We start from the raw sequence: 72,089 nt of genomic DNA, 5'->3' as shown, positions 1-72,089 counted from the left end.
TGGTTTGTGGCAGGAAATATAGTCTTCCATATTTGATAATGATGTAAAATTTAGCTGTTTTTTGCTGTTGTTGTTGCTTTTTTTTTTTTTTTTTTGGTGAAGAAGATTGGCCCTGAGCGAACATCTATGCCCATCTTCCTCTATTTGTATGTGGAATGCTGCCACTGCATGGCTTGATAAGTGGTGTGTATGTATATGTTCGCACCTGGGATCTGAACCCACGAACCCCAGGCCACTGAAGTGGAATGAGCGAGCTCAACCACTACACCACCGGGCCAGCCCCTAAAATTAAGTTTTTAAAAACATTTAAGGAAATGAAGTGAGTCAATTTAAAGGCGAGTATGAAATAATGTGATTTGACTTTAGACAAACAGTGACTTAAGGGATTCTGAAAAGGTAGTCCTGGCTCTAAATTATCTCCCCCACAAGCCTGCGGCAAATCATGGACTTGAGACAAGGCGTTGCCCATTTTAGGAAACCTCTGATCAAGTCGCATAGTAGGGACCGCCTGGGTCAATGCTCCACATCGGGGATGAGGAAATCGAAGCCAGAGCTGAGGTCATAGACCATAGATGGGAGAGTCAGCACATACCATCTCAGAAGGAGCCTTGTTCTGATTCCCTTTCTCTTTCAGACCCAAGGGGTGCAGGGCTGGGCCAATGGCCCAGAGAAGCACTGGGCAAGGTTTTAAGCACAGTGACTTCAAAAATACCCAAGGAGCTTAAAAAATATATATAGATGCCTGGGCCCTATCCTGAGAGATTCTGATTAGGTGGTTTGATTTGGGGGCAAGATTCAGGAAAACCTTTCTTTAAATGTCTCCCCAGCTGCCCACCCTAGACTGGAGACCAAGGATCTGACATGGGTTACCCCATCCCTCTTTAGCACTTTCTAGGCTCCCCCGGTACCTAATCCAGGGAGAGAGAGAGAGAGAAAGGAGAGAGACAGGGAGAAAGAGAGACAGAAGGAAGAAGGGAGAGGAGGAGAGAGAGCCAGTGTGAGCAACAATGGTGGGCTTCGGACCTGGGCAGGTCCGGCTTAGAGTTCTGGCTGCGCCCCTGAAATTGACAAGATGTATTACCCGGAGCGTCTTCCTAACTGTGAGACTCAGTGAGCTCACAGGTAAGATGATGATAATGTTAATCAGTACCTCAGTAGGTTACAGTGAGGGTTAGACGCAGGTACCCGTGTAAGGGGCTCAGCACAGTGCCTGGCACAAGTTGAGCTCTCAGTGAATGCTAATTCTTAGCCTCATCATCTTTATCATTGTGGCCAGAAGCCAGAATGATCCTGTCGTTAAGAGGAGCCAGAGACGCCAGCGGAACATTCTTCAGGGCAGAGAAGGAGATCATTAAATGGCTCAGAATTAAGACGGGCAGGAGCTCAGGAAGAGCGAGACTTAATTCCCTGGCAGACCCAGGGGAAGGGGTCTCTTTGGAAGAGATTTGCATTGGCTTTAGTTGATTGCAATTACGCTGTCCTTTGCTGTGCTGAAAATAAAATGAAACCCTAACAAAGTTCCAGGTTTAATTGAAATTTCCTGGGATCTGTTATTACATCGCTGTGATTGTTCTGTACCACTAATGAGCCTGTGCTAGCTGATTATCCAAGTGTCTCTCCAGTCACTATTCCATTATTGCATTATTAATGATCAGATATGATTGTCACAGCTGACGGCTCGAACATCAAACAGGCAGAGACAAGTCAGAGAGCCTAAGAGTTGGACAGATGGCCAGGATGGGGTGGAGTGGGGGCAGTGGGCAAGGTATACTGGCTGCCAAGCCAACCTGGTGCCCAGAGTAGGAGGGGAAGGGGTATGGATGTTGGCGTGGTGAGGAACTGAACTGGGGGTGGCCTGTGCAGGAGGAGGGGGTGGCTGGGTGTGGTGACAGCTGAGAGGTCAGGGCTTGAGGAGTGGATGAGGGGAACCGTTCCCTATAAGTTGGTGAGTTCTAAGAGTCAGTGGCTTTCAATTGTCTGCTTACCTGGAGAAGTAACCCCTGACTCATGATACAGATAAACAATCAAAAACAAATGAAGTCGTAAGGGCCTGGGAAATGGGAAAAGCCCAATGTAAAGGGCAGGGACAGGAGAAGACTGAAAGGTCGTTCTTCCTCCACAGGCTTGGGCATCTTTTCTGAGGAGATGCTGAGCACCTCTCTCCCTCTCCAATGAGCCCAGACTCCCAGAGGCAGGGCTGACACTGCAGCGAGAGAGGGTCGGTGGGCCCTGGAGAAGGCAGCCATTTGTCCTAGACCCTGCAGGGAGGCCTGTCTGGAGAGCGGCCCTGGGTAGGATGACCTCGGCAGAGCCCTCCTAGCCCCGTTTTTAACTTGCCACCTCCCGGTACCCTAGAAGGCCCGGAAGGGAACCCACACGCTGGTGCTACAAGAGAAGTGTGAAGAGTTTTCTGGAAACTGCCAGAGTTGGCCCACGCTAATGGTCTTCCTTAGAGAGGGTAATGAGCTGGGCTCCAGGGGTCTGACTGAGGAGAAGAGCCCCACACCCCCTTGCCTGGGCAGGAGGCCTGTTTAAATCTAGAGAGCGGCGTGCAGTCACCCCGTGCACCCCACCCTCTACCTCCCCCGCCTTTCAGGAGACACCCTTTCCCGAAAACACCAGACAGGATGAGGTCATATTAGGCATTCACTTGCTGCCAAATTTCATTCTTCGAAGATCAGCCTTGCGCTAACATGAAATACAAGCCAGCAACAGGAGAGAGGAGGGAGATAGATTGACGAAATGGGGTGGGGGTCACAAGCAGGAGAGAAGGACTGGACATTTGAACGTGGCTTTGTAATCGGAAAATTGATCCCAAAGTCGCCGCCTCCCCCAGTGATAGGCGCGGGGGCCGCTGTGGTTCCCGAAGCCCGTGGTGGGGGCCACCTGTTCTGTTCCCCTTGCTGCCTCCATCTCGCTGTCTCCATGGTGAAGAGGCAAATGGTTGGGGGCTTCTGTAGCCATGGTTTCCCTGGCAACCCTCAGGTGGCAGCCCACCCTGGACTGTACACACTGGTTTGTCCAGAAAGGAGCTATTTTGGAGAAATGGAGGCCTTTGCCCGCAGAGCCACCCACAATCCCACCAACATGCACACAGGTGCCCTTCTGGGCACTCCTGCCTCCTCATGGGGGCTCCTGGCTGCCCATCCACCCACAGCACCCACCCTGAACCTGTCCAGCTCGTGGGGGCTGGGCTGCCTGGCCAATCACAGATCCATGTTTGAGGGCTGCGTGTGGGAGGCGAGACCCCTAGACACCTCCTCCCCATGCCTCAGGGAAGGCTGAAGAAATCTGAGGCAAGAGCTCTAACTAAGAGGATACTTTCCCTCTCCCATGCTCCCCCCACGACCCTGGACCATCAGGAATATGGTTTATGATGAACACGATCATAATAACCCCACCTTGCACATCTTTCGTCCTCCTTAAGCATGCAGAACAGTTATTACCATTATCATCTCAAATTTTAGAAGTGGAAGCTGAGCCCCAGAGAGGTTGATTGACCTACTCAAGGCCACACAGCTGGAAGTAGCAATCTCAAACCTAGAGTGCCACAGAATGTCTCACCTAAGGGTGCCTGGGAAGATCTTTGTCCCCACTGTGTTGGTCTTGTTGTGGGCAGGCAGGATGGGGGTTAGGGTCAGGGAGTAGAAAGAAATTGTGGCTCTGCCCTCAGGAAACTTCCGGAGGATACAGGACGTGTGTAGCTGTGTGCACACCAGTGCTTATGTGCATGACCACACACTGCCTTCCCATGTTCTGTGGCCTCACAGACAGTGGGGGAGGAGAGGCCTCCCTTGCAAGGGGATTGATCGTCTGCTGCGGGGGCCTGGAGTTGTGAAAGCTGCTGTCCCCTGGGATTCAGTTTCACCTGCTCCCCAGAACCCTGCAAGGATGACCAAGACTACCTGTTATGGGCTGAACGTTTTCGCTCCCCCCATTCATATGTTGAGGCCCTAACCCCCGATGTAATGGCATTAGGATTAGGAGGTAATTAGGTTTACATGAGGTCATGAGGATGGAGCCCCTTAATGAGATTAGCACCCTTTTTAGAAGAGGAAGAGACCAGAGCGCTCTCTCTATCTCCACCATGTGAGGACCCAGTGAGAAGGCGGCCGTCCATAAGCCAAGGAGAGAGCCCTCACCAAGAACCAAATCTGCCAGCACCTTGATCTCGGACTGTTCAGCCTCTGGAACTGTGAGAAGTAAATGGGTGTTGTTTCAGCTCCCAGTCTATGGCATTTTGCTATAGCAGCCTGAATGGACTAAGACACTGCCCATATTCTCTACAGTTCCCATCACAAGGCAGCAGCCCTGAACTCCTTCCAGTAGGGGCTCCTCAGAATCAGGAGGGAGCAAGGAATTCCCTGGTCAAGATCCCCAAGAACTGAGCTGAGCTGACCTTGAGATGAGAGATGAAGCCTAAGAAACCAGAGGGGGTACCCTGGGCTACGCTGGACTCCACCACAGAGGCTGGGCTGGAGAGCAGAGATGCTGGGACAAGGAAGGGCAGGAGCTCAAGGCACTGTCTCAGCAGGCGTGGAGCTGAGCACTGGGACAGGGAGGCTGGTTCAACTTCTCCTTCTGCTCTCCCAGGCGGGATTCCTCGGCCGCCTCCCAGGCAAGCAGAGAGGACAGAGGCCTGTGGCTGTCTCCAGCACCTACCGAAGGTTCCTGGAGAGGTGCTGGAAGAGGGTGAAAATCCCAGGGGCAGCCTCTGGCAAGTGAAGATGCCAACCCACGAACACACCAGAGCCCAACACTAGCTCCAGAGCAGTGACCGTGCAGCCCACCCAGCTGGTTCCCTGAGAGGCCGAAACCCCACCCCTGCCTCAGAGAAGGACCACCCAGGCCCCCTCCACCCCCTACACACACACCTTTCCTGGGAGAGCAGCATCTCTCTTGTTCTTAGCATTCTTCCAGGAAGAAAATTTCACTCTGGCAACTGCTTTTCAATTTCTTGACAACTTCTTTGTCAGGAAATTCAGACTGGACCGATTTTCCCCAACCTGTTCTATGCCAGGTAAGGTAATTTCCATATACAGCATCTCAGGCGATCCTCCCCGAGGCCCCACAGGGCTGGGGGGTGGGACAATGCCCACTTCAGTCACTAGGAAACTGGGTGCTTTAGGTGAGTCATTCCCCACAGGGACCATCTCCCAAGGGTCAGAGCTGGGATTCCAATCTTTGATTTCAAGTCCTCCTGGTAACTGACCACAGCCCCAATAAGAGTGCAGTCGCTCTCCTGTATGGATGAGGTAAACAGCTCGACAGCCCCTGGGAAACTCTGCAGCCACATCCCCGGGCCAGGGGCTAGCCAGAAGTCCGATGGGGGAGGCCTCGTGGCCCTCCACTGGTGCCCCTCCAACCCACCCGCAGGCCCACCCCTTAGCCAGCTGCTCAGCTTAGAACAGAAGATCTGGAAGATTCCTCAATCCTTGTCATCCTGCCTGTCCCCACCCGTTCTGGTCCAGTCTGGAAATGTCGAGTTGATTATATTCTGTGCTCAATCACCAGAAATAATCAATCTGTAATTAAGAGCATCCCCCAGCCCTTTCCAAGCCTTCCTCAGGCCTCCCGCTCCTTCGGTGCCTGCCTACACCACCCCCCCCCACCCTCCTGTCTCCCCCTCCCACCTGCCTTTCCAGCATGGAATCGTTTTAATGAGACTTCTCTGGTACAAATGACCAGTTGTTAATAATTATATTTTCTGCGGCACTCGAGGTTTAAAAATGATTTAAAGCAGGGAAGACTCCAATTTATTAGGCATCAAATTTTCTGCAGTGAACTTTTAACTGGAAGCCGCTGCTCAGACACGAAGGGGGCCATCTCTGCCACCCTGGGCTGAGCAATAGTCCTGAAATATTGATGGTTTGTGGGTGGCAATGTAGCTGAGGGGATTTAACTTTTATTAAAATAAATGAGTCTTGTAACAACAGCGTGGCTGTCCTGGGCGTCCCGCCCCCAGCAGGGGAGGGAATGGGGAGGGGCCAGAGGAGTGTGGGAGGGGCCGCCATCCACCTGGGACGGATGGACGAGGTGAGGGAAGAGGAGGCTGGGCTTCGGAACTCCTTGACTGAAGCGTTTCCACGCACGACTTTGCTTTCCGAGGAGAGTCATCATCGCATGCAGCTTTCGGTCCCTTTTCAATTACGTGAAGAGCTTTGATGAGGGCTGGTGCTGGGTCATGTTTGCGACTCTGACTCTGGAACTGACCTTGGTTCAAATCTGGGACTTGCTACTTCCCACCTGTGTGATCTTGGGAAATTAGTCAGCCTTTCCAAGCGTCAGCAGAGAAGTCCGAGAGAACACAAGCAAAGCCCTTTGTCCAGAGCTTGGTATCCAGCAAGCACTCATTAAATGACAGATATTACCATTATTGCTATTACTCTGCGTCTATTAACTTATGAGGTTCTCACAACCCTGTGTGGCACATATGCTTGGTGTCATTGTCCCCATGGAGAAACAAAGGCCTGGAGAGGTGAAGTGCCGCCCCACGGTCATACTCCAGATGGTGGAGCTGAGTGAAAGCCCCAGGGCCGCCTTCCAGCCCCCAGTCCTGGCACCCTTTCCTCAGTATACACCCATAAACGGAAGTTCCCTGGAGGAAGCAGGACTGCCATTGCAATAAAAAATAGCAGTGTACTGTTTCAAAATATGGCTAGAAATGTTCCGGTCTGATATCAGGAAGATCATCTTGATGTATTGGAAGAAATACATTGCATTGGTATTGGAAGAAAAGAAGTGGCTGAGGGAGGCTGCGTGGACCCTTCCCTTTCAGAAGTAGAGGCTTCCATGTGCTGTGGGCACGGCCTCTCCAGGTCCACGCTGGCAGCTGGGCCATATATACCAGCCTGCTATGGGGCTGCATGCTTGCCAGGGCAGGAATTCTATCATACTCATCCCAGGATCCCCCCTACTGCCCAGCTCCAAGAAGTGCACAGAGCAGGTGTGCAATAACGTGAACTGCAAGCTTCCTGAGGGCAGGGCCATGCCTGTTCTGTTCTCTCCCATAGGCTAACCCAGTGCCAGGCACAGAGTCAGTGCTAAGTAATTGTCAAAGGAGTGATGAATGAACGAACAAGTGTTTGTTGCACTAGATGGAACGATCTCTCTCCTTCTGACCCCACTCTCTGGAGGGGGCAGCAGTGCCCATCCTTTCCCTCAGAGGGACAATGACCCAGGGGATGTCTACAAGAAGAAGAGCTCATCCTCCCTGGCCTCCTGGGACTCCCTCGGGGGACTCTGGCTCCTGCACCAGAAACATAAAGAGTTACAAAGCTCCTCCCCCACTGGGCTCTGTCATCTCAGGAATGAATCATGGACCTATATGGCAGTCAGTGTCCACTCGGGGTCTCTTGGGTGGAGTGGAGACGAAGGCAGGAGCAGAAGGTAGAGATGAAGGACCCCCCCGCTTCTGTCTGGTGCTCAGTCCTCCCCAGCTCTGGTTTCGTAGCATCTCATCCTCCCACTCAGCCCCCTCATTCTCTGACTAACTGTGGGTGGGAGGGACCTGGCCCTCCTTTTGCTCGTGGCGCCTGTCTGGGCCTGGGAGGATGGAGAGGGCATGTGCTGGTCCATCCCAGCCATGTGAAAAAGATGCTTGCCACGGGGCTGAGGCACTGAAGCTCTCCTGCTGGATTTCCCTCCACTGTGCCAAACATGGAGGAGGGGCTGGTGGTGCCACGTTTCCCTCACTTGCTGCTGTCCCCTGGGAATGGGTTTCAAACTGTTCTGGGGATCATTATGGAGGAAATCAAGGACTTCCTGAAGGGCAGGGGGACTCCAGGGAGCTGTTAGGAGGCAAAAGTCCTCTACCAGAAGACTTGAGGATGAAATGCAACCTCGCACCATCAAACGGGTTTTGAATTTGAATTCATACGAGCTGCTGTCCCGGCAAGGTAATTGCCTCTGGACAGGAGGCCGATCCTCCACTGCCCACGGCCCTCCCGCTCCCACATCATGACGTCCTCTGTCCTCCCCTCGGCGCTCTGTCACTGGATGTCTGGCCACTTGGTGACCTCCGGGAGGGTCTGGCCAGCACAAATTTGCTCTGTGGGGGCCTCCTCCAGGGACGTGGAACGGTATAGTGAAAGCCTTGCCACATTTATCAACAAAACACCGAGTTGAGTTTTGAGCTGCAGCTGTCCCCAAACTAGCTCTCTGCACTAGTCACAGACTCAGTCTTTCCTTCTATAACTCGGGGGCATACCTATAATTTGCTCCATTGACATTCCTGGCCCAGGAGTGCCTGCAGAGCAGGGGCCCTGGCGTTTCCTCTCCGCTTCTGCTTCCTCAGTCTCTGCCCAGCGCCTGACGCAGGGGAAGTGCTGAATGGATGAAAGATTATCAAGAGAGGCCCAGAAGCTGAACCCTGGGGGAGTCTGTACGCCCTCCAGGACTCCACAGACACGAGGGAGTCCTTCCTGCCCTAGTCTGTGTTTCCCTCAATGCTCCTTCTTCTATTCTGGACATTCCCAAGTCGTCAGCAAATCTGTCTTTCCCACTAGCCTGCTCCCCACCCCACAGCCCACCTTGGCTTGCTCCCCCTTCTCCCCCGGGGAACAGACCTGCAGCCACCTGCTGTCTCTTCTCTATCAGGTTGGTGTTCTGGTGTTCTTCTGTGCCTCCACGACCGTGTGTTAGACCTGTCTTGTTTGACCCCACCGGTCCTACCACACTGTTCCTCTGTGCTGGTTCCTCCCGCTCTACGTGTCCATCTCCTGGGAATGGCAGCACCCCGCCCACCAGGCCCCTGTGCGCTCACCCCCCCACCCATTGGCACTCTCCTGGACTCACGCATGGGCTTCCAGCACAGGTCCCCTTCCAGCCAGCCTCTCTCCCTGCCGCCCAGAAGAGCTCTCTGAACTGACAAATGACCACGTGATGCCCTGGCATACAATCCTTCAGAGGCTTAACATGATCTTTTCTTCAGCGACAGTAAATATTTATCAAGTACCTGCTGGGCACCAGGCACTCTGGGTAAAGTCCTAACTCGTGGGCAGACACAGCAGGTCCTTCAGGACCTGGCCCTGCCCTGTCGCCGCCTTCCTGGGGCTCCAGGCACCAGAGCTGCTTGCCGTCCCCCGGGTGCCAAGCGCTCCCACACTCCTGTGCGCGTGCCCTCCACCGCCTTCCTGTGACACTCCTCCTTCCCGCCTTGCTCCACCAGTCCCTCGTGGCTTCATTTACTCATCTTCTAAGACTCAGTTCTGGTGTCACCTTCCCCAAGAACCCTTCCTCAAGTCACCAGGCATGGCACGACTTGTCAGCCTGTAGTCTAAGCATGTGGCCCACCGGTCCCCCTCCCCTCTGGGAGAACTGGAGGCAGGGCCACATTTTATGTCTCATCATCTTTCCAATGCCCCACTCTCAGTAGGGTCTCGAACATTTTTGAATGAATGACTATACACTTTGGCTCCTGTTTAAAAGCTTTTTCTTTATTTTTAAGTTTCTTTTTAACTTGTATGCTCTGTAGCAGGGTCAGGCCTACCGAATGACAGCTACGATTTATTAAGTGCTTACTATTTGTCAAGCGTTTGCTAAATTCTTAACATTCTTTATCTCATTAAATCCTCATGATATGAGGTAGGTACTATTGAGCATTATTATCTCCATTTTACAGATAGGGAAACTGAGGCTCAGAGAGGTTAACTGCTAACACCTACACTTGAATCCTGGTGTCACTCCAGTGCTTCAACACTTAACCACTGGGCTACACTGCCACCATGGATTAGCCTACCTGGCCCGGACTCCTGGGGAGCCAGCTTCAGGTGGGAGAGGTTCAGGTGCCCCAGCCCCCTAGCTAAACCTTGGCCTCTGTGGTGCTCTTTGGTCACTGTCCCTCCGTGCAGACATCCCCTGCACCAAATAGCAGAAGGAGCCTTCTTCTCCAGTCCCCGCTGGCTTCTTCCTGGAAGCAGCCCAGTCGGCCGGGCTGGAGGGAGGTGCAGGAAGGCGGCTGGAAGGGAGGATGAGCCAAGGACCACCCCCTACTGGTTATCTGTTGAACGACAGTGAGCCAGAGTGTTTGGGTGGGTGGACAGCTTTGAGGGCCCCCAGGAGACTCCATTAATTTTGGCTCCGAGTCCGTGGTGGAGGTAAACGGCTGGCAAGCTCCCGTGAGGGGTGCACACCAGGCCAAAGCTGCAGCTCGACAGCGTGCCGCGCGCCTGTGCCCACCTCAAGTCCCTTACCAGGGTGCCCTGGCGGAGCGTTTCCTGCGCAAGGCCAGCTGCAGCCAGTCACCGCGCGGTGGGGGGCCCCCGGGTAAGTGGGGAGGAAAGCCACTCCAAAGTCGCCTAGGCCCGAGGAACTCCAGCATCCTTCCCGGCTGGGGAAGCAAGTTCCAGAACTAATGAGGCAGGATCTCTTCGCCTCACTTCCAGGAAGGAGAAGCGGCCCCAGGCTCAGGGTGGGGCCGTGTACAGCTGTCCAGGCTGCCCACAGAGCAGATCCTGCGGGGCAGCCTGGTTGGGCCTGTGGCTTCTGACTTCCTGAGCAATTGCTGTGGAAAGTAGGATTTGATCCCAAGAAATCCTTCTGGAGGGTGAGTTTGTCCAGAAGTTATTATTACCATTATTATAGTATTCATAATGCCTTCTATTTGGGCTTGCATTTGAACACTTGGGAAAAAATTGACGTGCCATAGAGCAGGTAGCTTGGGATGTTGTTCAAATGCAGACTGACTCGTGGATCGCCTGTGGGGCCTGAGAGTCTGCCTTTCTTACACGCTCCCATGTGGTGCTGGTGCTGCAGGTCCAGGGCACCATTTAGCTTCACCATTTAGTTGCTGGGAGACCTGGAGCGTATTATTTAACCCCTCCAAGACATGGCCTCCTCCGTAAAATGGAGATGAAACCAGCTACCTGCAGGGCGGCCAAAGGGGGCTGATAAAAGAACGTGTGTAAAGTGCTCCGTCGGTGGGGGACACACCCTGCCCAGAGCAGGGGCTCAGTGTCTTCTACCCTCATTCAAGGTGATTTTGCACTCTCATTTGAGCCCATGAAGCAAGCGTAGCAGGCAGTGCTCATTCCATTTTACAGAGGAGGAGTCCCTCCACGGAGGGTTAGTGGCTGAGGGGGACTAGAACCTGGGATTCCTGCCCCAAGCTCAGTGTCCTTCCCACCGCAGCACATTCCTTCCCAGTCAGATTGGAGATTTACGTGACCGCTAGATGAGGAGCAAGTTGATACTGATGGTGAAAATCCCAACAAAACTGTAGAAGTCTGTGCGAGGCTCTCGCTGGGCAGGCAGCCACGGCTGGCCTTCTGGAGTCCTGGGAGAGAGCTTGCGACTTGGAAGACAATGTTCCCATTACACGGCTCCCCTCCGGGCCTGCCTGCACATTGATCTCAACAGGCATTTCAGGAAAGAACAAATGCTTGGACCGTCCCCTCCCCCCCGACTCCCCACTCACCCCCCCCCCCCCCCTCCCCCCCCCCCCCGCCCCTCCCCCCCACCCCAGGCAAGAAAGCAAGTGGATCCGAGATAAAAGGAAGTGTTTCTACTGTCTTCTTGGTGACTCGGGTCGTCTCCTCTCCCTGACCTCAGCTCACAGAGACATCCCTATAGGCAGGGCTTGGAGAAGAGAATAGGAGGGACCCCTGGCCAGGCCCCACATCTGGCTGCCACAGCTCGGAGGAGGTTGGAACAGCTCAGCACATTCTTCCCATCCTCCCCAGCCCTCCCCAGCACATGTCGGCCACGGCCTCTCAGTTGCCCTGCTCTCCTGCACTGGACAAGGCCCAGAAAAACTGGTCTGGGCTCCTGGCGCCTCTTACACATCATTTCATTCACCTGCCCAGGGCATTCCCATTGCACACTTCTCAATCTTGTTGGCCAAGGGAGCTCAATCAGCAAAGCCAAGGGAGGCCAGAAGTCTCAGAGGGCACATTCGATTCCTAGTCCAGGGAGATGACCTTGTGGACGACATCACATTTTGGAGTTGAGCCCTGTTCCAGTCAAGGCCCCTGATTCCAATTGGGTTACTTGTCATAAGGGAATTCCAGATGGCATTCCTGGATTTAACATTTCCATTTCAGCCGTTTGTGAGTGTCCCCAAAGGCCCTCCACATGGAGCCTTTTGTCCTTTTGCCGAGTCAGGAAAGTGCTGTGAGGCTGGTGAGCAGCCTGAGCCCCTCGGCTCAGCTGAAGCCCTGCCTTCCCTCTCAGTCTGGCATGACTTTTCTTGATGAGTTCTCACAACTTCCCCAAGAGGTTGACGCTGTCCTGTTTCACAGATGAGGAAATGGAAGCACTTCATGGCATTGTGCAATTGGAAAATTGGACATGCATGAGGCTCTAGAGATTGTATTCCTCAAGAACGTCTAGAGTCTTCTGTACCTTATTTATAGGGAATCCCCAAGATTCATGGGAAAGGAAGGAAAGATGAAGACTGGAGTGGTTGTAAAGTCAGTGGGATTGGTGGGATTTCTAGAAGAAATATCCAGTCTTTCTCCTTTCTGGACATGAGGTCCAGGAAAGGGATATCATAGCCCCACTGAACCCCTTCCAGTAGGTAAGGAGATAACTGCCACTAGACTTCTGGAATATTCCACTAGAAGGGCATGACTTTGGCTGGGCAGCAGGCACCCCTACAATCTTAGAGTGCTAGCACCCCAGCTGTCAGCCCATTCCCTAGCTAGTTCCAGTACCACCCTGCGGAAGGGCCGGTTCTCCAGGTCCCATTGTCAACACACCAGTCTGGTCTGGCACGCACTTTACGTGTGTGGTCTCACTGGATCCTCAAAACACGAGGCAGAGTAGGGGACGTGTGGAGAAAACTGAGGAGCAGAGGTTAGGCAGTCTGCCTAAGTCACAAGAAAGTGAGGACTTGCAAATTTGCGTGACTGCCTGCAGCTTCTCTTAACAGTTAACTTGTAGTTCCCCAGGATACCTGACCAAATGCGAAACATGTTCATGGATATGATTTCATCTTAATTTCTTTCTTTTTTTTTTTTTTAAAGATTGGCACTTGAGCTAACAACTGTTGCCAATCTTCTTCTTCGTCTTTTTTTTTTTTTTCCTGCTTTTTCTCCCCAAGTTCCCCCGGTACTTTTATATAAAATATAGTTGTATATTTTAGTTGTGGGTCCCTCTAGTTGTAGCATGTAGAAAGCTGCCTCAGCATGGCTTGACTAGCGGTGCCATGTCCGTGCCCAGGATCCAAACCAGCGAAACCCTGGGCCGCCAAAGCAGAGCTCGTGAACTTAACCACTTGGCCACGGGGCTGGCCCCTCATCTTAATTTCATAACAACCCTGTGAAGCAGACAAAAGTAGGTAATATAATCCTCATTTTATATATGGAGAATCTGACCTGCTCAGCCTGTGCCAGATAGTTCTGTTGGGGGAAGCAGCGAGGGTGGGTTAGATGTCAGGAAACACAGGAGAGGGCAGAGCTGTGCGTCCAGCCAGGCCTAGGTATCCTATTTAGAAACATCCTTACTATAGCAGTCTTACTACATTCATAGAGGGCTGTTAATTAAATTAATTATCCCTGTTAAATAGGCTTTGGGGGGTTCCCTAGGGCAGCACAAACATCTGGACAAGATGCAAGAGGGAGCAGCTAACTTCTGGAAAATTGTAATGCCCCTTCTCCCCTCCACATCAATTAAGGCACCTACTCACATTTTGGGTGTCGTCTCTTGCCTCCCTAGAAACAGCACCCTAGCCAATGAATGCATTTTGCTATCATCCTTGACCTGGTGAGGAGCAAGGTCACATGTGTAGTGTGTGGAGCATGGATTGGTCATGCCTGTGTGCCTTGGGTGTGTATCTGTGCATAAGAGTGAGCATTGCTGTCGTGTTCCCTGTGTGCATAGACATTTCCGTGTGTATGCGCAGTACCTCATGTGTGGTCACATGTGAACCTGTGACCAATGGACACGGGCCACTACCCAGGCCCCTGCTCAGGGAGCGCACAGCTGCCTCCTTCAGCTCCGGTCTGTCTTCTCTCTGCTGCCTGCTGTTCTGGTGAGTTGTCAAACGCAAGCATCAACTCCACAGCATCTCCTTTATGGGGAGGCCAGGACAGGCAGGTGATTTATCAAACATTACTTAAAATAGTCCTCCAGCCTCTTGCTCCCTCTCTCTTGTTGCTGTCTGAGCCTTGATTGTTTCTTCTCCTTTCTGTCTCTTGTTTTTCTGCCTGGAGATTGACAGCCCCCTGCTAATACAGCCTTGGAGACGCCAGGTGCTGGTGGAACTGACACCTCACTCTGCCTCAGCCTCCATCCCAGAACTAACTACTTGGCGGCTGACTCAGGCGTCTCTGTGGTCGCTCCTGTCTGCGTGCTAGCACTTCGGGCTGATGGATGAGGCCGCATCCCCGCACTGCAGAACTCTCAGGAACCAGGGGCTCATACACTGTGATCTGCTGAGTTGTGGACTAGCTAATGAGACTCCTGACGCCAGCAAGCCCTCAACTGCCCTTTTCCCAATTCGCTAGCCTTTTAAGCAGGCCCCTGTCATGTGACCCTATGGACCAGTCTACTGTCCTCTTAAGAGACTTAAAGAGAATGAAACGAATTAGCATTCTCTGTCAGCTCCACTTCCACGGTGAAGCAACAAGGCCAGCCAAGGGAAAGAGAGTTCCATCATCGGGAAATAACACTGTTGAAGTATCTGTTGTTTACCAAGTACTGTGCTGGGTGCTCGAAACTTTATTGTGTCGTTTATTCTGTGCAATAGATATTATCTCCATTTAGAGATAACTGAGAATAAGAGAAACCAGAGACTCAGGGGAGGCAAATAGCCTGCTCTAGGTCAGTGTATCAATCAGAGTTCATGATTGCAAGCAAGAACGCTGACTCTAGCTAACTTACACAGAAAAGGAAATTTGGAGAAAGATATTGATAGCTCACAGAATGTATGGGAAGCTTAGAACACATGTGTGAACCAGGTGGCAGAATGAGGGCCAAGACCACACCAGGAAGAGTCTGTTAGGGGAGCGCAGTGGACACTGGATGTCAGTTTGGCCACTGCTAAAATGCATTTCAAACTTCTCCTGCGCCTTTATATCCCTATGTTAAAATCCAGGTTCCAAGGTGGTGTCATCTGAGGGTTAGTAGGCCATGTGCTCACACCCTCACTGGCCAGCGGGAAGGCCACATTTAGTGGATCCTGGCTCCTATGAGGAATCCCTTGATGGGTTCCCAAATACAGAAAGGGGGTTCCAAACCCGGCAGTCAACACCCAGTGAACTAGCAAACCAGGCCAATGTTCCCAGCCATCGCACAGAGGGTGAGAGGCTGAGCAACGCAGAGCCAGGTCTTCCTGGCTCCAAATCATGGGCTCTTCCTGCCACAACCAGGGCAAGCAGGGGTGAAGTTCAAAATAGTTAACAACTGGTAAGGTTCTGACTCTGGCCAATCTGAACAGATGCCGCCAGAAACAGTGGGTTCAGCCATGACACTGTCCACCAGCTGAGTATCAGTTCTAGACATGAAAAAACAAAAATTAGAACTCAGGGCTCCTGGACTGCCTTGGCCAGAGGCTCTTGCTGTTAGGATCACGACTCCCAAACTTTTCCATAGAAAATGATAACACTTTACTCACTGGGGTAAATGAGAGAATTGAGAGAGAGGGAGAGAGAAAAAGAGAAAGATGGATATGGATATAAATATAGATATGTGAAATGACGTATGGTTTGGGGGGAAAGCCCATTACGTTATATTATTATAATAAAAATAAAACCCTCTTGAACTCCAGCCTTCTATATCCAACTGCCTACTTGACACCTCCACTTAGACATACAATAGATGTCTCAAAAACAGCGTATCTCGATCTGAACACCTGGTCTCCCCACCATCACCGAAAGCTTGCTCTGCCTGCAGTCTCTCCCAGTTCAGCAACGTCTTGTTTATCCTTCAAGTTGCTCAGGTCAAAATCTTTGGAGTCATCCTTGACTCTTTCTTTCATAATCTACATCCTCTACATATGTATTATGTAATATATATGTCCATATTCTACATCAGAAAATCCTCTGGCCTCTAACTTTAGAATATATTCATACAGCCGGCCCCGTGGCCGAGCGGTTAAGTTTGTGCACTCCACTTCGACGGCCCAGGGTTTTGCTGGTTTGGATCCTGGGTGTGGTCATGGCACCGCTCATCAGACCATGCTGAGGCGGCATCCCACATGCCACAACTAGAAGGACCCACAACTAAAATATACAACTATGTACTGGGGGAATTTGGGGAGAAAAAGCAGGAAAAAAAAAAAAAAGATTGGCAACAGTTGTAAGCTCAGGTGCCAAGCTTTAAAAAAAAAAAAATATATTCACAGACTGACCACCCTCACTGCTATCATTTTGTTCTAAACGGCGGACACCTCTGCCGTGGGTTCTTACAATAGCCTTCTAGCAAGTTCCCCTGTTCTGACCTCTACTCCTTCAGGCTTTTCTCACTACAATGGCCAGAGTGGTCCTTTAAAAGCGTCAGATAATGTCACTCTTCTGCTACAAACCCTGCATAGTACTCCAATTCATTCAGAGTCAAGAGCAAAGTTTTTGAAATGTCCTTGAAGCCGGTTGGAAGTCTGGTCTCCAACACCTCCGTGACCTCATCTTCCACTACTCTCTTCCAAGCTCACGCCTCTCCAGCCGCAGAGGCCTCCTTGCTGTTCTTTGAACATGCCAAGCTTGCTCTGCCTCCCAGCCTCTGCACTTGCCCTTCCCCTGCCTGACAGCCCTTGTCCCTGGATGTCTGCATGGCTTACTTCCTCACCTCCTCCAAATCTTTGCCCAAATGTCACCTTCTCAACAAGGCCTACCACGACCACCTTATTTTCTTAATCTGTTTTACTCTGCTCAATTTTTTCCATAGTACTTATCACCTCACATGCTAAATTTATTATATTATCATTTGTTCTCTGCCTCTCTCCACTAGAATGTCAATGCCACAAGGACGGAGGTCTCTGTCAGTCTGATCAGGGATGTATTCCCCGGAGCTAGAATATTGCCAGGCTCTCGGATCCTATTTGTTGAAGGAGTGTATAAAAATGCAAAGCATTAAGGATGACATTAAAATTTTTAATTTGCACAGAATTTAGATTTGGGAAGTTAGAAAACATTTTCTAATTTTTAGATGATGACAATATTGTTTCCATGAACATAACTTTTTGTATCTGGTTTTATGTTTGAAATGGCTCTGTGTAATTCTTATTCCGGGTTTTTAATACTGATCTCTTCAAATTCTTGATACTCTCCATTAAGAAGAAAGTTTATGTGTGAAAGTCAGCCACACATTCAAAATCTGACAGCAACTGAAATTATATTTAAAGATGAAGAGCCCTTCCTTTTCTTTCATTGACAAACGTAATGTTAAAATATCTCGTGATAACACTAATGGACTTGAATGCTATCCCTTTTCCGTATCAGGTATTGCAAAATGATGCTGAGGCTCTAATTTGCAGCAGGTGTGGGCATTGTCACAGCAGTCACTCTGCAATGAGCTTGGATGCCACTAAAGGGCACAGGAGCTGGAAATGTTTAGAAGCGTTTGATATTTGTGAAGATAGCGAGATGGGCCACTGCCTGGAGCTGCATCTTCCAGCAACCCCACCCAGCCTCTCTACCCCAACCCCTTTCCAGCAGCGCCTTGGGTTCTGTTCCATGTGCTAGGCCTCCAGAACCAAAAGTTTTCCAGCAACTAAGGGGCAGTGGCCTGTTCTGAGCCAGCAATTCAGGTAGACATCCAGGCACAGGAGCATCTCCTGGGCCATGTTTAGCACCTCACAGAGCAGCAGAGTATGATGGAGTTGCTCGGGGTCACTGCCGAAGGGGGCCATGCCACACGCTGTCATACCCTGCTCCACTGCCACTCTTCTCCAGGGAAGCTCGGCAAGGGCCTCCAACAGCCCCCTGCCCTGACAGCACGTCTGTAGAACTTCGAGGCCCAGTGGCAGCACATCATTGTCCATGGCACACTTTTTGAGAAGCTTGCTTTGGAATCCTTGTGCTGGTGTCCCACTTGTATACTAGCCAGCTGTGTGTCCTTGGGCAGGTCACCTCACTTCTCTGAACTTGGGTTTCTCCATCCATAAATGAGGAGTTCGAATAAAACTAATGCTTATCAAGTGCTTGTCAAGGATCCCTAGGATTCTGGGGAAGTGCCTCAGGGGATAATTTGGGATGGAGTAGAAATAGAAAGGGTCCAAATGGGAAGGCTTTTCTCACCTCCCTCTTCACCCAGCACCCCTCCACTTTTATCCGTTTTAGATATTGATATCCCATGACAGATTTTGGTAAAAAGAGAGGCTTTTACTGCTAGCATAGAATTTGAAAACCAGTGTGTTTACCAGGGCGATCTCTCATGGCTGGCTGTCTACCTCCCATTGTCCCTTTGTTCAAGGACAAAATCATTCTGAATGAACTTCTACACATTTTATTACTACAAAGAAGTGTCATCTTCCTTTAATAAAAATGAGACCAAGAACCTTTAAGGTGGCTATGGGAAGGGATTTTCTTGTTACAATGGGTAGATGGCCCGTGTGTCTTATCTCTGTGTCTAAGAGTCCTCTTCCCTTTGGTGTCTTTCTGTAGGACTGCTGCTCACACTAGCCTGCTCTCTCCCAACACTCGGTCTCAGGGGAGGGGTGGAATCCTCTGCTCTATTCCCCATGCCATAGGGAAGACAAAGATGGAACTGGGTTTAAATGATACTTTACAAGAAGCTAGGGAATAGCAAAAGGAACATAGTTCTAGAATGTGACGCAGCTGGGCCATCTGGTTTACCAGCTGTGACTGACCCACCAGAGCTTGAAGGCCCTATCCCATCGCCATTGGTCCCAGAGTTTCATATCTCTGGATTTTCCTCCATGGGGCAGATACCATTTTAGCGACCATCACCTAGCAGAGCCCAGGTAAGACATATACGATCCTCCATATCCAGGCCCATCGCGTGCATCTAATTCTCCCTCACAATTGCAGGGTTCTTGTGGGAAGACCCTCTTTCTTTGATAGCAACATTACCCACCCTCTTCTGGTAAGATCCCACCTTCTTTCAGGCATCTCCCATAGCTTAGCTCGATGACAGCAGCACGAATAGTCCCAACAAAAGAAGGATCCAGTTATTAACAAGGGATTGCTTTCTTTTGCAGACGGTAGAGCACAGAGGGATACAGTAATTTTTTTAATTCTCTGCAGCTTGACAGGGGCAAAGAGGGAATTTGAATGTGGGGCACTGGACAGGACACCAGGGCTTTTGGTGTGTCCAGGTGCCTTTCCACGGGCACCTGGGGGGAGGGGAGAGAGAACGATGGGCTCCGGAGCTCTTCCCTGACCCTGAGACAATCAGAGCAGGGAGTTCGGGCAGAGGTGGGGTTCAGCACTCCACCAACGTCCCTGGTCCTTCTGTCCAGAATCCAGACCCCACAGGGATGGCTGTGTGCTGGACAAAGACAATCTGGCCCTTTTGGCACCTGCAGCCCAAGTCCCCTCAATGGGCAATTGCAGCTTCCAAGAGTTTAGGGACAAAAACGCAGAGAATGTCAAAGCCCCAGGCTTTCCCTTCCCTGAGACCCTGAGATTTGCATGAACACTTTTGTTTGCTTATTTATCCTGTTGCCTCAAATTAGAGGTGAAAACCAGAACAAAGAAACAACAGACATTCCTCAGGATGGAATTACCTGCGTAGCCTTGGGGTTTGATCTTGCCAAGACAATTTGGAGTCTGTTACACTGTTGCAACACATCAAATATTCTAAGGTTTCCTTTCATCTGCTAGCTTCTAGGGCCGTGCGAAGTCCAACTCAGAAGGGGGAGCTGGCCCTTCCAGCTTTCTGGGGTTGCTGCAAGGCTTCCCAGCCTTCCACAGGCCTTGGCGCAGGTGGCTGGGAAACAGGAGAAGAAAGACACTGGGGAGAGGCTGCTGACCTGGGGCTGGGGTCATCTCCCATCATCCTTTTATCCCAGCTTGAGGCTGCCTGCTTTAATCCTGTCTGCTCAGATGTGGCCTGGAGGGGTGCAAAGAAAACCCAGGGCATCCTGCTGGAAGACTGACCTCTGCTTATGAACCCTTGTCCGCTCTTGGACAGGGTATTTCCATACTCTGAGCCTCTGTTTCCTCCTATGTGAAATGGGATAATAATATCTCATTTATTCTCCTCTCATGGTGGTGGTGAGGCTCAAATGAGATAATACCTATAAAAAGCCCTATGGGTCAGCCCTAGTGGCCTAGTGGTGAAGTTTGGCACACTTCACTTCAGCGGCCCAGGTTTGGTTCCTGGATGTGGACCTACACTGCTCTGTTAGTGGCCATACTGTGCTGGTGGCCCACATACTAAAAAATAGAGGAAGACTGGCACGGATGCTAGCTCAGGGTGAATCTTCCTCAGCACAAAAAAAAAAAAGAAAAAAAAATCCCTGTGAAGTGATAAATGCTTTTCAAAAAAGTTTCCAAGGTATGTGTTGTGTGTGTGTGTATGAGTGCATGTATTGCATGTGATCCACTGAGGCAGAAAGAGAACTGGCTCCCACTGGGTGTCATTCCAAGGTTCCCATGTAAATTGCTACTCCCTGGGACCGGAGAAAATCAGAAGAGTTCAAATACCTTCTGGTGAAATTAATCCGTTTAGGAAGGGGATCAGGAGGAAGGCCAGCCTTCGAAGGAACTGTGCCCAGATATCAGAAAGGAGAGGGAGAGACCAGACGTGTAGGCTCTAACACCTGGCTGGGGGAGGGTGGGTGGGGCAGGGCCTGTGCCTGGAAGGTGCACCTGGAAAGGAGCCCCCCCCCCCCCCCCGCCACTGCCCTGCTTCCACCAGCTTCCTCTAACTCCTGGTTGCCATTCTAAAGGTGCCCAAGAGGAGCAGACACTGCCCACCTGCGCCCTGTCCTCTCTCTCCCCTTCCCCACCCCCTCTCAGCTGGGTTTCTGAGAAGGAGAGAAATGAACTCAATTCCATAAGGATTTATCCAGCTTCACCTATAGCGCTTCACATTTTTTATGGGGCTCTCTAGTTGACAACACTCTTTCATGTTGATTACCTCCCTTTGATTCTCACCGTAGCATGACATCACAAAGGCAGGTGGCAGATAAATTAGTATCCTTAATTTCCCCAAAACAGAAAATGAGACTCAGGACCTAAGTGATTTGCCTAAGGGCACCAGCTAGTAAGAGCGGAGCTGGAACGCACCTGGAGCTTCTGACGGCTGCTGGAAGTCCTTCGGTAGCTGCCTCAGGTTTGAGTCTCAGCTCCTTACCAGTTGTAGTGACCTGCACCCACTTCCCTCTACTCCGAAGGCTTCCCTAACTCACCCACGGGGAGGGGGCGTGCCCACTGCCTCCTTCTCTTCGGGTGCTCTGCTTCCATTGTCATTATTTGCTTACTCCCTGAGGGCTCTGCTCATCTCTGCCTCTCCAGCATCTCCCATAGAGCCTGGCACATAATCCACATATCCACATTTATTAAATAATGAATATGTAACAGAATGGACTTTTTAAATAGAGAAATGATGAAAACAGCCTAAGTGGCCAACAGTAGTAGCAGAATGGTTAAATAAACCATGATACATCCCCTAGATGGAATATTATGCAGGTATTAAAAATTCTGCTGATGAAAAATTAATATTGACTTGAACAGTTCTTAAGCTAGAATGTTATGTGAAAGCCCAGCTACAGAATTGCACATACATTATGGTCATAGCTGTATGAAACGACAAAAGCAAACTCTCAAAAACCATGCAAGGGGGGCCGGCTCTGTGGCCGAGTGGTTAAGTTCGCGCGCTCTGCTGCGGCGGCCCAGGGTTCGGATCCTGGGTGCGGACATGGCACCGCTCGTCAGGCCACGTTGAGGCGGCGTCCCACATCCCACAACTAGAAGGACATGCAACTAAGATAGGCAGCTGTGTGCAGGGGGGGTTTAGGGAGATAAAGCAGGAAAAAAAAAAAAAGATTGGCAACAGTTGTTAGCCCAGGTGCCAATCTTTAAGAAAAAAAAAAAAAAAGAAGGATATGCACGTAGAGAAAATAATCTCCAAAAAAAAATACAAAAAAATCATGCAAGGAAAAAGAAGTTGAGATAGTGGATGATTTTTCTTCCCTCCATCTTTCCACAGTCTCTACATTTTCTGTAATAGACAGGTATTATTTTTATAATGAGTATAATAGCAACAAAAGTAGTAATCAATACAGACGGAGACATTAAGGGAGTTATTACACGCTTTCACAGTTCACATCTCCAGGGTCAAGTGACTTACTTCTTTGGAGCTGAAAACTTACTAATAGGACGTCAGAGTCACTGTCTAAAAACCTGGAGCGCTCCTAGAGGCTGGGAAAACATCCAGGAGACAGGCAATCTAAAGATGTTGCACCCAATTTTAGAAAATAAAGTAGTGGTCATTAGGAACTCTGCCTCGGGTTCACCAAGAATGAAGCGTTCCAAACTCACCTCATTTTCCTCTTGATGGGATTACCAGCCTGGTAGATAAGGAGAATGTTATGGACATAATGTGTATCGATTCTGCCATATATCTGACAAAGCCTCTCCTGGCCTCCTGAACAGGGTGGAGAAATGTGGGCTGGCAGATAGCACTGTAAGGTAGACTTGAAGAAGATTGAGCAACAAATGCAAATAATGCAGTTTAACAGGTTTGAGGCTGTTCTGGAGCAGGGATGGTGATTTGCGACATTTAGGCCATCATTGCCCGAACCCCCACCCCTAATCAGTGGTATCACTCTTTTTCTCCAAATCCAGATGGAGCTTCAGAATCCTCTGTATAGGGCGCCAAGCAGCCATTAGCCATCAGTCAGGCAGACATACCAGTGGAAACCTATTAGCCACCCTTGACTTTTAGGGAAGTGTCAGGCACGTGCCACAGGACCACTTGTTACTCAATCCTGTTCAGCATATTTATCAATGATTTGGAATGAAAACCTAGAAAACACGTGTATCAGATTTACAGATGACTTAAGGTTGGGAGGGAAAGATGATAGAGTCAAGATTTTAAACTATCTGACTAGATTATAACACAGGACAGAAACCAAGGAATGATTTTACAGTAGCACGTATAATCCCTTACCTGAATTTAAAAACGAATTGCAAAAACCAGAACAGTGAGGGCTGGCCCGGTGCTGTAGTGGTTAAGTTCACGCACTCCACTTCGGCGGCCTGGGGTTCACAGGTCACAGGTTTGGATCCTGGGTGTGGACCTACACACCACTCATCAAGCCATGTTGTGGTGGCCTCCTACATACAAAACAGAGGAAGATGGGCACAGACGTTAGCTCAGTGACAATCTTCCTCAAGCAAAAAGAGGAAGATTGGCAACAGATGTTAGCTCAATGCCAACCTTCCTCGCCAAAAAACCCCAAAAAACCAAGAACAGAACAGTGATGGTATGACTTGATAGCACTTAATGAAATGGTGGAATGGGGGAGACACACCTGAGGTCTTAGCTGACCGCAAGCTCACCTCGAGTCATAGAATGATATGTGTGCCTGCTGATAAGGTCAATACAATCTTAGGCTTCGTTAATGGCACTATGGGGCTTGGAAGACAAGAGGTAGACACGACCCAGACTCGTCTAGAGGCCGAGGTGAACTACAACCTTTGGAGACTCGAAGTACCAAAAAGTATAATGGTGGACCCATCCCCCAACTCTCTTACAAAACTCAAAATAAATCAATAGTAGGCCATAAAACAAGAGGGGGTAAAGTCCAGAAATTCTACCTTTTCCTGTGTAGATTGTTTTGATTATGCAGGAAGTGTAAAAGATTAGATTTAAAAAAGTTAGTGCCTCTGCTTTGTTGTAGCTGTAGGGCTTTGGTTAGCTTGTGCGTGGGATACGCCAACGCTGGGTGCAGCACGGCCAGCCCCGGAAGTCCCGTTTCAAGAGGGACTCTGCTGTCCCAGGGTCTGGGTCCAACTACACCCCTCCTAGCTTCCCAGACCTCCCACAGCTCCCTGTGCATACAGAACAGAATACAGTCTGTCCCGTCTGGAGGCATTCGAAGCCTGCCAGGACCCGAAAGAAGAGGCTGCCATTAAAAACCAAAGTGGGACCAATGATTTGAAAGCCAAAAGTACCAAAACGCTTATAATGACATACAAGTCTCTGGTTCTATCCGCTTTCAGCAGTTTCAGTCCTCCTTCTCGGGGATCACCATTTTTATCTGTTCAATTGATTTATTCTGGTAATTACTTTCATATCTCTAAACAATATGTTTTTACCAACACAACTTGATTTATGTACTTTACACTTTATCTACTGATTCCCTGTGATGATGGCTGAGTATTTAACTTTCTTACACCACTCCCACCTCCCCTTCCCTCATCCTTCCACTATTACTATTTTTGGTAATAATCAGTAAGTAATCAATAAATAATAAATAAGTGGTTATCGCCTTGCTTACACAAATTTTGTTTACTGCCTCATCAAGTTAGTCACACATCTTTTTTGTATGGCTTTTTCTTTTCCCTAGAGTTTCTAATTCCTTTCTTTTTGTCTTGTATTATTAGCTTAAGAGAAGGCCTTCTGTTTTTTATTTTCCAATGTTCCATCACGTCAAGTATTCTGTAAGCCTCTCTTTTGTTTTTCCTGGAAACCTCTTCCCGGAGACCTCAGTCCCGTCCCCCTCTGGACTGGCTGCTGTTTGGATGACCAGGACTGCCATCAGTCCCAGGATTGCCCCTTAGTGCTTTCTTGGGTTGGATCCAAGAGGATGTTTTCCTCCGCCCATATCGTCCTCTCTCTTGATTTATTCTGTTTTTCAGAAGCACATCCTCAAGTAACTTCCTAAGAAAGAATGCATGAAGGATAAATTATCCGAGTCCTGTGTACCTGCAAATGTATTTGCTCTGCTGTTGTACTACTCAATTAGGTATAGGATTCTAGGTTTCCGGGTTGAAAATTATTCTCATTCAGATCTCTGAAGCCTTGCTCCAGTGTCTTCTCGCATCCAGTGTTACGGATGAAAAGTGTGAGGCCAGCCTCATTCCAGTTCTTAGTGGACGAGCTGTCACTGTCTCCTCCCACCGTGTCATCATTCTCCCCACCCATCTTTCTTTCGCCTTGGGGTTCTCAATTTTCGCTCATTTTCTTGAGCAGCCCATAGAACCATTCAGTCTGAACATTCTATTCAATTCTGCGAAATTCTTTTGTAGTGTTGTTCTGAAATTTTCCCTCTCTCTATTTTCTCTGTTCTCTTTCTGGGATTCTCTTAACCAGATGATGCTCAGCCTGACTTGATCTTCTATGTCTTTTTTTTCCTGCCATATTTTCTGTTTCTTTTTGTTTTCGTGTAGGAAGATTTCCTTGACCTTATCTTCTTAACTTTCTATTACATTTTTTAAATTTAGGAAATCTTAAATATATATAAAAATGAATTTTCAAGAGGCCCTCTGGTTTTGATTGTTCCTTTTTCATAGCACCCTGTTCTTGTTGTATGTACAACATTTTCAATATTGTATGTACAATATTTTCTTAATTTCTCTAAGGATATAATTACAGTCTTTTTAGAGTCTGTCTTTAAATTATCTTCTATTTCCTGAATTATCTTCTTCCAGGATCAGTTTTTCTGTTTTTTTTTTTTTTAAATCTCAAGTATTTGGGATTCTTGGATATTCTTTCATATGTGAGAATGAGACAACAAAAAGTTTTGTGTTCACGGGCAGGACTGGTTGACTGGTGGACGTCATCCTGGGGTGACTGGATGAGAGCCAGCCATTTCACTGGGAGCTACCTGAATGTCAGAACAGAGCAGGGTCTTGGCTTTAGGGCTATTCAATTTCCTTTTAGAAGAAACTTTAAAAGTATTTTTGTTGTCTAGGGGGTATAAATCTGGCTTTCAGGAATTACAAAGTGTGGGGACAGGCAGCTATGGTTTGGTACGTGGATTTTCAGTCAGCCTCCCTGATTCCAGCTCCAAATATCACTCCCACTCTCTGCAGTACCTTCTATCTGAGATGAAAATCCGTGTCCCTGGGCAGGTTGGCTGCCAGCTCAATAGAGGCCCCTCTTTTCCTAGCTTCAGCAGTGACCATCACACATCCACTGTCTTTAAGACATTTAAATGTACCTCTCACTGGCTGATATACCCTCTCTCATTCTCTTTGTCATAAGCTTTCTATATTATTACTATTATTATTAATTATAAACATCCTGGAAAGTATGGGGGATAATGTCAAAATATTTATGTATCTATCCCCTCAGTTCTGTAAAATCATTGAGCCTTAACATTTTGCTATATTTGCTTCCTATCTTTTTTTTAAAGAAATAAAATGTGGTAGATTCAGTTGACACACACTCCATCTCATCCTATTTCCTACTCTCCCCAGTTGTGACAACTGTTCTGACTTTGATATTTTTCACTCCCGTGCATATTTTTATGCCTTTGCTACACAAATGTGATATACTTTATGCATTACATGTTTTGTATTTCTATATAAAGGTATCAAAGTCTACTTATTAATCATCAAATGACTTCTTTCAACATTCTTTTGAGGTCTATCAATGTTGCACATGTAGGCTTACGGCTATGTAATGTGTAATTATTCCATCATTCTCCTGTTAATGGAGATGTAGATTGTTGCTAATTGCTCCCTGTTACACACAGTGCTAATCTGAACTTTCTTGTACTTTTCTCCCCGAGGACAGAGGCAAAAATTTTTCTAGACTTATATGCTGTGTCTTAGCATCTATGCTTCTTCACCTTCACCACATGCTGGCAAACTGCTCTCCAAAGTAGATAAATGAATTTATCCCCCTGCTCATCAGTAGCTTTAGAGGTTTTCCTTGCTCCACACATTTGCCAGTAGTCCACACTGTCAGCAAACCAGATCTGTCAACCTGACGTGTGTGAACTGCATCTTGCTTTTAGTTTGCGTTTGTTTATAACAATCAAGTTGGGCATCTTGTTATTGGCATTCAAGCTGCTTCTTTTCTGGATTCAGTGTATATAACTTTCGCCCTGTTTTCTATCGGGTCTCTGTCTTTATCTCAGTGATTTGTAGAAGTCAGTATCTGGCATAACCTCAGAGCTTGTTAGAAACAGAATCTCAATCCCCACCCTAGACCCACTGGATCGGAATCTTCGTTTGACCAAGATTCAGGTGATTTGATTGTACATTTAAGTTTGAGAGGCTCTGGTTTAAAACATTTTGTATAAGACTGGGATTCTCTGTCTGTTGAATATTTGGTAAAAGTTCCCTATAAAACCACGTAAGACTGATGTTTTGTTAGTCATAGCTATTGTTGTCGATGTTGGTAAATTTTCAGTTACTTATTCAATTTCTTTAATCATTATAGACCCATTCTGATTTTTAATTTTCTTCTAAGTTTTAGTAAGTTGTATTTTTCTAGAAAACTGTGCATTTTATTTACGGTTTTTAGCATATTTATAAAAAGATATTCACATTAATCTTATGATTTATAGCTCTCTGCTGCATTTGGAGTTCTCTCTCCTTTTTCCATCTTAACACTGTTTGTTTGTGTGCCCCCTGCCCCCAACAATCCTGCCAGAGGTTTGTCTGTTTTATTAGTCTTTTCAAAGGACCACGTTCTGGTTTTATTAAACTCTTTTCTTATAACATTTTCTATTTCATTGTTTTCTGCCTGTATCTTTATTATTTTCTCCTTTCTACCTTCTTTGGGTTCACCCTGTCTCCCTTTTCCAACTTTCTGAGTTGAAGTCTTAGCTTATTAACTTTTTAATGTTTCTCTTTTATGATTTAAGCATTTCAGGCTGTATGTTTCCCATTAATTACCACTGTAGTTGTGTCTTACATGTTTTGATACATCATATTTTTATTATCTTTTAGGACTAAATGTTTTCTATATTCCATTTTTATTTCTTCTTTGACCCGTGAATTATTTAAAAGTGTGTTTTAAAATTTATGACTGTATGGAATATTCTAAAAAGATTTAAAAAATGTATTTCTAACTTAATTACACTGTGGCTCGAGTGCATGGTTTTTATGATATTAGTTCCTTTGTGTTTGTTGCGACTTGTTTTAGGACTTTGTACGTGGTTGATTTTTGTAGACGTGCCATGTGTACTTGAAAAGAATGTGCAGTCTCCAGTTGTTAGATGCAGCTCAATCTTCTTTGCGTTTTTCAAACCTTTTGTTCTCACTCATTTTGATCTGCTTAATCTATCAATTGCTGAGAGCAATGTTACAATTGTCTTTACGATTTAGATATGTAAATTTCTCCTTAAAATTCCGTCAATTTTGACTTTACATATTTTAAGGCCATATTATCAGCTTCATGCAGATTTAGAATTGGTTTAGAAATGATTCCTTTTAATATTATGTAGTGCCATCACTGTTCTTAATAATAAAAGCTATATTGATATACAGCAAAATACTTCTACACTAGCATTCTTTGGATTGGTATATGACTAGCGTAACTTTTTCAATTTTTTTATGTTCAACTTTTCTGTGTCCTTTCTTTTAAGTTTCATTTCTTATAAGCAACGCAAAGCTTTAAAAAAAATCCACTCTGACAATCTTTAACAAGTAAGTTTAGTCAGTTTACATTTTTATGATTATTTATGTATTGGATTTAATGCTCCCATTTTAATTTGTGCTTTTTAACTTACTCTGTATTTCTATTACTACATATGTATAACAAATTTTTCCAAAACTTGGCAGGATAAAGTGGACATTTATTATGCTCACAGATTCTGTGGGTCACGAACTGGACAGGGCGCAGCTCCGCCATGTCTGGGGCCTCATCTGAAGACATGAAGCTGGACTCATTTCAGGACTCACCCACTTACACGTCTGGGGGTTGATGCTGGCTGTCTACTGACCCTTAGCTCTGACTGTCGGTCCAAACAACCTACACGTAGCCTCTCCATATGGTTAGGGGTTCCTCACAATATGGTGGCCAAGTTCCAAGGGCAAGAACCTTGAGAGGGAGAGTGCCAGGTGGAAGCCATATTGCCTTTTACGCTCTAGCCTCAGAAATCACACAGCATTACTTCCACCACATTCTACTTGTCAAGGTAGTAACTAGGTCCTGCCCAGGTTCAAGCGGAGGAATAGTAGACTTTACCTCTTCGTGGTGAGTGGCAGGATGGAAGAGCATGTGGGATTAGAAATATTGTTGTAGGCATTTTCAGGGAATACAATCTACCACAGCTTGCTTTTTATTTGCTTCATTTTTCTTCTTTCTTGCCTTCTATTGGAATAATTGAGGCTTGTAAAGAATTAATCTCTTATTCTGCCTATAGTTTTGGAAATTATACCTTCTATTTTTTTAAAGTGTGTATCCTTAAATGTTTTGCATCTATAAATAATACAAAATCTGAAGTCAATCAGTGTATCTGTTTTCCTCTCAAACAAAATAAGGATCTCGGAACTCCTCATTTTAATTCCTATCATCCCTTTCCCAACTAATATATTCTATTGTTCATATTTCAATTCCACTTTGATTTATACTCCCAATTTGTCATTATTACTATGTGTTTGGTCTTTTTTTTTAATAGCCAGGTTTGTTTCAATTTACTGACATGTGCCATGCTTTTTACCGTGATTTTGCTGTGCTTTCTTGCAATTATTTCATAGCAGGACCTTCAATAAAGCTCTTTAGTCAAGAACTCTCAATCATTTTATACCTGAAAATGTCTTTATTTCACCCTCACTCTCAAAAAAATGATTTAGCTATGTATAAAATTCAAGATTGACCATTACTTTCTCTCAGAATTTTAGATCTATTTTCCACTATTTTCCAGAGTCACTACAAATGTTCTTTTAGGAAATCTGTGTATTTTATCTCTGCTTGCTTCAAAGACTTTCTTTGCCTTTGGTGCTCTGAAATTTCACAGTAATGCTCCTTGGTGTACATTTGGTTTTATCTATCCTACTTGGGATTCTTCATAAATATGAAGCTTTCCAATTCTGGCAAATTCTCAGTCGTTATCTCTTGGAATAGTGCCTCATCCTTAGTCTCCCTAGTCTGTCTTTCTTTATCTATTAGACGTGTGTTGAACATTCTCATTCTGTCTCCATGTCTCTTAATCTCTCTTTATATTCTGCATTGCTAATGTATGCTAATATGGGTAATTTCTTAAGATTTACTTTTTGTTCACTAATTCTTCAGCTATGTCTAATATACTGTTTAAGCTTTCCATTGAATTTTTAACTTCCATAACTATGTATTTCATTTCTAGAACTTTTGAGGGGGTCAAATCTACCTCTTATGTTTTCTTAATGATTTTTATGTTTTCAGTTCCTTCTTTTATGTCTTCAATTATTTCAGTAAATAGACTATTTCCAGCACCCAGAAGTCCTCTTTATGCCCTTCCCAGTCACAACCACTCCCCTTTCAAAGAAAATCATTGTCCTGACTTCTGTGGTGATCATCTTTCCTTTTCTGCCTTCTTTACCACCTGAGCTCTTCATGTGTTTTTAAATTGGGTTGTAAGTTCATCTTCAACAGGATTTTATCTCTAGGATCCTGAGCAAACAAAGGTGAGAACATGTTCGTCTAAGGACATCTTGAGTTTGCTTATGTTAGGAGGCTGAAATGTACCCACTAACCCAGGACCACTTTTTCAATATAAAATTATCAACTTGCTTGTTTTTGTACCACGAAGCTGCTGTAAAGTCAAAGACCAATTCTGCATGAGGAGTTGGTCCATGGTTATAAATTAATTATAATAAATTATAATAAACCAGGTGAGACCTTTATCCCACTCTTCCTGAGACAGACAAACTTCTGTGTCATCTTCCTGGACTAGCAGTGGACTTTTTCTATCCCATTCTTTGGTTGGAATGTAACCATTTGAGGGTCAAGGCTCTACACAAAGATCTTAGTTCCAACATGGCTCCTCAGAAGGCCCAAACCTCATCCTTGGGCCCCTACGTGATCACTAACCCCACATGCTGGGTTACCAAAGCTGCAAAATCGTGCAGCCGCTGCAGGGCTGATTCAGTGCTTCCTGCTCCAGATTCTTTGTGTTTGGCTCCTGGGTGAATTTTCTTACTTTTTTAAAGGTCACTTAGGCATTTATAGAATTCTTGCCTTTCTGGATCTTTGTCCTGGGAATCTTTATCTAGGCCGCTACACTTCTGAACTGAAAGTCCTGCCCCTTCTTCCTCAGCCTTGAAGCCACCATAACTCACCCCCTGCATCCTTCTCCCCAGCACACGAAGCCTCTGATCTGCCCCTGAGTCTCTCCTGGCCCGTTCCTGAGCCCCAGGGCCCTCTAGTTCCAGAGCCTTTGGGACTGTGTGGGGAACCCCTAGGCTCCCTGTCTATCCTCCTGCAGACCCTCAGTGTTTGCTTTCCTCCACCAGTCACCACTCCTCCATCTGCCCTCTGTCTTAGGAAATTGGTCAAACGTCCTCTCTGTGCTGCTGTCTCCTCTTCTGTTCTTTGGGTTCTTGAGCGTTTATGCCTCTCTTTTATTCTTTAGATTTATTTTGGTGGAGATTTGGAAAGGAGAGGAAATAAACTCACGTTCAATCCTCCCCATGTCGCTGGAAGTCCACATAGTATCATCTTCTTGTTTCTTTAATTACAAGCCAGGTTGCACTTTCTCACATGCTCATTTTAAAAAGTCTTTTTGTGGCGTCAGTTGCTGTTCACATCCTTTACCTGTGTTGTGTTTGTTCTTCTCACCCTGCTTCACCCCATCTTGACTCTTAGAATGTTCCTTTCGATTTATATATCAATTATTTATTTAAAACATTAACACTTGGCCTGAAAGGTTGGAAGCAAATATTTTTCACAAAAGTATTTTATTAGTTTTGTTATTCACATAAATTCTGAATTTTATGTGGTTCGATCTGCCAAGTTTTACCTTTCGTGATTTCTTCCGTTGTTTCTGTGTTGATTAAAAGAGTGGAAATTCTCCCGAAAGACTCACCTGCTACTACTATTGTTTGGTTCTATGGGGAGAGAAGGCCCTGATGAGAGGCAGAGAGAGAAACATGAGAGTTTCATTACAGTTCCCATGTGACCCGCTCATCTGTCAGTACATGGATAATTGAGAACTGACTGCACGCGAAATTGATAAGCTGACCTTCTTAATTACGTACCCGTGTACCCTATCCTTCACTGTGGGCAGGAAAGCGGTTTCCAGGCTCACCCTTATGCATGTGGTCACCTACCCTTTTCCTTGAGACTTTGCGCTTTGTGACCTGTGCTTCCAGTGAGTTCTCTTTAAGACTCACTCGCCTCCTGATGCTAAAAGTGCTGAAAGATAACAACATCCAGTCTTTATTGCTGCCTGAGTTCCAGTGCCCCCAGCCAGCATGTAAAGAGGAAGCAGCATATATCTCAAGTGCCTCTGATGGTTGCTGGCATGATGCTTGATAACGGAATTTCTCAGACAACAGGCCCAGGCTGGGGAATTTTAATATTGTCTTTCCCTACAAGTAATTTCCAGTGTTTATGCTCTGTGGAGCCCCTTTCGAGTGTCAGAGCAGAACAAATGCCAGTTTTAATGGACTTGCTAAATCATAAAAACTGCTTGCAAAATTGCATCTGATTAAAACAGGAAAATGTTCCATTATTCAGAAAAATCTCCCTGCAGAGGCTCACGGAGGCGGCTGGAGGTGGGGAAATGTAGGGAGTGCCCAGATCCTGCGGAGTTTTCTCTCCAAGGAAAAGATGTGGCTCCGTTTACAGTCCTCCTCTCTCCCCGCCAGGTCCCCAGCCCTTCTGCCTTCCCTGATGAAAGGGAAATTGACGTTAGTCATTCCATAATTAATTTATACAACAACACATTATTAGCTGGAGCACAGTGTGCGTTACAAGGTACAGACAGTTAGGGGGTGGTGGGGTGGGGGTGGGGGTATATTCTGGAACCTCTGAGTTGCCTATGATGGCTTCCATGGAGCAAAGACCGATACATACAGCAACAGCCGAAAAGCCCGCTCTCCTCAGCTGGAGCAAGCTCTCCCAGCTAGCAACAAAATATAAAATGAAACTGAATTATCCCACTGAAATAAGTCACCCACTAGAGAGCCTCTTCCAGTAGATTATCAGTGGAATAATCTGATTTGGGCATTTTAACCTAATAGTCAGCCGGTTAGACAGGCGAACGGATGGACCAACATCACAAATAAGCAACCATTATGTGTAGAGAATCGTCCCTAAGTCTGGAGAGAAAGCAAAGTGGAACACTGTCCTGTCCTCTTGGAATTCCCAATTGCCGGTGGATGACAGGGCATAGAGGGAGAAGGGCAGGCAGCACAGTCCTGGATATGGAGCCAGGTCTCTCTAGGTGAACGAGGACATGTGAATGGCAGCCGAGTTGCTATAAGTCTATCCTGGTTGGTGTCGTTCAGTTATTAGAGCCATGAAGATGGACTGGTCAAGTCCTTCCAATATCAGGAGCCCAGAGGAGAGTCTGGCACTAATTGGGTGTCTCGGTTACATAGTGCAGTGCGAGAAATAACAGTGACATTATTTTTGGTGTTTCCCTGGGATAGCTGCACTCTGCTGGGTGACTCTTACTCCACGTGGTGTCAAATTGGTTCATTCATGAGGCTGCACTTAGCTGGGGCTGGAACATCCAAAATGGCTTCACTGCCATGTCCGGTGCTGGGGATGGCTGGAGGGCTGCCGCACGTCTGCCTCTCCATGTGCCCACTGAGCCTCGTGATCTGTTGGCAGCCAGTGGTCCAACCCAAGTGTCTCTACATGGCTGCTGGATCCTACACCAGGACCCGGCAGGGTGTCACTTCTGCCACATTCCCTTGGCCAGAGCAAGTCACAGGGGCAGCCCAGTTCAAGCAGAGGGGAAATAAATTCCACCCCTCAATGGAGAAGGGGCAGAAATGTACAGGGATGGGAAATATTTTTGTGGCCATCTTTGTAGACAATCTGCCATTCTGAGCCTGCCTCAGAAAAGGGTTGGGTTTGAAGTCAGAGGATCCGAGTTTGAGTCCCATTTCTGCCCTTCCTTGTTGAGAAAACTTGGGAGAGTTCTGAGACCTCTGAGTTGTGGCTCCTTCTTCTAGAACCTTCCCTCCACCAGGTGTTCATGAGTGCAGATTTAGTGAGACTATGCGCGGCAAAGCACTTGGCCAATGACAGCCTGCTCTAGATGGGGAAGGGATTGCTATGGCCTTCCCCACCCCCGACGACCCATGCCCCTCTATTGCCTTGGCCGATCAGGAGCCTTCTCTGCTTCTGTATCTTAAAATATGCTGTTTTCTTTTCTCCATTTCAAATGCCTTCATTCCTCTTGGGTTGCCATGATTTCCAGTTTTGCTTTCAGGCTCTACGTTGCAGTGCTTCACCAGATGCATCGCTGTCTCTCCCCTGGACCGCTGCCCAGGACATGTGGACAAGGGGCACTTAGGGCCTGGGATCTGGCTGTGTCCTGCCTGCTGAGCCTTGCATCCCAGGGCAGAGCTGCACGTGCCTAGAGGGCTCTCCTCACCCTCATGCTTGCAGACCTCTGTATGGACTAGGAGTGACCATACCTGGTGCCGGCCCTGATTACGACTTGAGGGGCCAGCCATCAGCCCAGGGACCAGCCCGCTGAGCCCCTTCCTGCTCTGGACTGTTAGCCGCCAACAATTACACGTGGTGGAGCCTCCTCTGCTTAACTCTGGAGTTAAGGGCGCTGCTCTCTTTACCCCCCAGAAACTGCCCCCAAACCCTTGGTTTCCCTTTCCGGCCTCTCAACCCCACACCCAGCTGCTGCCTGTCACCCTTTGTCCTCCCTGCTGCAGAAATTATTTTTATAAACTCCTCCTTGACTGAAGAGCCACTTTAAAGAATTTAAAACATCACTGCTCTCTCCTAATGAGAGAGAGAGGAGACGCAGAGGCACTAAATTCTCTGGAGCTTTCCTGTTGCATTCTGATGTCGCTGTCTCTAGAAATATTTCTCTTCCCACAACACACAAAATATTGGCTGGGGAGCATCACTACCTATTTTAGAATCATCCCCCTGAGCACTTTGTCTCCTTCTAGGATTTCCAAACTCTACACAGTGTCAAGAGCACAGACTTCAAAAGGTTGGGGCGGGGATGTGAATTGGAACATGATGCTGAACTCTGATCTTGACCAATGTTTGCCAAGTGCCCACCACGTCCCCACCTCTGGCCTGGGCCCTGGGGAAGGAAGCAAAACCACACAGGACAGGGATGCTGCCCTGTCACCCACCAGATGGAGTCACTGATGCCCTCAGTAAGGAGGTCAGCTGGCTCAGGTGCACCATGAGTTGCAAACCTGACGCTTCCTACCCCAACTTGCCCGTGGTTGTCAAGTTAGTCTTTGTTTTCTGGACCTAACCCTCTGCCTCCTACTATTTGGAAACCAGACTGCCTGGCTGCATCTGACCCTCCTCAGGGGGCTGGGTGCTTCTCTTGTGGTGAAAGGGCAGCCCCTGTAGAACCATCAGGCCATTGTTGCTTGGCTCCAAGCCTCACCTGCTGTCCGAACAGCCGCCACACCACCAGAGCCCCTCCCGCCTCTCCAGCCCCCTTGCGCATGGACAGTGGGATCTCCAGATGCGCTCCCCACCCCCCTAGAGCCAGCCTCTACAACTGGTCCCTTCTCTGCCTCACCCTGTGGCCCCTGCCTCTTTCTCTTCCCCATCAACCTATGTGGCTGCGATCCCTTTCAGTCCATCTTCTAAAATTCTGTCTCATCTTTCTCTTCTTGATGCACACGATGAATCCACACTGCCCACATCTCTTGCTTAGATTAGAAAACAGCCCCTAACTCATCTCCCAGCTTCCTGCTGTGTCCCTGGAATACATTCTTTATAATGAAGCTGGAGGAATCTTCCTGAAACCACAGGCTGGCGTGTCCTTCCCCACCTGCACCACTTGGACGGCTATCTTCCCATGGCCTCAGACCACCCCTGACCAGCTCGGTTCACCTCACCACTCTCTCCCCATTCCTGCACCATGCTGGGCCCGAGTGAGCCATGCCTCCTCCCACCCCAGACTTGGTGCTTTCTCTCACCTCTGGAGTGTTACGTACTGGGTTCAAATCCTGACGCTGCCCATTACTAGCAGTGCGACCTTGTCATGTGTGTGGATAATCAGAAACCTAATTTACTAGAAGAGGTGAATTTAGACTTGGAGTTTGAAGATAACAGTAATAAATGTGATCATGATAATAATAACAGCTAACGCTTAGATTGTTCAAATTAATTAAGCAAAAATTTTAACCTCTCAAACCCTCAGTTTCCTCATCTGTAGAATGGGGATATTAGGGTTGATGTGAGGCTTCAAGGAAATGGTGTCTGTAGAGCCTGTTTCATGCCCGGAAATGGCAAATACTCAATAAGTGAGCTCTTGCTATAGTGCTGATCCAACCACTTGGAAATCTAGTCCAGCTCCCACCATTGCTTTGAACCATCCCCTCCTCCATCTGCCTGAATACTTCCTGCTCATCTTTCAAGTCTTATTTTAGATGTCACTTCCTCCAGGAAGGCTTCCTGAACCCCTTCAGTCTGTGTTAGGTGCCACTTGCATGGACCCCTGCTTGGAGTCTATTATAGGAGGGGCCGCTCACACTGAATCCCCATGGCAGTGTACTTGTCTGCTCCCTCTGCTGGCTGGTAAGCCCCTTGCGAGCAGGACCTGCCTCTTCCTGGCAGGCTGTCGCAGACCCGGTCCAACACCTGTATCAGGTGAGCAGGAAACATTTGGCGCAGGAACCAATGAAGGCCCAGCAGGCTTCACGTCCATGCATGCTGGTCCCCAGGGCAGGACCAGCCCTGTCCTGGAGGATTTCTTCATCCAGATGAGAAGGCAAGAATACTAAGCATCAAACAATGGTGAAAGGTACAAGATGGTGCGTGCGTGCCCTACAGATTGAGCAGGACGGATAATCAGCGAGCTGAAGCTCAGAGAAGGGAGCTATCACTGTCAGTATATTGAATATTGTTTGAAATAAGTGGGCCATTGACTAGGACATGGAAATTGCTTTTGTCATACAGAAAGTCTCATTGCAATGGTCCTTGCGGTAACAGGATTTGACTTGTAATATGGAGCACTTAGAGGACCTTTGTGGTTCCCAAGCACTTACCGTACGTTCCTGAAATGCATAGTGTAAAAAAATCCCAATTGTTAGGAGATTGGCAGCTCAGATTTCCTGCAGCAAGTCTTCAATTGCTCCCTGATCCCAACCTTCCAGCTGGGGTCTGGGATTTCTCCTTCACACGCCCACAGGAAGCGGGCACAGGCTTCTGTGTAGGAACGGGAGTGCCTCCTGGGGCACAGGTTGGGCCGCCCTGCCCGGAGCGAGGCCTCTGGTTTTCCTGAAGACAGGAGAGGCTGGCACATCTCAGCACAGGCTCTGGATAAAAGCACATTCACATCTAACAGGTCCTTCCCCGCTTACAGAGGGACAACACCATGCTTCAAGGCAAGGCTGCTATGCTCTCTCCTGCACCAAGGAAACCAGATGGACACATTCAATACATCTCTGCTGGCGACTCTGGGGACACCCAAATGTAGCTGATTCATACACCAGAGTAGCTGTCCTTGTGCCATGGGGCACCCAGGAGCCAACCTTACCATTTCTGTTTGGTGCAACTTGCCACGTGCTGCTGATCCAGCAACCAGGCTTTCTTGTCACCTGTCTTGATTCCAATGGCCTGGCCATGTAGAGCAGCCCCCTCCTTGCCCGCAGTCATGTGTTGTTCCATCACAGAACAGTGCCTGGCATATAGCAGGCACCATCTAGGCATGAGCTGACATGATCATCATCTCATCATCATCTTCAAAATCCAGTTCTAAATTCACCTCTTCCGCACAGGTTTCTGATTGACTTCACCTCATAATAGTGGATTATTCTTATTTGGGATTTTCAGTACACACAGCACTTGCACATGTATTCTCTTATTTCAGCCTCACAGCAAGTCTGGGAAGGCAAAGAGCTGGGGCAGAGCATCCCAGTCACACTTTTCTGACACTGAAGAGAGTTTCTGAAATGTCAAGTGCCTTTGCCCAAATCACACGGGCTGAAGTCAGTGACGGCATTGATCCCAAACCCAGAGCCTCAACTCCCGTGATGCACAGACTTTTTAGACCACAAGTCACAGTGAGAAATGAATTTTATATCAGGGCCCAGCACACACACACACACACACACACACACCCCACAAAACCGAAATAAAAGTTCATAGAACAGTGCTTCCCTTACTACATGCAAAGTGTCCTCCCCTCCTCCCCCTCGCCTCCTCTCCCTCCCCTCCTCTTCCTTCCCTGTCTGTTCTCTCCCCGATAATAGGGCATAACCTCCTGTTTTACTCCATATCTGGGGCTCATCCTACCCGCCCCCCCAGCTCTGCTTCTCACCTGAGCTTTTTTCCTCCTCACCCCCTTCCTCAACCCTGATTCACTACTTTGCACTTGTCTGTGTGTTGCTTTGCAAGCACTTTAAAGGCTGGTGTGTCACTCCCAATATAGGATATAAACACGGTGAGGTCAGGGACTGTTCTATACTGTCCCTGTGGCCCCTCGCGAGGCCAGGCCAGGGCTGGGCCCACAGAGAGGGCTCCATGCGCTGGTCTGGGGGTGCTGGCCCCTCCCCATCCTCAGCATGCCCCCCAGCCACAGACCAGCCCCACCTCTGCAGCTCTCCTCCAGGGCTCTTTGAAGGACCTTGGCCGGACACTCGACAGGTGTGTATCTCACTGTGATTAATCTAGGCCCCTTGCAAACCCTGACAGCTGCCGGCGCCAAATGTTTATCAGGCAGAAGGTACTGGAAATGCAGCATCCAGAGATAGTGGAACTCAGACCTGGAAGGAGAAGGAGAGAAAGGACGAGGCAAGGAGGTCGGGGAGGGGAGGTGTCAGGGCTGGCGGTTCAGATCCAGGATGACTGTGGAGTGAGACGGACAGGTGAGTGGGGCATTTACCAAGGGGATCCTCCCAGTGCCCCTCGGGCAGAGCAAACCCCGGTGCGCTCAGCTCTGAGCCCCCAAGGAAACATTCGCACCCACCGCCTTGTCTCCAGCCAACATCCTCCCAGAGGGTCATGGGCCTGAGACCGCCCGCCTGGGCAGGCCTTTCCCAAAGCGCCATCAGAGTCTGGGTTCACCTCAGTGCAGCCCATTTAGGGAGTTATTAGAACCCTCTTTGCCCAGACAGGGAAACTGAGGCTGTTCAGCGATATCAAAAAGGAGCGAAGAGCAGAGGTCCAGTGCCCTTTCCCCCTCACAACCACATCTGCTTAGAGCACTGGCTCTCAACCTGGGGCCATATAAGTAATTCTGGTGCCCAGGTCCCACCCAGACGTTCAGACTTAATTGATTTGGGTGTCGCTGGGCATCAGCCGTGTGTAAGAACCACTAATCTGCAGCAAGGGTAAGAGTGACTGGTTTAGAAGCCATTTGAAGGGAGGGGTGTGTGTGTGTGTGTGTGTGTGTGTGTATAGAGCACCTTCCCAGGCTGACAGGAGCAGAGGTGTAGCTAGGGGATACAGTGACCTTGGGCCTGGGGGCAAACCAGGTGGGATAAGATGGAGCTGAAGTCATGCCACCAGAGGGGGAGAAGCCGCACAACCAGAGTCCCACACTGTCTTTGCAGTGCCGTCCTGTTCCTGTGACCTCTGTGTCCCCAATGAGTCAGAGGGTCACAACCTGTGCAGGAGAACTAACGAATCAGATGGTGAGCATCCTTATTAGCCTCTTGGCACCTCTTCCCAGGAAGCCCACAGACAGTAACCTGTTTGTTTTGGTCATCATCACCCTGTGAGTGTGAACGCAGTAGCGGCTCTGCAGATGTTGGTGGAATGCTGCGTGCAAGAAGCCCAGTGGCCAGAGAACCTGCTTGGCCCTTTTATAGACGGGGAGATGGATCTGGAGAGGGAAGAGTGGTGATGATAATAGTCTGTGGAGTAATTGTTGGGCCAGCCACAATGTGAGCTGCTCCTCCAGCATTAATTCCCCTGATCTTCCAACAGCCCTCTGCGTAGGCGTCATTAGCTCTCATTTTGACAGATGAGGAAATTGAGGCTCAGAGAGGTCAAAATCTTGCCAAACATTACACAGCAAATAGATGGTCAGACTGCACTGTGTCACACTGCTCCAGAGCTACAGCCAGCTCCAGGGTGTTCCAGCTCTCCTCCCCGCCCTGCTCAGGCACTCTGGCTACAAGGGGACTTGACATTCTTGCTTCTTCCCTCTTCGCCGGCTTTTGAATGATTAATAAATTTCAAAGCAAATCATGTAGGGATCGGCGCAGACCTCTCATTTCTATAAACAATGTCTTCTCTGGGAAACAGCGGTGAGTGGTCTTTGGGGAGGCAGCAGCCTGGACTGGAGGAATAAGGGGGAGTATATTACGGAGAAGAACCTGCGCGCGGCCCCCGGGGACGGGCTGCCTCTGCCCTCAGCGTCCTTTTGCATCTGTAATTTCTGTGATGCTGGGATCCCACAGAAACCTCATTCCTCATGCAGCGCCCCGACTCGAAGCTGAGCTGAACTTTCACTAAAGAATGTCAAGGTGTTCAATCACGCCCGGCGGTGATTAGCAAGAAGGTGGGGAACAGCCTGTTTCTGAGTCGATGCTCTCCTGGGTGCAGGTTGGAGACAGATGTGCAGTCGGGTCTTGTCCATGGCCCCGGCCTCTCGCAGCCGGAGGCCCTGGCCTCTCTTGACCCCTCGGAGCCCTAGCTGATCTGGCCCAGGTGCACAGGAGGTGCTGACCAACAAGCAGATGGCCCCCGCCCTGGAAAACTCTGCTGTTTTTCTCTCCCTGCATATTCTCTTGTTGCCTGCTTTCTCTTAGGCTCTGACTTATTTCTTGTGGGTCAAAGGCTAATGGATTCAGACTCAGAGTGAGATTAAAATGTATTTCAGAAGCCAGAGAGGGCGAAGTGGAGCTGGATTTAGGTTGAATTCAGTGCTGTGCGGAGGGAATAGCAAGTGTGGCATTTTCTACGATCTGGAGCCCCCATGGCCTTGCTATCCTAGCTTCTGATGTGGGCAAGGGAGGTAGTGCCTGGGTCTGCTGACTCAGCTGGACCATTCCTGGAGCTGAGGTTGAGCCTTGAGTTCAAGGCTAGTCATTACTTGGGTAACCTTGGGAAAATGACTTAGCATCTCTAAATCTTGGTTTAATTATCTATAAAGTGGACATAATAATAAACACTACTTGGTCTAATTAGTATGGGAATCACACAGCACCATGTATGTGTCAGCAGCCTGCCAAGTGAAATATACTATCCAAATGTTAGTTAGGCCTAGTACTTTCAAAATGCCCCCCTCATTAAAAGAAATTCCCTGTTCCTGGAGTGGGGTGAGGACATTCCCCATGCGAGATTCCTTCTCCCACTTTTGCCATGACCCTGTCCACTGCGAGTGTTCGGGCAGGAATGGGGGCACAGCAGGGACTGTGCCTGGGGGCCCCTCAGATCAGTCAGCCCTCCCGCAATCTTGAGGCACGGCCTTCCTCCTGGTAGAAGAGACTCAAGTGATCTGAGAGGCCCTGGGAGAGAGGCGGGTCCAGAGCAGGGAGGTGTGGGATCCGGATGCCGGCTTAGCTCCTGTCCCAGTCCAGCAGAGGTGCTGGCCAGAGCTTTAGCACCTGCCACAGGCCCAGTAGAGAGGCCCGTCAGCACCATAATGCCTGGGCCCTGAGCATCTCTCCTGAATAAATACCCATCATGAGGTCACACCTGCACCATTGACCTTTGGAAGGTCCCAGCAGGTCTGAGTGATTCCTGATGGGCAGGTGGCCAAGGGCATCTGTGTATGCATGGGCGGGGGTATTCAGCTGACTCCAGAAAGTCTTGCTCTCTTGCATTTTATTCACAGGTGCCAGCTACATACCAGGTACCAGGCTGGGCTCCTGAGGCAGAAGGATGGATGGACTACAGGTCCAGTCCTGGGCCCTCCCACCTGGGTTTTCCACCTGCAAGCCGACTCCTTTGCGGCTGTTGATGAGGAACACTGAGAGAGAGCAGGTACGGTGGGGAAACGCCAAATTATGAATGACTCCAGAGGCTGTAATTATCTGGTTCTCAGCTGCTGTATTTTTAGACACAAATATTGTCACCAGACGTTTCACAGCCGCCCCAGAATCTTGGTTCTCTCCGGAGTCCCCTTCTTCCTCGGCAGGTGGCAACTTCTCCTGCTCAGGCAGAGCTGGGATTCCAGGACTCCTTGGGTCTTGCAGCTGGTGCTCACCCTCCAGTGCTGAAAACTCTCAAGGGAGGCTGAAGGGGCAGCGTGGAGCTGGGAGCCCAGCTCGCGTGCTCGGCCCTTCACAGACTTGCTTGGTGACTCGAGATACCTGGCATTCACGTAGCCCCTTCTAAAGCCAGAAATAGTCAGGATGGGCTCCTTTCTACTGCAGAACAAGAAAGGACACACCCAGCTGGTGACATGTTCATTTCTCAGGCACAGAGTGTTATCTCAAGAGATCAGAGAAGTAGAAGGGTCTTCAATGCTCAATAATTCCACTACCCAATTTTGTAGATGAGAAAAACATGGCTTAGAGAGAGCACTGACTTGTCTAAAGTCACACAGCTAGTGTGGAGGAACCAAGAAACAAACTCAGGGCCATTTGCTCAGGGCCGGTTCTCACGGCGCAGTGGATCATTTCCAGCAGAGGAATGTAGAGTGGCCATATGGACACGCCAGGCTCAGCATATCCTTGAACTTCTCCAGGTCAGGAGAGATGCTCAGATTCATGGAGATTTATGGCAAGTGTTCATCACATCTCACCCCAAAAACAGTGGCTTAAAACAACAATTTATTATTATTTTTTACAGTTCTGTGTGTTGACTAGGCTCAACCGGAGCCTGGGTACCCTCACACAGTTACAGTTTTATGGAGGCTGGGCCCAGAGTCGTCTGAAGGCGGGCTGGGGCTGGCCATCCAAGATGGTTTCTCATGCCCATGTCTGGTGCCTCAGTCAGGACGGCTGGAACAACTGGGACTTGGCTGGGCTTCTCCCTCGTTCCACACAGCTTCTCCACACAGCTGGCTCGGGCTTCCTCACAGCGTGGCAGTCTTAGGGTGGTCACACTACTTACATGGAGTCTGGCTTCCCCCAGAGTGAGCACTCCAAGAGGCCCAGAGGAATCTGCAAGACTGCTTATGACTCAGCTTCAGAAGTCACACAGCATCACTGCACCACAATTCTTTGGATCAAAAGCACATTACGGGGTAGCTCAGATTCATGGGAAGGGGCCACACCAGGGCATGAATGCTGGCAGGCATCATTGGAGACTGGCTCCTGCAGCCGGAAACACATAGGCTAGAATAAGTAAAGAGGAGAGTTGGTTTTTGCCTCACATGGAAATGGTTTTCTACATAACATGGCTCTCCAAACTGATACTCTGCCCCCGTGCCTCCCTCCCTCTTCTCCTAATTCCCCTCCCCAAGCCACCTATCTCTTTTTGCTGTCCCCTATGCCACCTCATTTGCCTTAGTGGAAAGAAAATAGACTTCGAAATGAGACAGCTATGCCTTTGAATCTTGGTGCCATTACTTACTAGCTGCATGACCTCGAACAATCCAAGCAGCAGTTTATGCATCTTAAAAATGGGAAAAAATAACAGTGGTGATGGTCTTCACTCCTTACAAAGCCACTAAGGTGATGAGAGTGGCTCACACATGGGTATAGTCCTGGCACAGGGAGGTCCCTTGGTGAACATCCCTTCCTTCGTGGGTCCATTGGGAACCCAGCACCTGGAGACAGCAGATCCCCAGAGGTCACTGCAGACATACCCATAGCTCTTTCCTGATGAAATCAGACGGAGCCCCTGCCTCCACAGGCTGCCCCCCATCCCTGTCACAAAAAGCAGCCCGAGGAAAAGGGAAAATCCAGCCTCTTAGTTGGTTGTTTGCTTCCTTTGATGTCAAACACTTAGTTTGACTGATTTCTCTCCACGTGGAGTGACTGGCTATCTGGGAGCTGTATTAGACTCAGCTTGAGTAAACGTCTTTTATTTTGGAACTACGGGCTGGTTTCTTTTAACCCAGAGGAATCTAGACTTGGTGTCAGAAAACCTGGTTTGAGTCTTAGTTCCTCTAACTACTAGCTATATGCTCCTGGCCAAACGTTTTTTTTTTTTTTGAAGTAGCATTGGTTTGTAACATTATATAAATTTCAGGTGTACATCATTGTATTTGGATTCCAGTGTAGCTTACATCATGTTCACCACCCAAAGACTAATTACCATCCATCATCCTACACATGTACCCAGTCACCCCTTCCTCCCTCCTCCCTCCCCCTCCCCCTCCGGTAACCACCAATCCAATCTCTGTCTCTACGTGTCTATTTGTTTGTTGTTGTTTTCGTCTTCCACTTATGAGTGAAATTATATGGTATTTGACTTTTTCCACCTGACTTATTTTGCTCAGCATAATATCCTCAAGGTCCATCCATGTTGTCGAAAATGGCAAGATATCATCTTTTTATAGCTGAGTAGTATTCCATTGTGTGTGTGTATACTGCATCTTCTTGATCCATTCATCCGTTGGTGGGCACTCAACTTGTTTCCTAGTCTTGGCTGTTGTGAATAATGCTGCAATGAATATGAGGGTGCATATATCTTTAACCATTCACGTTTATGTGTTCTTTGGATAAATACCCAAAAGTGGAATAGCTGGATCATATGATATTTCTAGTCTTAACTTTTTGAGGAATCTCCATTCTGCTTTCCACAGAGGCTGCACCAGTCTCCATTCCCACCAGCAGTGTATGCTCCTGGCCAAATCTTTGAGCTCAGTTTCCTCATCTGAAAGATGGGCATGCTAATATTTCCTTATTTCAGAAAAAAATGAGATAATGTATTTGAGAGGGCCTTGTGGGCTGCAGAGTGCTATATGAACATCTAGGATTTTTACTACAAAAATGACTGTTTGGGCCCAATTTGAAGACAGAGAGAGAGAGAGAGAGAGAGAAGGGAAGGGAAGGGAAGGAGAGAGGGAGGAAGGGAGAAACTGCCATAATAACCCTATAAAATAGGTTACTGAGATTATTCTCATTTTACAGATGAGAAAACTGAGCCACAAAGGTGGGAAATAACTTCCCCAAGTTCACATAGGGAGTGGTAGAGATCCAGAAGCAGAGTCCCCTCTGCTGTCACTGAGTATCCTACCTGTGCCAGACACTCTGCTGGGCCCTGGAGAGAAAAGATGAGGAAGACCCGATCCTTATCCCCGGGTAGTTTCCCTGGAGGGCTTGTCTCGGACCTGCTGTTAGAGACGATTCTGGCCTCCGGGTGAGTTTTTTTGGCAGTGACCCACTGAAATGAGAAGTCATCAGTAGAGAAAGATAGCCATTACAGATTTGACCAGAGCATTACATTTGAAAATGTAGCCTTCCACAAAAGTACATTTTTTGGAAGATAGTCTGTGTTCACTAAACAGCATAGAATCTGAAAAAAACAAAAAAACAGAAAAACCCCACTGCCCATGGCACAGAAGAAAAATATTACAAATGTGTTTGCAGTGCTTTATGGTTTAAAAAATGACTTCATCAGTTCTCACTGTGTTTCCTGTTAAACAGGGGAGAGAGAGTGAAGCTGTCTCTGCAGAACACTCTTTGTGCGTGGGGTGCACTGGGTGGTGGGCACTTCCTCTCTGCTGCCTATCGACGCTCCCTCCAAGCCGGAGCCCTGTCCTGGACCTCGCTCGGTCCCCCTCTCCCTACAACCCTCTGTGCACCTGCAGCTTGCAGGTTCCCTCCTCTTCAATCCTTATTACCCATCACACCTCCATTCTCTAGCCAACAGAGAGCAAATCACTCTTTGCACATTTCAACCTTCCTGCTCAGACTGTCCACAGGAGCAGTGGGAGCAAGGGACAGCCTCCCGCGGGAGTGATGGCGGCTGAGTATCGAGGTCCTGCCTGTTTCAAGCACTGTGTGGTGTCCTGGCTACACGGGATTTCATTTCCTCCACAATAAGTTCCATTATTATCTCCACTTTCAGATGTAGAATGGAGGCCTGCAGAGCTTAAATCACGTGCCCAGACCTACATGGCCAATAAATGGTGGCACCAGGATTCAAACCCAGGTCTGCCTGACTCCATAGCCCATGTCCTTAACCATTGTGGTAAACTGTCCCTACTCAGAAGGCAGAATGAAAGTATTTTCGAAGGCATTAGTACAATTTTCTGGTACCGTCTATAGTGTGGAGTAACATCATTTATTCATTCACTCATTTTTTTCATTTACTGGTTCATGAATCCATCTATTGATTCATGTGACATTGACTATACATCTAGGGGTATATTTCTGCATGGTGGCTGAGCATGTGGACTCTGGGGTCAGACCACAAGAGCTCAAATCCCGGCTCCACCACTTACTCGCTGAGGGACTCTGGGCAAATCCGTTACTCATTTTGCACCTTAGTTTACTCATTTGTAAAATGTAATAATAGCGGCTACCTCCCAGGGCGGCGAATGGATTAAATGAGGTAACACATATAAAACACTTAAAACAGTGCTCGCACATAGTAATTATACCAAAATCACTTGCAAAATTAGACATCATTGTTATTCCCTGTCCTAGGCACTGTGCCAGGTGCTGCCAAAAAACTACAGCACAAGAATGAAAAGCGACTGTATACCATGGGCCTTAGGGAGGCACTAAAGGTTTTTGAATGAAGGGGTGCTGATGGGATTCTGTTTTAGGAATTTTAATCTGGCTGTAGGATAAGTTGGATCAAAGGACAGGGAGACTGGCCAAGAGGCTGCAGCAATAGGGCCAAAGAGAGGTCACTGCAGCCTCAGCGAGTCTGGTGGCATAGACAGCAGGACAGGACAGGACAGGATGTGGCAACTTATTGGACTCAGGCTGCCATATTGGGGAGAGCAGTGTCCTAGAAGAGCGAGGCTTCCAGCCTGGAGGATAGGGAGAACTCAGGAGCCACCAAAGAAACAGGGCACAGAGGAGGCGAGACCCCGGGAGGAAAGATGCTGAGGAATCCTTACCTCTGTGCAATAGGAAGCAGGAGCTGCTCTGGCCCGCCCAAGCCTTTGACTGTTCTCGGGAGTCTTGGCCTCCAGGGAATTGACAGAAGGACGGTCCTGCTCCAAGAGGTTGGGCCGTGACCAGAGTCCCCCAGGGGTCCTCCAGGACAGGCCCAGTTGGGAACTTGGCTTTCCCACCGCTAACCCTGTGTTTCATCCATGTAACCCAGGCGTCACTTTTTGCTCTGTGCTGTGCTGTCCGCCTTTCGCATTTTTGGATCAGAAGCCAATAAAGGAAAACCATTATTGAGACCCCAACCTGCCCACCAGAGTGAGAAGCCCCTTTCAGCCCCAAGGAAATGCAGGGGCTAGGCTGAGGAAGCTCATTGGAGTGTGGCCTCTGGCTCTACCCACATTGTCCCCCAAAGAAGAAGGGCTCTCACCCGGCTGGGAGAGGTCGAGGGTACCACCAACAGTGGTCGTCACTGAAGGTGGAGCCGTTGAAGGGCCAAGGGCTGAAAGTTCAGGCCCAGCTCAGTGGATGGTAGTGTGAGGGCAATGGGAAGAACCAGCTCCCGGTGGTTGGGTCCCCAGGCATGGTGAGTGAGGGAGCCAGCATCTCAGGATGCCCCCTCTGCTTTCTTTATATTCCCCAATCCTAGCACTTAGTAAATGCTCAATAAATGTATTGAATGAACGAATGAACAAATGCCAGATTCCCAAGCGCCTTCCACTTGGGAAGGGACTGGAGGGGGGAAGTGGGAGCAGGATCCACTGCAGACTCTGCCCCGAGTGGGGAGGGAGCTGTGAGAAGAGGTTGAACAGTTGAGAAGCAGCATTGGCTGGCTGACTCCCGATGAGCAAGAAGCAGAGCCTCCGTCCTGAGGGGACTATGAGGGTTGGAGGATGCAGTCACAGTGTCCGTGGCAAGGATGGCCGGGGTTGGGGGGACTGCCAGGCTGCTGGCCAAAGAAAACCAGCCTGTTGGCCAGCTTGGCTCCCCAGCCAGAGGTTACAGACCCTGGGATAGATGGCAACATTGGATATGCAAATCTATGCAAATGATGTCACAGACATGCTCTCAGGGTTCCCAAAGAAAGGATTTTAAGTTCCACCACTGGACAGCTGGCCTTTGGGCAGCAAGGATTTCAGTCATTACACTACCATCCTGTGACAGACATCTCCAAACCTCCCTAAAATCATACTGGATTTGGGTCTCACTTCAGGCTCCTGGAGACAGAGGATGGCAGAGCAATTAAATTGCAAATGTGCTGTATTGTTTTATCTATGCTAGCATTGCCTGAGATGAGACTGTGACCCCAAACGGAGGTCTGCAGAGCCAGCCATGGCAGAGTGAGCTCTGGGCCTTTCCTTGAGGGTAGGTAGAAGCTGGGGGCTTGGAGGTCCCGGAGCTCTGGAGGAGGAGACACCACTGGGGGAGGCTTCAGTCAGACATCCTCCCCAGAGGAAGAGGACAGTGAGGCTAGGGGGTCCTGGGCCTTTGAGAACCATTTCACCCTGAAACCAAAGAGGAAGTGGGCTTGAGATCAGAGCCAGCACCCTGTACTTCCAGAGACCAGAAAAGATGAGAGACGGCTGTAGCTGAGAGAGCCTTGGTGGAGGACGGAGACCTCCAATGGTGGAGGGAGAGCCAGAGGAGGAGATGGCAGAGCCTGGGAGACGTGAGTCTGCAGTGAGACCCTCCATGCAGATAACGGTCGGGCCTGGGACTCCTTCACATGCACTCGCTCCCTCATTAATTTACTCCACAAACGGCCCTTCTGTGGCAGTCTTCGTACTCACCAATGCGGAATGAGCAGCAAATGGGATGCAGTCCCTCATCTCATGGACACGTGGTCTGGTGGGGAGAATGGATGTTAAGCAAATCATTTCGGCTGCACTGACTAAAGGGAAGGTCGGGGTGCTACGGGGGAACATGGCATGTCTAACCTAGTCTGGAGTGGCAAGAAAGCCTTCTTGGGGGACCTGAGACTTAAGCTAGGACCTGAAAGATACATAGGAGTTAACTAAATGGGAGGCTGGGGTTGGGGATCTGATGGGAGGCCATTCCAGGCAGAGGGAGTAGCAAGTGCAAAGATCCTGGGGTAGAAAGAAGCAGAAGTCTCCCTAGAGGGTGAAAGAGGACCTGTGTGGCATGAACAAGGGGAGTGGGTGCAGGATGAGGGTGAAGGGTGGGTAGAGGCCAGGGCATACTATAGGCCATGCTCAGGACTTTGGGCTTGATCCTGAAGGCAATGGTAAGCCATTCAAGGGTTTAAATCAAGGGGGTGACATGATCAGATTTATGACTTCAAGATGTCCCTATAGCTTCTGGATGGCAGATGGGAGAGCTATAAAAGTTGTGTCCTTGAATGGCCTATGCGATGCTGCCGTGTTCATCGTGGGATGACGTACTGCTGGATATGAGAAATGACAAAAGCACTTGGATGTTAGGAATGAGGTCCTGAGAAAAATCCCTTCTTCCCAATCCCCTGGTGGCAGCATAAAACAGTTAGCCACCACCTCTAACCAGGGGACAAACTAAGGTGCATCTGCTGTCCTCTTCGTCTTCTTTGCTCCTGCTTCGTCTTCCCTGCCTATCTGGCCCCCTGCCCTGCTTCCTGCCGGTTCTCCCCCTACAGGGCACCTCTGGAATCGCACCTCTGACATGTATGGCGGAAACCACCACCACCTCCAGTTACTCATCCTGGCGCCACACATATCCCTGGCCAAGAAGGACCCAGGAGGAGCAGGACCAGCCCAGATCCACCTCCATTTACCATGGTCCTTGCTTTCTCATTGGGATGTTCAGACGTGCCTCCTTCCCAGGGTCATCTCAGTACTGTTCCAGTCACTTCCCCACTCTCCTAACGACAAACAGAGACTACAGAGGGACAAGATTGGCTTTCCAAGAAGTGGTCCCTGGCCAGACATATCTTATTCTGTATTATAGACAACACAGACAGGGGGGTATACGGGCCATAAAAGAAAGAGGCAACATGTGACATTTAATTCAAGATTAAAGGAAATCGTCAATTGGAGAGGATTATGCTCATCCAGATGTCACCAGAGACAGCTGTATGCCATCTGCCAGAGTGGGTACCACCAGCTGGAGCAGCTGTCCCTAAGACCCTGGCTTTGCATTTCTCCACAGCAGGAAGGCAGAACTGAGGTTGGAGGCCAACCCATGTGACAGAGGAGTGATGGAGGCAGAGGGGGCGGCAGCCAAGAGCAGGAGCGGGCAGCATTTCTGCACCCCTCCTCACTTCCCAGGCCTTGTTTATGCTAACAAGGACGAGTAATGAATTACTGATAAGTGGCCTCTTTTAAAGGGAAATTATTCACGAGAGCAGGTGAGATTCTGCAGACATTCATCTTCCCAGCTCCGTGAAGTTGGCTGGGCAATGGGGGAAGGTAAGGGAGATGATTCATGGCCAGGACCCTTCATCTGTCACTTGGGGCATCCTCAGCGATGGGGAAGCAGAATTGATGGGTCCTTGGTCTCAGGTTGGCAATATGGCGGGAATCCACCAGTTCCATCTCATTAGCCAGGCCAACAAGGCCAAGAATCACTGAGACCTGAGGACCTGGCACCATTCGATGTCAAGGGCAGTCACAATGAGGGGCAGCCTGGTGAACAGATTCAGTTTGCCAGAAAATGCCCTCTCCCCTGTGCAGTTAGACCCTGGAGAGGGGAATGCCTGCCTCTGGGCAGACAAGGGATCTTGCTAGAGGCCATGCATGCTAAGGTGGGTACCTTCCAAAAGCAAAGAAAGGAACACTGGTCTGGGAGTCAGGAGACCCTCTCCCCTCCTGGCCCCAGTTTCATAAGACGAGTAGATCAAAAATTGCAAACCGGTGGGCCCTTTTGTTAATATTCAGACACGTTTTCTTGGATCTGTGCAGTGTTGGCCCACATCATGTTTTAAATCTGAATTTGTTGTCAACTTTAAAAGAAAACTCAGATAACTAGCTTCCCTGAAAAAAAATCAGATCTAGCAGTTTGTTGGGGCTGAGTATGGCTGCTCTCCACTTTGCCATCAACCTTGCCGGTATCACCCTGCTTGTGTACCGCCTCAGATCCTCTGTTCTCAGTCTCCAGTCTTTGCTGCTCCCAGCCCTGGGTGGGCTTCGCTGACTTCACGCAGGTAAAACTAGACAGAGCTGTGCTTGATGCCGGCGCTGTGTGCTGTGGGCCCCTGGGCTTCCCTTTTGATGTCGAGGTGTGGACCCTGCAGAACCCCACCAGTACTCACACGTGTGCAACCTACAGGTGCTGGGGAGTGAATGCTCCAAGAGGCAAAACCTTGATCAGTGGAAAATGGGAGCTAGTGGAAAATTCTTCCCTCTTTCTCCCTCCCAGCAGATGCTCCTGAGACATATAGCTTCTTGAAATGGTCTTGCAAGATTGAGCAATCAGTCGCGCTTGGCAGCAGCCAGCTCAGTAATGTGTCCTCATAGTGGCTCTCTTCTCCCTGCCTCCCTCTCCTCCCTGTGATTACATCCCCTAATAAAGGAGGAGCACACGGGTCTTTGCCTCAGGCTCTGCCTTCTGGAAACCCAGGTGAAGATGCTGGTATTAGGAGAGGACCCAGGCGGCAGCCCCTGAAGGTAGGATTTTGGAGTTGGGGTACTCACTGGGGTTCTGGTATCAAGAGCCCCATTGCTGGGGGTCAGTTGGGTGGTAATAACCTGGGCATCACAATTATTAAAGCTCTCACCTGTGGAATCCTGGGCAGAGGTGCAGGTGGAAGATGAGACATCGGGATAAGCAGTGGCCATGGTATCCAGACAGTACAGGAGTGATGATAATATGATTGTGGAGCGGGATACTCATTGTCAACTGTGTTTTGAAAGCCTTAGAAAAAGGAAAAGATAGCTCTCACTAAGTCAAGAGTGGGACCTTGAAATCTGGGATGGGGGTGTACGGGTGGGTGACCTGAGAGTCTTCGATCTCCAGGGTCCTGAACCCTCCAGGCTAGTAAATGCAGTCACCTTTCCTGTGACAGACGGAGGAGCCTCCCCCGGCCTGGAGAGCACGCAGTGACTTCACCTGAGGCAGGTGCCTCACAAGATGATTCCTGTTCTTTTCAAAGTACGCCCCCACCCCATTTGTTGCCTCCAGGCCAACGACCAAGGTCAAGTCTCGCTACAGCCAGAGCTGGAAACCACAGTCCTGCTCCAGGAGGAAACAGCTTACACACTGAAGGAACGGCAGGTCCCGACCAGTGGGAGCGGCCAGGACTAGACAAGCACAGGGGGCGTGGACTCGGGGCTATTGGGTAGAGGAGGGAGGTGGGGAGAGGAGGCTACGCAGGGGGGAATTTATTGACCTGGAAACATTCGCCCTAGACTCAGGATCGAGTGTTAAGACCCAGCTGGTCCTAAAAGTCTGGTGGGGTGGCTCCCTAGAGCTTGGCCACGACAATGGGCTACAGAAAATGAGTAGAAATGCCAGAACTGCCTCGGCATAGCTCTGAAGAAGGGGTTGGAAGGCGAGATTTTTCAGAATGGATTTTCTCTGTGGGACTTGGGAACTTACCAGTTGACTATTTTTATAGGTTGAGTTGTGTCTCCCAAAAAGATACGTTGAAGTCCTAACTCCCAGGACTTGTGAATGTGACCTTGTGTGGAAATAGGGTCTTTGGAGGTGTGATCAAGTTAAAACGAGGTCATTAGGATGAGTCCTAACACAATGGTATCTTACAAGAAGAGGAGAGCACACACAGAGAAGAGGAGGGAGATATTTGCTATGTTTCCACAATTGGAGGAAGTTCTCAGGCTACCAGAAGCTGGAAGAGGCCAGGAAGAATCTCCCCCTAGGGCCTTTGGAGGGAGCAGGGCCCTGCCACACCTTGGCTTCAGACTTCCGGCTTCCATAATTGTGAGAGAAGAAATTTCTTTATTTTAAGCCATCCAGCTGTGGAATTTTATAGCAGCCCCAGGAAATGAATACAGCTGTTTTCTCCAGGAGTGCCCAGAGGAACCCCATCACTAAGGCAATAATGGGGGGAGGCACAAGCAATTTGAGAAGTTCTGTGGTGACAGCCCCAGCAGGCTGGGGCTGACGGTGGAACTGGGCTCCCTGTTCCCAAGGGGCACGATCGGATTGTGCAGCAGCAGAGGCCAGGTGGTGGCACTTTAGCATTAGAGGGAGCATGGGCAGCAAGACTCGAGTGGTGCTCGGGGTGTCTTGACCTGCAGGAGCACTTGGCCATAGCTCATCCACCATGAATGAGAAAAGGGACAGCTGGAAAGGTTGTTGCTGCACTTGAATTTTCTTTTAAATATCAAGGAATGGTAAGCAGAAGGATGACATCAGACCCTCACTTGGTTTCCAGATCTAAGTCAGTTCACAGACCAGCATCCATTGATAGAAAGGGAAGAGGGTCCTCTTGACAAAGGACCATCCAAGGCCACCGTAAGTTCGTATGATAGATATTCCTCCAGTCCCTTCCCGAACGACCTACAGCCATTTGCTGGAGTAACCGCGCATGGAGGGAAGGGCAATCGCCACATTTTTAAGGGCTGTTAGATACGGGATCTGACCCAACACTGACAAGAGGGATCTGACCTGCCATCGTGGCCTTCCAGGTAGTGTGGGGGATTCTGGAGCCTAGTTGGCAAAGGGCCTTTGGTCCAAGTCTGTCTTGCAGTGGATCCAGGGGCCAACCCTGTGGTTATTTCCCCAGCCCCTGAGTGTGTAATTGGGATAGATATGCTAAGGAACTGGCAGAAGCCTCACATTTGGTTCCATGAATGTGAATGAAGGGCCATTATGGGTAGGATGGGCCAAGTGGGAGGCCCTGAAACTACCCAGCTTGGTCCCAGCCAAGACAGTAAATCAGAAGAACTATTGCCACATTCTGGGAGAAACTGCAGAGATTAGTGCCACCATTAAAAACTTAGAGCATGTAGAGGTGGTGCTCCCCATCACATCCTCATTTGGCTCACCATTCTGGCCCCACTAAAACCAAATAGATGATGGGGAATGACCGCGGAGGAGCGCAGACTTAACCAGGTGGCAACCCTGATTGCAGCTTCCGTGCCAGATGCGGTCGTTTTCCTAGAGCAGGTCAAACAGCCTCTGGCATTTGTATGAGGCTATTGATCAAGCAAATGCCTTTTTCTTCATCCATAGGGAGGATCAAAAGCAGTTCATTTTCACGTGGTGGGGACACATTTGTTGTCTTCCCCTGGGGCTATGCTAATTCTCATGCTCTCTGTCATAGTGTAGTCCAAAGGGACCCCTTGAATTCTGCAGAACACCACACTGATTCACGACAGTGATGATTCCACGCAGATCGTACCCGGTGACCACGAAATGGAAAACTGTGGACGCTCTAGTAAGACACTTGTGAACCAGAAGTGGGAGATAATCACTTGAAAATCTAGGGACCTGCCACATTGCTGATGTTTTCAGGGGTCCAGTGGTCTGTAGCATTCCAGGACATCCCCTCTAAGGTAAAAGACAAATTGTTGCATCTCACAGCTCTGGCCACTAAGAAAGAGCCCAGGGCTTAGTGGACCCCTGTGGGTGTTTGAGGCAGTGTACAGCACATTTGGGAATAGTGCTCCGATCCATGTGTTGGGTGACTTGAAAAGCTACCAGTTTTGAGTGGGGCCCAAAGCAAAAGAGGGTTCTGCCTCTGGGGCAAGCTGCCCTGGCCCTGCGATTGTGTGTCCCAGCAGACAGATGGCGCCGCAGGTATGTGTGGTAGATAAGGACGCTGGGAGGAGCCTTTGGCAAAGCTTCACGGGGAGGGTTGCAGTGCACAGTCCCTGGAGTTCTGGAACACGGCCCTACCTTCTGAAGCTCCTTTTGGTATGATCCTGGGCCCTGATAGAGACTGAGTCCACCCAGCGGCAAGTGACTGTGAGACCTGAGCTTGTCATCCGGGGCTGGCTTCTTACCAGATCCTCTGAGTCATGGAGTCAAGTGGGCAGAGTCCATTGTATGGCGGAAATGGCTCATCCAGGAAGAGGCCCACAGAGGATCAAAAGGCACAGATAAACACATCCCCATGTCATTTACTTTTATTGTACCAACCCCTCTCCCTCAACTCACACCTATGGACTCAGCGGGGCTCCCTATCACTAACCAACAGAGGGAGAAAGAACTGGGGCCTGGATAACAAAGAGGCCAGTACATCATGTTGGCGATAACAGAAAATAGCCCTGAAGATCAGTAGTGATGGAAAATCCTAACAGTCAGCAGAGCCATGAGTGGTACACTTCGTTGTCTGCTTCTTATGGAGGGAAAGGTGGCCTGAAGTGTGGACATACGTGGACTCCTGGATGGTGACAAGTGGCCTGGCTTCTAAGTCAGGGACTTAGAAAGAATAGTATTGGAAGATCAGGGACGAGGAAGTCTTGAGAAGAGGTACATGGATGGACTGAAGGTGGTGGGCACAGAGCATGCAGGTCCTTTTGTCTCCCATTAATGCCACCAGAAGCATCCATGGCAGAGTTGGTTTTCACCAATCAGGTGGAAAGGATGACTCATCCTGGGGATTTCAGCCAGCCTCTCTCATCAGTCACCCTAGTGCAGGTGCAGAGTGACAATGATGGCAGGAACGGAGGCTCTGCATGAGCCAACAGCATGGGCTCCCTCTCACCAAGACTGACTCATGCAACTGCCACAGCTGAGTATGCAAACTGTCAGCAGCAGAGACTGACACTGAGTCCGTCATATGGCACCATTCCTTGAGGAGACTAGTCAGCCACTTGGTGGTAGGTGGATTGTATCAGATTCCTTCATCCCGGGGAGGGGCAGCAATTCATCCTTACCAGAGCTGACACTGCTCTGGTCTGGCTCCCCTGTCACAGAGCCTCCACTAGTACCAGCATCTGAGGGTGTACAAAATACCTGATATCCCATATGACATTGTCTCAAACCAAGAAACCCAAGTCATCCCAGGAGGTGTACCAACAGGCTCATAGTCATGGGATCCACGGTCTTATCATGGGCCTCTTCACCCTGAAGCAGCCCGCCTAAGAGAATGATGAAATGTCCTGTAAAGCTAAAGCACCAGCGTAGGGACAATATACTGAGGCTTGGAGTGCTGTCCTCTAGGAGGCAGTACATGTGCTGAAATAACGACCCAAACATGATGCCGTGTCCCCAGTCGCTAGAATGCACGGAACTGGGAATCAAGCGCTAGAAGTCAGTCCCCTCACCATTATTCCTAGTGACCCACTTAACAAATTTGTACCTCCTTTCCCTGTAAACTTAAGCTCTTCTAGGTTAGAGGTCCTGGTTCCTGGTGATGAATGCTTCTGCCAGAGGACAAAGTAAGGGTACCACTGAACTTGAAGTTGCAACAACTACGTCGACACTCTGGACTCTTCATGCCACTGGACCAGCAAGTAAAGAAAGTAGTCATTATGTTGGCAAGGTTATTAACCCTGACATTAACCATGAGGGGCTAGGGTTCTTGCTACACCATGGGAGCAGGAGAAGTAAGTCTGGAACTCAGAAGATTCACTAGAACATCTCTTGGTGCCTCTTGATAATGATAACCATGGCTCAGGAAGGGCAAGGCCATTAGGAGCCCAGACTCTTCAAGGATGAAAGGCCAGTTCCCACAAGGCAAGCAACACAGAGCAGCCAAAGTGCTGGCCAAGGGTGAGGGAAATCTAGGATGCAGGGCGGGGAAAGAAGATGGTGAATGTAAGTTACAGCCTCGGGACCAGACCCAGCAGTGAGGACTGTAGCTTGTTTCACTAATCCTTTTGCCTTGTCTCTTTAAAATTATATGTGGCTACCACCTTGAAGGGGACTCCGTGACTGATAGTGTTCGTACCACCCCTTTCAGAAAAGAGGTGAAGTTCTCTGCTCACGTAAAAGGAGGCCTTGTTTTGTATTTCGAGTGCCAGGTATGATGGAAAGTCAAGGTGGGTCAGGCCAGGGCAAGACTGTATGGACATCTCTTAGGCACCATTTCAAATGCCCTTGGCCTGACCCACCCCTTTTCCTGCTGCAGTGGTGAGCTCCACGGAGCTTGGGCTCCAACAGGCGTCATGCAGGTACTACCTGAGAAGGCCTTGCCTCGTGGTGTGTTGCCTACTGCACACATCTCACCTCCCACACTGTTGACACCAAGACATGGGATTTTGAGGGATATATTTTGGCACTCAAAGATTGTAATCCAGAAGGGAAGAGAAGTTAGTGCTTAGTGGGCCAACCTTTGACAAATGGGACCTTGGAGCTGGTAGCTAAATCTTCCCTCTTTCTCCCCTTGGACAGATCATTTTTGCAGTTTCTGGGGAGTGGTTCCATAAGACTGAGCGATAAGTAGCCCTGGGTGGTAGTCAGCTTGATAACGCATCCTCATGTTGTCTCTCTGTCCTTCTCTGCCTCACTCTCCTTGCCCCTTTCTCTTGCCCTCCCTGACAAAATGATGGCACATCACTTTGTGCCCTCAGGCTCTGCTTTCTGGGTGACCCAGGCAGACAATCTCCAACATTAACGGTGGGTGTCAGTTATTGTTTATCATCTGAACTCCACATTATTCATTTACATCACCTTCCTGGTTCCTACAGCAGCTGAGTTTGGGCCCCTGACCGAAATGATCTCTTAGATACTCTGCTCAGTCCATCTATGGGCTTATATTTCCAAGAATCAAGGGTACAGTTTCTTCCACAAATTCACTGGGCAAATGCTTCTGTTCCCTGGTGACTATGTCCTGCCTTTGAGCTCTAAAGGATGAGGCCCTGGGGTTTCAGTTTGTCTTGAACTGCATTTTGGGGAGTCCCCTACAGAGATTCCTAGAATGAATCTGCTCCCAAATGGGAAGCTCCTTCATACCTAGAAATCATCTGAGAAAAGAAGGGGCCAAAAGGAAGCAGACGAGAGAAGAGAGACTTGGAGAGGAGGTGGGGGAGGTACGATGGGTTAAAAGAGACTGTGTCACCAAGAACTTGGATGAGCTCTGGGAAATCTGCTTTAGGAAATAAAAGCCAGCCCCCTGGAGTGCTTCTGGAATCTCGGCATGGGGTCTTGGGAAGCAAGGCTCTGAAAAGCACCCTCTATGTTTGGAAGGCCTTCAGAGAGAAAGGGAGGCAGGCATTATGCCACCGACGCCAGCAGCAATCAGCAGCTTCAGCCCTAAATCAAGCACTGGATCAGCACATGCTTTACCCTCACTGTTGACAAGGTACTGACAGTATCTCCGGAATGGGGAGGAGAGAGTGGAGATGGATTTGGATGTGCTTCCTGCCAAACTTGAGCTTTCAATGGATTTCTAGGCAACAGAAGCAAGACAAGGCAACGTGAACCAGTCACCAGAAGAGTGGTGTGGAAAGTGGGTGGTGTGGTCAGAATGACTTCCCTGAAGAGGTGGGTTGGGCTATTGAGCAGCCATAGCTTTCATCCAAAAAATATTTGTTGATTATCTATGATGTGTAAGGGGGTGTTTTAGGGTCTGTATGGGATGGGAGGATGTAGGGGGTGTGGCAGGAAGGGAAATAAACATATCTACCTACTCCCCAGGGCCTTCTAAGTGGGGGAGTTCAGGATCAACCGTGAATGGCTATAACACCAGTCACAGGGTTTGAATGGCAGATGGATGATAAACACTAATAAACATAGGGGTATATAGGATTGAAGGGGCCAGTGCCAACTTACAAAGGGGGCATTCACACTGGGATTTGGGAGAGAAATTTCCTTTTGATAGAGGAGAATGGGGTGGTAGAGGGGCGCTGGGGAGGGCAGCGCAGGCGAAGGTGGCAAGTGCAGCGTGGGTTTGAGAACGGCGGGCGTCCTTTCCATCCTTCATCACACCATCACATCTGCCAGGTGCCAGGAGCTCTGCCAGCACTGGGACTGGTTTCAGTTAGGATCGTGTGCAGCAGAGGGTCACAGAAGCATAACCAGAGGTTAGCCTAACGGGAGGTGTGTGTTTGTTCGTTTCTACATCACCAGAATCCAGAGTCTAGGCCCACAGTTTCTGTGACGCCCCAGCTTCCTTCTGTTCTGCTCCTCTGCCTTTAGCATGTGGATTATTGTTTATGGTCACAAACGGCCACTTCATCTGTGGCTTCATGTCATGGGAAGGAAAACAGAAGTGGCAGTGGTCATCTTAGGAGGGCAAAGCTTTCCCCGGAGCCCTCGGCCTCCACCCCACTGGCCAGGACTGGTGGCATGGCCATTCCTGCCCATAGGAAGCTGAAGAGGCAGCTGGGGTTATGTTACAGGAAAGAATAGGGAATGGATGGTGGATGGGCAATATGCAGAATTTTCCCTGAGAGGCCACAGTGGTGGGAGAGCATCTGCCCTGGAGGAGCCCACAGTCCAGTGGGTGGACATGCCAGTTGGTCATTTTTGAGGCAGAGTTAAGCACAGGGTGCTGTTGGAGCGTTAGGAGGGACATCTACCCTCACCTTGGGATGGGGTGGCAGGAAGAGCATCCCAGAGGTCCCTGGGACCTGAAGAAGTGGGAGTCAGCCCAGCAGAGGAGGAGAGGGAGAGTCGCTGCGGTCCTTGGCGGGGACGACAATGTGCGATGGCTGAGGGGAGTGGCAGCGTGGCGTGTTTGCAGAATCAGAGGATCACAGGAGGACAAGGAAGTGCCAGACTGCAAGTGTGGAAAATAAAGGGAGTGGGGCAGAGCGTCAAAGAGCTTTTATGCCCCATTCAGGATTTGGTACTTTATCCCTCAGGTAGAGGAGAGTCGCCGAAGGGCTTAGGTTGGGGAGTGACATGTTAAGGATGTGCCTTAGCTTTCAAAGGAGATATAAATTTGGAGTTGTCACCATATAGATGCATTTAAAGCCAATTTAAAGCTGTGTATCTGGATGAGATTACCAAGGGGCTGTGTGTAGAGAGAAAAATAGAAGAGGTACACAGGTGCTTCCAATGTCAAGAAGTTGGTGAGATGAAGGGGAGCCAGCAGAAGAGATGGGAGAAGCCAGGGAGGCAGGAGGAAAACCAGGAGGCTGTGGGGTCCTGGCTTCTTGTGAACAAAATATTTCCGTAAGAAGGGAGTGATCAATACCGCCAAATGCTGCTGCTGGGTCAGGAAGGACGGGACCGAGAGCTCCGTGTCACATTCAGCACTATGGAAGGCAAGGACAACTTGACAAGGACACCTGGGGAGGGCAGAACCGAGGCAGAGACTCTCAGTGGTTTAGAAGAGGAGGAAAGGAATTGGAGGGAGCGAGGGTGGACCACTCTTTCAAGGAGGGTTGCTGTAAGTAGCTGGAGGAGGAAGTGGGGCACAGAATGTTTTTTCTTTTCTTTTTCTTTTTTAAGATAAGAGAAATAACAGCAGGTTTGCATGCTGACAAGAGGGGACCAGGAGAGAACGAAAAACTCATGATGCAGGAGAGGGTCCAGGTCATGTCCCTGAGCAGGTGAGGAGGGTGGGATCTGGTGCACCAGTTGGTGGGCGCTGGCCTTGGCCAGGAGCAGGAACCGTCCATCCACAGCACAAGAGAGAGGTAGAGAATTTGAAAGCAGATGCAGTGGGAGGGCAGTTGTGGGGGTGGGAGTTTGTGGAAATTCTCTTCAATTCTTCCCACCTTTTCAGTGACTAGATAGCAAGGTTATCAGTGGAGATGCTGGAGGTTCAAGGAGAAGGTATGAAATGCTCATCTGGGAGAGTTAAAGAATGAATGGACCAGAGAAATGATGTATGATGCCAGCTGGCAACCAACGCCCACTCGAGTTTAGGGATCATCAATTTTAAGCGAGATGGTCAGCATCCTCAGTGTGCTCCTCTCCAGCCACACTGCTCACGAAGGTGCAGGCACCCAAGAGGGGAAAGTGGGAGGTTTTGCTAAATGAACAGGAAGTGAAAGAGGGGCGAGGGATGATTGGGAAGACTGATTAGGAAACTGAAGCTGGGTTAGGAGGCAGGCTGGGACATGAGGGAGGAAGGTGAAGAGGTGTTAGGACCAACAAATTATAGGTCCTAGTGGGACTGGCAGGTGAAAGCTGAGGGAGTGAACTGAAGGGACTAGTCATGGGGGCTGGCGAGCGGACGGCTTGAGGTGGAAGTTGTGGAGAGATGGAAATTGCTGATGATGACAGAGTCCAGGCTAAGTCCGTGAGGGATGGCCGGGGGCTGGCTGAAGACCAGCTGATTGGAGGAGAGGAAATCAAAATGCCGAGGGGCCAGGCTGTTGGAAGGATCCCCGCTAATTATGCTGGGTGAATTGGAGAGACTCACTGGGATCCAAAATGCTCAAGAAATGAGGGTGGCCCCGAGGTAGATGACTGTAGCACGGAGGGGTGGCAGGTGGTGGAGCTTTTGACTCTAGACTCAAATCTGGGTATTTTTCAGGAGGACGAATGAGGCAGGATATTGGCAGGAAGCTGAGCAAGGAGGAGCCAGGAGTACCCCACACCGCCTCCAGCCCCAGAGAAGAGGGGGAGAAAACAGCCCCCTATGGCTGGGCTGTGGGGAGGGTGCAGGGGAGAGCGGGGTTCAGTGAGAGCAAGCAGGTGAAGGGAGCAGAGAAGAGGCAGGTGGAGGCTGCTGATGGCTGAGGCAGAGGCACATACCTGGCATGAAGGTGTCCAGGAGAAAGCGTGGCCCCAGCCCCCTGGCTGCCCCCTTTTCTCCAACTCCCGTGCAAATCTCCTCAAAGCAGCTGTGCCTTAGCCAAGTGCTGCCCACAGCCCGTGTCTGAGGAACCTCAGAGATAATCATCTTGGAGGCACTGAGGTGTTCAAACTGCGGCAGGATCCGAGTTTGCTAATATCGCAGTAACACAGCTCTGGGGATGAGCCGTTCATTTGCAAAGCCACCGAGGCCGCTTATCTTGCAATAGATCGCTCCTCTACAAGGGGTGCCAAGTGCCTATGCGATGGAAATTACAGAGGGAAAGGGTTGAGGTGGGGGCAGAGATATTAAGAGAAAAAAATCAGTATCGGGCCTATATTTTGAGGCCTACTGAAGTAGAAAACATCTATTCGGACTATGAAAAACCAACCGTGAAGGCAGCCCCACCTTCGGGGAAAGGCCGGGGTCCCAGGTCGCAGAAGCTGGCCATTCATTACTTTTGATTTACTGCAGAGCAGACAAGAGGCACTCACATGATACATAGCTTGTATATTCTTCTATCGATTTCCAAGACTTTGTTTTCTAAACTTCCCATCCATCAGCAGCACCTGTGCCTGCTCTCCCCCAGAGATGAAATAGGGAATGAACCACCCCATCGTGCAGAGGTGGCAAGTTTTATGAGCCTGGAAGATTGGAAACAGGGGCTTGATTCACACTCACTTCTGTCAACAGGTGAGGTCGCCTCGCCATGAAGTCAAAAGAAGGGTACAGGGAGAGTGTGGCTGCTGGGAAGGGGCACGAGCACCCCTGAAGCCCACATCAACAGGACTCAGGAAGAGTGAGGTAGTATTGTCAGGGAGGAGGTGTGTACTTGGCGGTTGTCGTGCCCATAGAGGCTGTCCTGGATGCTGCTACTATAAACACTTTTGGAGCTGAATAACCAGCACGAACACTGCCCACACTCGCCACCACCTTCTACCACACGACAGAAGGGTGCGGAGGGTGCTACTGCCGCCAGCCTGTGGACCCTGAGAAAAGAGAACTGCTCCCCACTGGCTGCCGAAAGAGGTTGTCATGCTCCCACCGGAAGACACATTGTTCTGTGCATATAAGGAAACTCGGGTACCCACGTACCACCTTAATCCCTCTTCTCCTGCCAATATGCTCAGAATGGAAAAGGCAAGCATCTGTGATGTTACATCCACCCCCAAAACCCCCCTCCATTTACAAAAAAGATTCTTTCAGCTTTCATAGAGCAGATCTCAATACCTGGGGGATGGGGATGGAGGAAAATAGAAAAGCTCTTCACTGTATCCCTTTGAGGCTGGAGCACAAAGTGGGATGGGTGGGACTGAGGTCTCCAGGGCCTTGGGAGAAGAATGGCAGGTACAGAAGGCTGACACCCCGTTGTTAAGGGTGCCCTGTCTTCGTCGGGCCCTGGGGAATCTTCCACTGAGCTGAGATTCTCAACCAAACTGAGAGTAACCCATAGCGGGAGGGGAGATGGAGCATCAGGAGCTCAGCAACAGAGCAGAGTCTGGAGCCTGGGGCCTGTTCTGCTCTGTGGCCTTTAGCCAACCTCCCCATCTCTTGGTGCCTCAGTTTCCCTTGGGGAACTCTTGTCCAGTTCCTCCACCTCTCTAGGGTATTGGGAGACATCCAAAGAGTCTAGAAGTAACAAAATTACAAATAAAGGAATTATCAATGTGATTGATGGGTTCAATTGAGCCTTGGGGTCTCTGCTATTTAGAGGATGGATCAATAGTAATAACAACAATAAATAGGGAATAACTCAGGAGGGAGTCTATAACGGGCCCCGTGGCAGCAGGGCGAGATAATGCAGAAGCAGAGAGAGCCTTTCTGTGCTGCCCACATCAGTTCAACCACCAGGCTTGTCCTGGAGGACGGTCACCCTGCGGTAGCCAGCCTGTCCAGGGACCATCACGGCTCCAGACAGGATTCCACAGGGAACCTGACTGCCCTAGGAGCTGGGATGGGAAATGAGGAAATCCGGTAAGCAAAAGAAGTTCCCCAGAGGAAATGTGTGGTGTCAGCCAGCACAAGATGGAGCCAAATGAAATACCATCCTCGAGGCCTCAAGCCACTCGTGTGGCCATGCGTGAGAGGCTGTGTGAAAGGGGAGGGCAAGAAACTGACCACAGCAGGGCTGGACCACTCATGGCCAGAGCCTGTCCCCGGCAGCTTCCAAGAGAGAGCAGGTGTGCTGGAAAGGGCACGGGATGTGGAATTCGAGGACCTGGTTTGAAGTCCTGGCTCTGGAACATCTTACCTGGTGACGGGCTAGTCACATGACCTCCCAAAGCCTTGGGTTGGTGTCTGCAACATGGAGACAATGATAGCTTTCCAACTTGTTGCTATAAGATATCAGCTGAGTGAAGATTGGGGAAGTTTTCTGAAAAATCTTCAGTTTTTCTCAGACAGTCACCCACACGGGATGATGGCCAGCATCCCAGGAATGCCTCCTTTCCCAAGATGTTTTTGCCGTACCCAAGTTAACACAGGACCAGCATTCCTCCGCTCATCCTTACGGAGGAAGAAATGCATCTCGAGGCTGGGCCGTAGGAGAAATGGGGTGGCCCACTCCTTCCTATCCCCACCCGGACCTCTGCACAGTCACTGTAATATTTCTTATACTTACTGGGTTGTGTGCCTCAAATTTTCCCATTGAGTTGTCAGCCCTTGCATTACTGGCCATAGGCACAGTCCTGACACACGGTGTGCTCAGGAGTGAGTGAGCGAACCCCATGGGTAAACTGGGCCTCTTTAGGTGCTAACTGTTCTGTACTGATTTGTCTGTCAAAGGCTTTTCCTCAGGAGGGGAGTTGATGGAACAGATTGGCACAGGGTGTCTCAGGGGGGATGAGAAGAAACTTCTTAAAGGGGTCAAAAAATCTGGAAACGGAATCAATCCGATGGGGCTGAAGCCAAATTCCAGGTGCTTGAAGAATGTTTTTGGAAGGGCCAGCCCAAGGAAGGGTCCTCACCACAAGCTGTCCAATTCCAGCCCGCAAGCCTGCCCCTTGGCGGTTAGAAAGAATCAACAGCGCTAACGACCTTATTGATGAACTTCCCTTCCAAGTGCAAACATCCCAGAAATCAACAGAGGGACACGTCTCTTGTGAGGAGATTCGGCAGAGGAGCTGAGATGAACGCCGACCCGGGTCACGGCAGAATTGACCCTTTATCATGCCATCAAATGGAGTGTTTTCACACACGATAACTGAGTGTCTTCCGGAGTGGGGCACCGTTCCATGCAAATACACACACCCGCATACTCCCATGTGTGCAAATAGACAGAAACGCATAGAGACGTGGGCATCTCCGTACCTGCGTGGGTATGCATAGGCACACATGTGACATATTTGAACTCTAATTCACACAGAAACTTCTGGGCCCTTGGGCCAGCAGGGAATTTCAATTCCAGTAATGGATTACTGTCCCTGACCTGACCAGAAGTCTGGGCTGTTATAATGACTTAAAATCATAGAATTATAGTTCAAAGGGGCCTTGGAAATCAGCTATTTCAACCTCCAACCCAGAGCATAAGAATCCTCTCTAGCATTCCTGACATATTGACATAGAGCCTTTGCTTAATGCCACAACCATGGAGAATCTATTATCCTACCTGGAACTCTGTCAGATCATTGTTATTAACAATAATAATAACTCATTTGTGGAGTGCTGACTGTACCTGGTGCTATGCTGAGCGCTGTAGGTAGACTGTCTCAAATGAGCCAGGGAATAGACAATCTTATTTCCATTTTATGGAAGCTTAAACTGAGTCTCAGAGATACCGGCTTGTCCATGGTGATGCACCCAGCGTGTCGCAGAGCTGGGATTCGAACCTGCGTCTGTCTGACTCCATAGTCCCTGAACTAAGTCATATTAACTTGTCTTAAGTTATATCATATAGGAAACCATTCCTCAGAATGAGCTGAACTCTTCTCTTCTGTAACTTCTGTAACTGACTGATTCCGATCCGAGCTCTGGAGCTTTACAGAGGCTTCCTCACATTCCCCCCGGCTTTCCCTTCTCCTCCCTACGCCCGCCCCTCTCCTTTGATGTTCTTGTGGATGCCCTTTTCCAAATATAGGACCCCAAAAGACTTCCATCCTCAGTGGGCTATCACCTCCATTGTTTGGACACTAAACTTCCAGTGTGCATCCCTAAGATGCCATTGGCCTTTTGGGCAGCCATATAGCATCACTGACCTTTTTAAAGAAACTGTGGGTTTTTATTTTATCTTAGTTAGCATATTTTTTTTTACATAAACTACTGTTAGCTATTTCTGTAGTAGAGATTAAAAATTTTTTTTCAGCTTATTATTCCAGCTACTTTTAAGATCATTTTGAAGTATATTTTGTCAGCCAGCATTTTGGCTAGCCTTGCAGCTTTGAGGTGTTTGCAAATCGGGAAAGCAGACTTTCTCTGCTAAGAAGTTGATCAAAGGCAGGCCACGGTTCATCCACTAGAGACCGCCTATCAGGTGACACTGATCTACAAAGCATTCCTCTGCTTCCAAGTCAAATGCCAGCCACAGCCGCATATTTGGACTGAAGCTAGAGATATGCCAGGGATCACTTTGGAAGAAGTAGAGGGCAAAGGTCAATTCCAATCCAAGGAAAACAAGGGAAGGTCAAAGGAGAAATGCCAGAGTTGGTGGACATCACCCCTGTGCAGGATGCAGAGGTGCCAGGTCATGGCATCAGGGACATTACGAGCTTCAGGGAGTATGTAGCAAAGTTGGCGTTTGAGACATGCACCAAGCTTCAGAATATGCAAACACAGATGAGGCGTTTCAGGCAATGTCCAAATGATTTCCAGAAGATTGAATCCTGCTGGCCTGGGGCTCCTTTCGAAGGCACAGATGCCCAACCTTTCTGAGTGTGTACCTGGCTGTCTTAAAGACACCACCTGGCTTGTTCCAGCTGGCCTCTGGTCAACTTTAGATCACCGGTTATGAATCTACTTGATGATATTATTTAGTCCTTGTTTCTCCGTTTTGCCCATAAGGGTCTCTTGAAAACTGTGGTCAAATAAATTCTTGAAATTGAAATGCATCATATCTAAGGCATTCCCCTTACAGGAGACTTTTTTATAGGATATCTTTTCCCTGCAGGTTACAGAAACCCTAAATCAAACTGGTGTAAACAATAAGGAGACTGATGGTCTCACATAACAAGAAGCCCAGAGATAGAGGCAGCTTCAGGGTTGGGTAATTCAGTAGCTCGACGAGGTCCCCAGAGGTTCAGATTCTAACCATCTCATCTACCACCCACAGCATTAGGTTCTTAAATCTGGTGCCCCGCATGCTCACAGGATGGCTACCAGAGCAAGTGGGGCAACACACTTCATTTCCACCCACAGAGAGAGACTGGGTTCTCTTTCTCCAAAGCTCCAAGTCAGTCAGTCTTCGGGTCTCATTGGCTCAATTCACTTCGGCCTGCCTCAGACAGAATCAGTCATCTGAGGGTGGAAGGGATGTTGGGAAATGTCACTATTTCTCACCCTCTAGTCCAGCCATGTTCTCAATATATAAATGAGGTCATTCTGGCTTGGCTCATGCTTGGTGAACCCACATTGGGTCCTAGGTGTCCATGAACCATCTATTTTAATAACCAGTGCTAGAGCTTTACCAAAGATGACAGTCTCTGGGGTCTTATTTTTCCCCCATTTTTGAAGTTGGAGACACATTTATCTCTTCCACTTCCCAAGATTGTTTAGAGCAGTGGTTTGTAAATGTAAGAGTGCAGGAAGGTACCCATGGAGCTTGTTTAGAATCTACAAGTGGCTGCATAGCCTAGTGGTTAAGATCATGGATTTAAGAGCAAGACTGCCAAGGTTCACATCTGTGTTCTGCCACCTACCATGTACCCCAGCTCACTTAACATCTCCAGGCCTCAGATTTCTTATCTCTAAAATAGAGATAACAGCAGGATCCCCCACACAGAATTGTTATGAAGATTCAAGGAAAGATATGCATAAATTGTTTAGAATAGTACCAGCGAGTGGTAGGCATGTATTGGCTAAATATACATTCTTGGTCTCCATGACACAAGCTGGATGCAGGAAGGCTGTGGGCAGGAATCTGCTCTTGACAAGCACATCCAGGTGGATTCTGATGCAGGTGGATCCACCGCCTCTGAGATGACTGACAAAGGCGTGTCCACTCTCCTGTGAGAAGGTCTCCCTCAGCACTGGGGTAAAATACACTTTGGCCTGGGAATACAAATCCCAAGCAAATAACAGCAAGCACGCTCTCGGAGTGCCTCATCTTATTTGGGCTTCAGTTCTTTAGCTATATTTTTCTTCCTTTCTCTAGATTTGGGAATGTTTTTCTTGATAGGAAACAAGAAAAGTGGGAATCTTGCTTCACTTGGGCCTCTCTTGACATTATAATGTCCTCCTTAAAGAATGGGGTGCACCTGCTTGTTCTTCTTGCTTCAGAAATCTTTAATGGACCCACTGTCCCTGGTGTGCCCAGCTCACTGTGACCGTGGTGTCGCTGGCACCCTTCACACAGGTCTATGCCATGCTCTTGTTTGCTGAGGTGTGGACCCTCTCCCTGGCCCCCAGATTTGGAACGTGGCCCTTACACTCTGCGCCCACCAAGAGCTCATCCTATGTCACGATGTTGCCATAGACACTGCCTTCGTTGTCCTCATCAGCTTCATTTGTGATTACACATCAGAACTCAGTGTTTGAGAGCTTCTCAGCCCCCCTGAGCCAGCTCCGCTTTGAAAGCCTCTGTCCATGGGATTACAATTGTTGTCTCTGAGCCTGGACAATTCTGCCTTCTGAATTCTGTGGTCCGCTCTGGCTATGCTCAGCTTTCCTTCTTGTCTCTTACGATCTCGAAGAAGTCTTTGCCCCAAGCTTCCTGTATCATTTATCTATTGCTACATAAAAAACCATCCCAAAACTTGGTGGCTTAAAATAGCAACCGCCTATTTGTTCATATCTGCAGTGTGGCCTAGGCTTCTGCTGGTCTCCCCGGTGCTTGCCTTCGCAGCTGCCATGGGAGGCACGACTCGGGGCCGGGCTTCCCCCAGGTGCCTCACTCAGATGCCAGGAGTCACAGTGGGATGGCTGGGATGGTTGGGATGCCCTGGCCTCTGTCTGCATGTGTCTCTCACCCTCAAGGAGGATGGCCTGGGCTTCCTTATCTGGTGGCCACAGGGCAGCAAGAACCACAGAGCGGCAGCTGCAGTCTCTTAAGGCCTGGGCTGGCAGGTCAGAGGGCGTCCCTTCCACTGCCTTATGTTGGTCAAAGCAAGTTGCACAGCCAGCCCAGAGCAGGGGAGAGGAAATAGACTCCACCACACGATGGGAGGAATTGCAAGGAAAGTGTGACCATTTGTCACCTACCACATTCCTTTCATTAAACCTATTTTGAGGACTTGTGTTGAGGAGACGAGGAAGAAGATGGTCTGATCTCTGATAAGGGCTCACAATCTAATGGAAGAAACAGAAAGCTAAAGAGAGCATTACAACACAATATGATCAACAACAGTAACAGCTGTCAGCTCTTGTGCATTTGCCATATGCCAGGCCCTGTGCTTAGTGATGTATTTGCTGCATCTCACTGAGCCTTGACTATGACCCTCTGAGGGGAAGTATGTTAATAACTGCCCATTTTTCAGATGGGAACATCGAGGCACAGAGAGGTTAAGTATCAAGAGTGCAAGGCAGGCTATGAACTCAGTTGATGCCCAGCTCTAGAGTCCTTGCTCGCACCAGGTACTGTGACTCCCCTCCAAGGTCAGCCATCAGCACAGACAGAGAAGCCTTGGCCGTAGAAGGAGCTCAATCAATCAGCCAGGAGACAGAGGGGCAGGAGAAGGATGAGGGGTTGCAGCAGATTTCCTTTCACAGCACACAAACAGGAAGACCCTCTGCCCTTCCCTGCTCACCTCCAGGCCCCTGGACACCTGTGTCTTCTACTTGACTCTGACTGAGATGGCATACCAAGACCAGAGCCCAAGGAGGCCTGGGGCTACATGAAAGGTTTGAGAACAAAGGAGTCCCCTCCTCCCCAACTTTCCCAGAGACACGTGATCAGGGGAGAAGCTGTTCCCAAAGCCACACAGGAAACCACGTCTCTGTGAACTCACCCATGACGTCAGCCCCGCATCCAGAGAGGCCCTCTTACCTTCCTCCCACTCGACTCGCATTAACCACTTACTGAAAACAGCTCAAAATAGCACCTGTCCCTCAACTGGGGCGGCTGCAGGCATGTTGTTTGCGATCCTTTTTGAGACTGAGTCTGTGGGAAACTGGTGCGGTGAGAGGATGGTTATAGGCTTTCACTCCAGCATCCAGCTCGGACTCTCACCTGCCAGGACAGGCAAGGACACAGAGTTTATGCATTTTCTGCAAGGCATTTGTGATGGGGCGTGGTCTCTTGTACCCAGCTGCAGTCTGGGTCTCAAAGTGGCCATGAGGGACAGCAAAGGACCCAACCCCATGAGACACAGGGCATCAGAGGCTCCAGGGTGGGAAGCCACCCCAGACCCCGCCACAAACAGCTGCTCTGAGAAGCTGGCCAAGGCATGAGAGTCATCTGGAGACTGTTCAGTGGCCTGGCTTCAATCCCAGGCCAGTTTCTCTATACCCAAGGGCCCCCAAGGATCCCAAGGGAATCCTGCCCCCATCAGTCACTCCTAAACCCATTTTCAAATCTGCAAAAGCCATGTAAAAGGATGCTTATTGTAAATAATAAGAAAACAACAACAACAACAACAAAATAAATACCCACGGATAGGGTTACGGTTAAACTATGGTACCACACACCGATGGAACCCACATGAAGTAGATCTCCCCACACTGCATGGGGATCACACCAAGGAATATTGTCAAGTGAAAGACAAGCCACGTAAATCCATACCTTTCTATTATTTACCTACCTATCCTTCTATCTAAACACCAAACTGAAAATAGTGATTTTCTTTAAGGAGGGGAGTGGGCCTGGGGAGAGGGAGGGATGGAGGTAGATAATGAGGACTTTTGTTTCACTTGTACTCTTTGAAGTTTTACAAGAATGTATTCATGTATTACTTATAAAATTAAAAATTCAATAGATTCCCAAGCAAAGCAAAGCTAGAGAGAATGATCCACTAACAAAATACAACCCAGTTTGTTACTAAATCCAGTCTTTGTTTATTTGGGTTTTTCTTATGGCCAGGCATCAGTCCTGCTCTGAAATTGCCTGCTTGGCTACTTGCCCCTCCCTCAGTGTCCCCTCCAACCTCCTTAGCTGAAGGCCCTTGACTTCACCTGCAGGCCCAGCCTCCCTCCCCCAGCCTCCATCCCCCAGCCTTCCCCCACCAGCCTCCCCCGACTAGCCTCACCCCACCAGCCTCCCCCCACCCACTTTGCCCCTCCAGCCTCACCCCTCCAGTCTCACCCCAGACTCTGAAAGCCAGCAGGGAGAGTATGGATGTGTCTGGTCCCAAGTTCTATCTTGGAATCTCAGTCCCACAGCCAGTGTCCCCGGGTCCACTCCCTATTTAGACCCTGAGTCTCTCTACCTGGATCTCCCCCAAGTGCCTCTCCTGATGGCCCCCTCAGCTTTTGCTGCCCGGTCAGGGCCCTGCTCCTGAAGCTGTACCCTCACTGGCCCCACTGGTACAACATCCCTGACTGGTGACCCCATCCTAGAGATGGGGGGAAGGGGGTGTGCATCGTGCTCTCTGGCAGGCCTAGGCTGGGTCTACAGACTCTCCATGCTTGGCCTCCTCACCCTGGAGCAAGCAGCCTGAATGAACTCTTCCAGGACCTGAGTGGGCTTGGGGGCCCCAAACTGACAGGTGGCTTTGGGTGTTGGTTTCAGTCTCTTATGAGGGACGTCCTGGGAGCAGGGCCAGTGAGCTGCCAGCATTGTTGTGCACAACTATAGGTAGCTATGTCATCTCCTTCCCCAGAACACTCTAGAGAGATGAGAGCTCCTTCCCCTCAAGTAGCTTTTCAGACTATTTTTTCTGCATTTGGGCCTGGAGGCAGGAGAATGGACTAAATGACGCCTGATTAGGAATCCATGCCAGGACCCATCAGGCCCTGGGAATACAGTGTTGTGGTTGTAAGAAGCCTGCTGTTCCCTAGACTTTGCCCTTCCCCACCTGGCCAGGAACACCCAGCTTCTCAGGAATGTGCCCCCAAGGCAAATGTGCCACGCCCCTCAGGCCTCCTGGGGGGTCCACGAACTTGAGGAGACCCCTGCTCCTCTGTGGGGTTGGGCATGCTTACCACGCTGACAGCTTGCTTCAGTATTGATGGAGACGGCCTGCCTCCAAGAATCATGATGGGTTTTCTTCTCCACCGTCATCGAGGTAGGATGCGCCTGGAATTCAAACAGACCCCTCCTCTGACCCTCGGCAATGCCCATCTCTCCCTCAGTCTCTCTCAAGTCCTCTGGCTGTAATGATGAACTCGTCCAGGGCTCCGAATAATCTAGTAATGAACAACCATCCCTGAGATCACACAGGCCAATTAACAGAAGTGTCGTACTAGACAGCACAGCAGTGGGTGTCGGACAGACTTTTACATCATCTTGCTCGCTCAGGAGGTGAGGGTACAAGACTATAGCAGCCCAGGGCCCTCTGAGGGGTCCAGGACCCTTATTAGAATGAAAGAAGTCCCCAAAACATAAAGGCTCAAGAGAAGGATGGTAACAAAGCCACCGTGAGAGCCAAGACGTTTCTTGGGTTAGCAGCAGCTGCCAATATCTTTTGCATAAGTGCTGTTAGGTGGGTGTCTGG

The sequence above is a fragment of the Equus quagga genome, chromosome 14, assembly GCF_021613505.1.
Source record: "Equus quagga isolate Etosha38 chromosome 14, UCLA_HA_Equagga_1.0, whole genome shotgun sequence".
Taxonomy (NCBI): domain Eukaryota; kingdom Metazoa; phylum Chordata; class Mammalia; order Perissodactyla; family Equidae; genus Equus; species Equus quagga.
This window is presented reverse-complemented; position numbering follows the sequence as displayed.